Here is a 72,089-nt window from a genome sequence, read left to right as displayed (position 1 = left end):
ACTATAAGTCATGTTTTTAAATATTGTATGTCATACTTTCATTCACTATAAGTCATGTTTTTAAATATTGTATGTCATACTTTCATTCACTATAAGTCATGTTTTTAAATATTGTATGTCATACTTTCATTCACTATAAGTCATGTTTTTAAATATTGTATGTCATGCTTTCATTCACTATAAGTCATGTTTTTAAATATTGTATGTCATGCTTTCATTCACTATAAGTCATGTTTTTAAATATTGTATGTCATGCTTTCATTCACTATAAGTCATGTTTTTAAATATTGTATGTCATGCTTTCATTCACTATAAGTCATGTTTTTTAAATATTGTATGTCATACTTTCATTCACTATAAGTCATGTTTTTTAAATATTGTATGTCATACTTTCATTCACTATAAGTCATGTTTTTTAAATATTGTATGTCATACTTTCATTCACTATAAGTCATGTTTTTAAATATTGTATGTCATACTTTCATTCACTATAAGTCATGTTTTTAAATATTGTATGTCATACTTTCATTCACTATAAGTCATGTTTTTAAATATTGTATGTCATACTTTCATTCACTATAAGTCATGTTTTTTAAATATTGTATGTCATACTTTCATTCACTATAAGTCATGTTTTTAAATATTGTATGTCATACTTTCATTCACTATAAGTCATGTTTTTAAATATTGTATTTCATACTTTCATTCACTATAAGTCATGTTTTTAAATATTGTATTTCATACTTTCATTCACTATAAGTCATGTTTTTAAATATTGTATGTCATACTTTCATTCACTATAAGTCATGTTTTTAAATATTGTATGTCATACTTTCATTCACTATAAGTCATGTTTTTAAATATTGTATGTCATACTTTCATTCACTATAAGTCATGTTTTTAAATATTGTATGTCATACTTTCATTCACTATAAGTCATGTTTTTAAATATTGTATGTCATACTTTCACTCACTATAAGTCATGTTTTTAAATATTGTATGTCATACTTTCATTCACTATAAGTCATGTTTTTAAATATTGTATGTCATACTTTCATTCACTATAAGTCATGTTTTTAAATATTGTATGTCATACTTTCTTTCACTATAAGTCATGTTTTTAAATATTGTATGTCATACTTTCATTCACTATAAGTTATGTTTTTAAATATTGTATGTCATACTTTCATTCACTATAAGTCATGTTTTTAAATATTATATGTCATACTTTCATTCACTATAAGTCATGTTTTTAAATATTGTATGTCATTCTTTCATTCACTATAAGTCATGTTTTTAAATATTGTATGTCATACTTTCATTCACTCTAAGTCATGTTTTTAAATATTGTATGTCATACTTTCATTCACTATAAGTCATGTTTTAAATATTGTATGTCATACTTTCATTCACTATAAGTCATGTTTTAAATATTGTATGTCATACTTTCATTCACTATAAGTCATGTTTTTAAATATTGTATGTCATACTTTCACTCACTATAAGTCATGTTTTTAAATATTGTATGTCATACTTTCACTCACTATAAGTCATGTTTTTAAATATTGTATGTCATACTTTCATTCACTATAAGTCATGTTTTTAAATATTGTATGTCATACTTTCATTCACTATAAGTCATGTTTTTAAATATTGTATGTCATACTTTCATTCACTATAAGTCATGTTTTTAAATATTGTATGTCATACTTTCATTTACTATAAGTTATGTTTTCAGACACTATAATGATTGGTCAACAGTTTTTTGAACAATTACCGAACACTTGGATGAAAATAATTTCGAATATTTGATCTTTGAAACACATTAAGTCACGTTCACAGTAATTCAAAGTTACAATCTTTGCTATATTGATTTTACCTTGATGTTCTTACGTAATATTCCACGTTTCCTACAGCCATTCATTGTTATGTGTCTTCTGATAGACATTTTCCTGTACTATAGTTGTATAATTTTGGCATAAACAAAGATGGATATATTTACTAACAAGGTGAGAGAAAAACCATTCTCTTTGAGTACAGCAACTTAATGAGATTAGCCTGAAATATCTTGAAGAAAGACATAACGTTCCGGTTACACACGCAAACAGTGATGGTATGTGTTCTTTTTTATAGACGGTCTGAGAAACAAATCTTGATACGAGTTTGAATTGATTAATTGGTTAGAATTTGCTTCCAGTTTACTTGTTTGAATTAATCTAACTGGAAAAAGGGTTAATTTTGGTATGAAGGTGGCTCACCTGGTTACGCTCTCCATATATTTCCCGAAATATTTTACTGTTGTAACCTTTAACCTTTGACATAATAGAAGGTTATTTTTAACACATACAGATATTATGTGCCGTTTTAGAAAGAAATAAGTGTGTACATGAAAATGGGTTAACCAATATGATATGTAACCACCATTTTCTGATACGAAAATAATTCGTGTGTACATACTGAACATGTAAGAAGACAAATATTTGATTTACACTTAATAAAATCACACGTTTTTATCCAAGCGTAAAAACAACAACAAAACTCATGGTTAAGATGATTCTGTAACAATATAAAAATGATGGTTGTTTGGTTTAGTTTTTCGTTTTCATTCTATATGAACACAACTGCGCTAAAAGCATACATAGGAAAATTAGATTCCCGTAAGTTTAATATCGAACACGTTAGTTCCCATTACTGCCGCTGTAACTGGTAGCGCGGGAAATGTACTAATATGCTGAAGCCATTGAGATTTTAATGCATATTAATGAATTTAAAAAAGGTGACTGTGATTACATTCTAAAGTAACTTACAAGAAACCAAAGCTTTCTACCCTGTCTCACACACGTGCGTTTAATCCTCGTGGGTTTTGCAAGTTTCAACTGCCTTTTCCATCGTAGTCATTCATATATTTATAAGGACGTACATTTGGGGTTTTTAGTTTTGGAACTATATATATTAGTTGTAATTGAAATTTTGTTGTCTGGATTTTGACAGTTGAGAAAATGAAAATTTTCGAAATTATTATACATATATGTGCACGTGTCTTTCGATAATTAGATTACACAACTCCGCTGATAATACATAATAGTGGAATAAATTAAAATATAATAACTAAATATTTATATTATTTATAACAAGTACACCAGAATGTTTGGAATATTTCGTATTTCTTGTCCTTTCTGATTTTTATCTGCTGTCCATTTAGACGACCTTTATCTGCTAGGAACAGGTCATATTTTTAAATTTGGAAGTTCGTCATTTTTTCTGACTTTTGTAGTCCAACTCAGCTCTTAAAATCCTATAATAATAATAATTACGATTATTAATAATATTAATTACGATTAAGACGTCAATTACACATTTTCATCAACTACGACCTTGGCTGTATTACCAAACCTGAAAACAGAATGACCACATGAGAATGTTTGCTTATTACATTTAGCCACTGTAATTATTCTCTTAATACTTAACTCTTAGTTTAACGTCTTCGAATAGTTGTCAAGTTTAATGTTTTAACCGTTTATTGTCATACACAGCTGGTATACTGGGAAATGTTTTAACCCAAACTGAAATAAAAAAAATATTGAATTACACAGTTGAAACACAGTAACACGTTCTGCACAAACTGTTGTTTGGAAACGACTTACAATTTTACACCCGAGCAAATGACTGGTGTTACTCATTGTTAGTGAAATAAAATAAACCTGCCGGTAAAATATCCTAGAACTTAAACTAAGACTTATTTGTGGACGTTTGTTAGAATAAAAACGTTTTTATGTTACACTATCATGACGATACCTAAGTTTAAAACCTAAGATTTCGTCAAGATTTGATCTTAGAGGTTGTATTCACTTCTGAAATATCGTGGTTGACTGATTCGACCACAACATACTTAAGGCTAACAAGAAGTCGTCCACGTTGTTCCTAATCTTTAGATCAGGAAAGGAGAAAATTGTTTTTGTTTTTGAATTTCGCGCAAAGCTACACGAGGGCTATCTGTGCTAGCCGTCCCTAATTTTGCAGTGTAAGACTAGAGGAAAGTCAACTAGTCATCACCACACACCGCCAACTCTTTTAATCAACGAAGAGGGGCCTCTTCCTTCGCACGATTTCAACATTCTGCAACATGTCAATCGTTGCTATTGTATTGCGTTGTGATCTGAACCTCATGTGAAACAATTTCGACAGAATGTTTCTTATTTCTTACATGAGGGTTCCTACTGTACCCTCACAATTCACTTTCAGTGTTGAAAATGAAATCCTATAAATATCACTTATATTCTTGCCTCAATTTACTACCCTTTTCACGCAGAATAAGAGCGACATCTATCGAGTATTACTCAAAACCGACAAGTAACTGTCCACTTAACGGGAACACCTATAAAAATTCAGTCCTAGTTACTTACATTTTCATTTCATTTAAAACTCAGATCATAACGTAAAGTTATAAACGTTTATAATTATCTGGTAACTCAACGACAAACATGGTGGCTTCATACGTTAACATTTGTGCTTCGATACCAGCGATGAACAAGGCAACGATAACCCACTGTACAGCATCAAATATTGAACAGTAAATAAAGAAATCCTGATACATGTAAGAAGAATAAAGGTGTAATTACAACAAAACACCCGTTGTTACCAAGTGTGATTACAGCAAAACACCCGTTGTTACCAAGTGTGATTACAACAAAACACCCGTTGTTACCCCAAGTGTGATTACAACAAAACACCCGTTGTTATTAAGTGTGATTACAACAAAACACCCGTTGTTACCAAGTGTGATTACAACAAAACACCCGTTGTTACCAAGTGTGATTACAACAAAACACCCGTTGTTACCAAGTGTGATTACAACAAAACTCCCGTTGTTACTGACAAGGTGAGAATTCGCACCATTAAAAATGTGACTGTAAATAGAAAAATCAGATATATTCAGAGTGAAAACTGGTGAGAGAAATCAGACATATTTAGAGTGAACACTGGTGAGAGAAATCAGACATATTTAGAGTGAACACTGGTGAGAGAAATCAGACATATTCAGAGTGAACACTCGTGAGAGAAATCAGACATATTTAGAGTGAACACTCGTGAGAGAAATCAGACATATTTAGAGTGAACACTCGTGAGAGAAATCAGACATATTTAGAGTGAACACTCGTGAGAGAAATCAGACATATTTAGAGTGAACACTCGTGAGAGAAATCAGACATATTTAGAGTGAACACTCGTGAGAGAAATCAGACATATTTAGAGTGAACACTCGTGAGAGAAATCAGACATATTTAGAGTGAACACTCGTGAGAGAAATCAGACATATTTAGAATGAACACTCGTGAGAGAAATCAGACATATTTAGAATGAACACTCGTGAGAGAAATCAGACATATTTAGAATGAACACTCGTGAGAGAAATCAGACATATTTAGAATGAACACTCGTGAGAGAAATCAGACATATTTAGAGTGAACACTCGTGAGAGAAATCAGACATATTTAGAGTGTACACTCGTTTACAGACCATCTTTCTGTCTCATCTGGGGACCGGAATGGCAAAGCGTGTTAAGGCGACTCGTAATCCGAGGGTTGCGGGTTCGAATTCCGATCGCACCAAACATGATCGCCCTTTCAGCCGTGGGACGTTATAATGTTATGATCAATCCCACTATTCGATGGTAAAAGAGTAGCCAAAGAGTTGGCGGTGGGTGGTGATGATTAGCTGTCTTCCCTCTAGTCTTACACTGCTAAATTAGGGACGGTTAGCGCAGATAGCCCTCGTGTAGCTTTACGCGAAATAAAAAACAAACAAACAAACAATCTCATATATAAGTTTAATATTTCTGACACTTACTTAAGCATCAGTGACTTTCATGTCAACCAAACAAATTATTGTTTGTCCTTTATCAAATTTTAACAGCTTCATTTATTTTGAAGAATTCATAACAATAAAAAGCAGTTGTTTGTTTTAAACACGTGGTTAAAACTCATACAAAGGTTGTCTGCAATAGTCGCCCTAAATTTGTGTCTGGTAGACCAGGTACTCAACACTTACCGCCAACTGTGGAGCCACGCTAATCAAATAGTGTAATTTCACCCTGGTAGACCAGGTACTCAACACTTACCACCAACTGTGGAGCCACGCTAATCAAATAGTGGAATTTCACTCTGTTAGACCAGGTACTCAACACTTACCGCCAACTGTGGAGCCACGCTAATCAAATAGAGGAATTTCACTCTGGTAGACCAGATACTCAACACTTACCACCATCTCGGGAGCCACGCTAATCAAATAGTGTAATTTCACCCTGGTAGACCAGGTACTCAACACTTACCACCAACTGTGGAGCCACGCTAATCAAATAGTGGAATTTCACTCTGGTAGACCAGGTACTCAACACTTACCACCAACTGTGGAGCCACGCTAATCAAATAGTGGAATTTCACTCTGGTAGACCAGGTACTCAACACTTACCGCCAACTGTGGAGCCACGCTAATCAAATAGAGGAATTTCACCCTGGTAGACCAGGTACTCAACACTTACCGCCAACTGTGGAGCCACGCTAATCAAATAGTGGAATTTCACCCTGGTAGACCAGGTACTCAACACTTACCGCCAACTGTGGAGCCACGCTAATCAAATAGAGGAATTTCACCCTGGTAGACCAGGTACTCAACACTTACCACCAACTGTGGAACCACGCTAATCAAATAGTAGAATTTCACTCTGTTAGACCAGGTACTCAACACTTACCGCCAACTGTGGAGCCACGCTAATCAAATAGAGGAATTTCACCCTGGTAGACCAGGTACTCAACACTTACCACCAACTGTGGAGCCACGCTAATCAAATAGTGGAATTTCACTCTGTTAGACCAGGTACTCAACACTTACCGCCAACTGTGGAGCCACGCTAATCAAATAGAGGAATTTCACTCTGGTAGACCAGGTACTCAACACTTACCACCAACTGTGGAACCACGCTAATCAAATAGAGGAATTTCACCCTGGTAGACCAGGTACTCAACACTTACCGCCAACTGTGGAGCCACGGTAATCAAATAGAGGAATTTCACCCTGGTAGACCAGGTACTCAACACTTACCACCAACTGTGGAACCACGCTAATCAAATAGAGGAATTTCACCCTGGTAGACCAGGTACTCAACACTTACCGCCAACTGTGGAGCCACGCTAATCAAATAGAGGAATTTCACTCTGGTAGACCAGGTACTCAACACTTACCACCAACTGTGGAACCACGCTAATCAAATAGTAGAATTTCACCCTGGTAGACCAGGTACTCAACACTTACCGCCAACTGTGGAGCCACGCTAATCAAATAGAGGAATTTCACTCTGGTAGACCAGGTACTCAACACTTACCACCAACTGTGGAGCCACGCTAATCAAATAGAGGAATTTCACTGTATTTCTTTTGATGCACAAATGGCCTCATACAAAACCTTGGATGAATTATAGCTGTTTCCTTAATGATTTCAAATCAAGCTCTACAGACTTTCATCCTCAAAGTTTATTCACAAAACCCACAGTTAAACAATCTCACAGTTTAATAACGACATCCATCGACTACAACGCCCTCTCTTTCTCAGCTCTGGCGTTTACTTATCACTATTTAAAGAACATGAAATGAATCTAGTTTTACACATGACAATAAGACGGTGAAACATAACTATTCTATTTAGTTATACAAAATCATGACTCAACTTCACAATACGTCATGTAAAGTGTTTTACTGAAACTGTTCTTATCACTATTTATTTTTCGATATTTCTATCCGAAGTGAAGAAAAGCAGAACGTGTTTTAACAACATACACTACAAAGTTCTTTCGTAAAACAGCCAACAAATTACATTTATTTCTACACACATGTGCTTGATGTATACTTTCAAGAGCTTCGAGATGCTGGGCTACTGGTGTAATAAGTTTTAGGTGTTCGATAAATTCTTCAGTGATGTGCATATGTCTATGAAGCATAAAAAAATTAGTGTTGTACTGTGAAGTGTGGTAACATTGGACAGTGGTCTGTAACGTTCGTGTTTGACCTGTTAGACTTCTCTGTTAACGAGGTAGTTGTGTGTACTTCATGAACTGTTGTCCTTCGGTGACTCAACGATAAGAATGGCGCTTATAACGATATAACTTAAGGCTCCATTCCCGAAGGGGGCAAAACTGAATGTCGCACATTGCAAAGTTTCACGATAGTCGTTTGTTTGTAATCAAATGCAAAGCGACGCAATGGGCTTTCTGTGCTCTGCCCACCAAGAAACCCGACTTCTAGCGTCGTAAGTCCGTACATAAGCCGCTGCACAGGGGTGGGGGGTCCGCGATGAAAGAAGTTTGAAATAAGCATAATTTTTTTCTTATTCATCTATCTGCGCTGCCAGAGGTATGGTCGTGGAGGTATGTATTATTCATATCTAAATAAAAGTCATTACTTCAAGTAAGTAGTACAAAGAAAAAAATTTGAACTTAGAACTTTTGGACTGAAATGTTGCTACTCGTGACATTAAGAACACAAAAAATGACTAAATATTCTACACTTACATCTCTATTCCTTCCTGTTGAGAGTGCACGTGAATATCCTTACCAAAGCACGTGCGTCTACTGTTCTTGTGTAATATACACGATTCGGCTCTATAACTTGCGTTTTTATTACACAAGTAACATCAATTTGGGTTAATAGAACTCTTTAGATTTAATGATAATAATTTCCGATCAGAGCGAGGTAAGTATTTATAGCGAAACCAAAAATCAATCGAACCACTAATATAGCTCATTAAAGATAATTCCCTTGCGCTTCTACTTATAAATATTATAATCAATCGTTTCATTAGATGGATACCCTCGCCGTTTGTGGTACCTTCGGCCGTAAGCTCAATAATATCTCACGAGGTTCGGCCTAAATATGAATATTTTGGCAATAATATTTCACTCCACAAATAATAATAACAAAACTTCTGACTTCTGTAAATATTTCGCGATTGCGACTTCATCAATGTCTTGCACTGCTAGCCCTGATGAAATCACGTTCACAGAAATACAAATGTTTGATTGTTACTTCTATGAGGTTGTGAGTCCTTTTTAGTTCACCATATTATTATTATATCAATTTTATATTATTATTATTGTGATCACAAGAACAAATACAGTTTTTTTCTTCTTTATTTCTTTTCACCAAAGGTAAAATTGAAAACATTTATGACGTAGATTTATCTTTGATGAATATAAGTCTTGTAATTAAACAGTTGGTCTGATGTATAAATCAGCCGCAATGCTATAACATTACTGACACACCGAAATTAATTTATATTACAATATGGTGAGTTAACAAAAAAATGGAAACTGTCCTTGGTTAAACTAACTAGTAAAAGTAACAACTAGGAAAAACCCTTGAATAAACTAATAAAAAGTAGTTGTTGTTTGATGACATCAACTCGGGTGTCTGGAACCCTTGAATAAACTAATAAAAAGTAGTTGTTGTTTGATGACATCAACTCGGGTGTCTGAAACCCTTGAATAAACTAATAAAAGGTAGTTGTTGTTTGATGACATCAACTCGGGTGTCTGGAACCTTTGAATAAACTAATAAAAAGTAGTTGCTGTTTGATGACATCAACCGGGTGTCTGGAACCCTTGAATAAACTAATAAAAAGTAGTTGCTGTTTGATGACATCAACCCGGGTGTCTGGAACCCTTGAATAAACTAATAAAAAGTAGTTGCTGTTTGATGACATCAACCCGGGTGTCTGGAACCCTTGAATAAACTAATAAAAAGTAGTTGCTGTTTGATGACATCAACCCGGGTGTCTGGAACCCTTGAATAAACTAATAAAAAGTAGTTGCTGTTTGATGACATCAACTCGGGTGTCTGGAACCCTTGAATAAACTAATAAAAAGTAGTTGCTGTTTGATGACATCAACTCGGGTGTCTGGAACCCTTGAATAAACTAATAAAAAGTAGTTGCTGTTTGATGACATCAACTCGGGTGTCTGGAACCCTTGAATAAACTAATAAAAAGTAGTTGTTGTTTGATGACATCAACCCGGGTGTCTGGAACCCTTGAATAAACTAATAAAAAGTAGTTGTTGTTTGATGACATCAACCCGGTTGTCTGGAACCCTTGAATAAACTAATAAAAAGTAGTTGTTGTTTGATGACATCAACTCGGGTGTCTGGAACCCTTGAATAAACTAATAAAAAGTAGTTGTTGTTTGATGACATCAACCCGGTTGTCTGGAACCCTTGAATAAACTAATAAAAAGTAGTTGTTTGATGACATCAACTCGGGTGTCTGGAACCCTTGAATAAACTAATAAAAAGTAGTTGTTGTTTGATGACGTCAACTCGGGTGTCTGGAACCCTTGAATAAACTAATAAAAAGTAGTCGCTGTTTGATGACATCAACTCGGGTGTCTGCATCAAACAACCAGTAAAAAAATAAAACAGTGAAAGTGTTATAAAGTGTAAAGGGAAATAGAGTTAAAACCTAAACAGTGGCTCAACGTCAGATAAAAACTTAAATAGAACTTAAAAAGCTGATGGTCATTAAAAACATTACCAAGGTGGACAGTGCCATCATCACCAATAACACTGTCTAATGCTATGTACAAACCCTGGTACAGAACAGGTTTAAAATGGTGCCGTCGTTGAGAGTCATAACGACGACAAGAAAGTAAAATATGGCTTATTGTGATCTGAGTGTTACATAAACTACACATTGGTGCATCAGTCCCAGATAAAAGAAAACGATGGGTTAAAAACTGTCACAATGTGTAGTCTAGTTAGAACAACTTCCTCCTTCCGATCCTTATGTAAGCAAGATTGACAATGTCCGATATAGGGTTTTATTTGGAAAAGCTTGTTGTCACGTTGTTCACTCCAAGTAGACTGCCAACTTGCGCAGAGCCGAGCCTTGAATACAGGGCCATAGTCAGACCTAGCTGAAGTGTCAATGACCTCGTTCCCGCGAATACCAGCTTGGCCTGGTATCCAGAAAACTGGATAGAAGTGGATGATTACACAAAACGGGCCAATCGTTTTTCAATATCGACGAGGACACGGTGTGAATTAACGTGAAGCGATTCTAGGGCCAGTGGAGAACTAAGAGAGTCAGTGTAAATAGTACAACTCATGTACTACTTTGCTTCTATGTGATCCAGAGCAAGAGAAATGGCGTACAGTTCAGCAGTGATCACAGAAACTGTAGAGGGGATCCTGTGTGCAACCACCGAACCACAACAAACCATGGCAGAGTCCACAAAGTCACCTGATTTTGAACCATCTGTATAAATAGGAATGGAAGGATGGTTCGAAAGATGTTCAGCAAATAATATACAGTATTTCCAATCAGGAGTGTCTGCTTTTCTCAGATGACTTAAAGATCGGTCACATTTGGGGGCTGTAAAAAGCCATGGTGGGATGGGCAACAGTGGAGACAGCAACGTCATCGAAAAATATATCCAATTCAGCTAATTGCGTCTGGATACGAAGGACAAATGGCAGACTGTCTATTCTGAAAAAGCATGGCCCACTGAGAAAGGAAAACACAGTTCCAGGTTCGAATATCGAAATTTTGAAGCATAAAAGCTGATATGTGAAGGAGATTCATGAGACTCAGTGTAAAAACTCTGGTCTACAGAAAGCCTCAGTGTAAAAACTCTGGTCTACAGAAAGCCCCAGATGGTAAACGGGAAAGTGTCGAACTCACACGTACTTGGAATCGCTGGTCAATTAAAAAAATGTTACAAAATTGGGCAAATGGTCATGCATCCCATACGAGTGGAGGTCTCGCAAAATCTCCAAATAGTATCATAAGTCTTTTCAAAGAAACAGAAACAAGATAGTATTACTTGAGAAAGACTTCCCTGATTATCTTTTCAAGTGGAATCAAGTGGTCCACTGGGTGAGCACTGTTGTCGAAACTTCCACTGGGTGGATGAAATGGGGCTGTTTGATTTGAAGAACTAAACAAGACGAGCATTAACCATCCTCTCCAAGATTTCGTCAAAGAAATTAGACGGTAGTTTGAAGGAATCCTGGGATCCTTCCTGGACTTGGAAAAAAAGGAAGAACAATAGTCCAGGATCAAGCATCAGAAAAATGATTCTCCTGCCAGATCTGGCTAAAAACAACCAAACTAATAACAAGAGAGGCAGGAGAGAGATGAGACAGGTTCTCTTAGTGAGTATCATCAGGTCCAACTCATGTACTACCAAACTATAAAGAGCAGTTTTAAGTTCCAACAATAGAAAGGAGTGGTTATAGTCATAAAGACAAACAGCCGAAAGGAAAGAGGCGGTCACTCAGCCAGAGTCTTGATGAGTAAGGGACGAAGTAGGAGTGCTAGATGTACGAGAAAAACTTTCACCTGAAGTGTCACCGATGCATCAGCAACTTTCTGGCTATCAGAAGATCAAAAGAGATGGAAGTATACTGTCCACTGACCTTCCAAATATTGTCCCAGATGACTTTGGAACTAATGGTAGAAGAGATGCTAGTTGTGTACTTAATCCAGAATCCCTTCTGGCTTTTGATGTCTGACTTCCTGAGCATGTACATGACCCACTGAAAAATGACGCAGTTTAAAAGTGTGGGACACACAAGAAAGATACCCCAGGTCCGTTTTTGAGCTTTTCGTGCCATGTTACAGGCAGGATTACACCACAGACAAGGATACTGTGGAAAGCATGTGAAGGTTTTAGGAACACAAAAAACTGGATAATAGTCAGTTACTTCTGAGACACAGTCGTCTATCGACACCTTATAGACAAGAGCAGAATCAAGTTACAAGAGAACAAAGAAAGAGAGCCAGTTGGCCTGCATCCACTGAGGCACGTGGGTTGAGTGGTATCGGCCACGGCCAGTCTCCATCAAAATGATAGGAAAATGATTCCTGCCACGTGAGTCACTGTCAATCCTTCAAGAAAAGTAGGAGAAAAGAGAAGGGAGCAGATAGATAAATCAATAGCAGTAAAAGACTGACTAGGTGCATGAGAACCAGTATTGAAGAGAGAAAGCATACACTCTATGAAACGATCCCTGCCATCAATATCAGTACCACCTCAGAGGAGATCATGTCCATTAAAATGGGAGACAATAACTATTGAATGAGGGCATTAAGGTCTGACTGATCAGAGGTATCTTCAGGATACAGGTGAAGAGAACAAATAGCAATGGTATGACCCAAGGAAACACGGATCACTACAGCCTCCGAGGGTGTACTAAGTGGCAGAAACAGGGTGGGTACATGCTGATCGACCAGCAATATCATCCCTCTGTGCACTCGTCCATTCAATGATTGCCTCACTCTACAAACTTGGGATTCAACGATTGGATTTAATAATTTGTTTTACAAACTCGAGATTCAACAACTACTTCATTCTCTATTATTCCAAGTTCTATATTCATCTCAAAAGTTGAGTTATTTGTGAAGAGACACATTACCTGCGAGAGAAGTCTCATTACGTGAGAGGCTGTTCTGATTCAAGTATTAAAACTGGACTTTAACGATTACGTACATTGATGTTCCAACTCGCTAGGCACCTACTATATGAGGTACACATGAACTAACACACGCCGTATACGTGTGTGCGTCTCCACTCAAGATGAATGAACATTTCATTAAGCCTCATCATCAGTTTTTGGTATTAGATTTTATGAAAATCAATTACCTTCTTCGACTTCTATAACAAAACTAAAACTCAGGTAATGTTTCCTATATTCAACCTCTACGTTTAACATTTTCCGACATGAACTTTGTTATCATATCTGACGAACATGGGTACGTAATCACTGGAAGTCTAATAGATTGTACAACTGATCTAGACGACTAATTAAAGCAACGTAATACCGTAAACTAATTTAGGGGCCGTCGACACAGTATATACTGACAAGTTCCAAACCGTACTTTTCAACTGCTGCTAATCCAAGTCTTACTTCATTATGTAAGCCTGTAAATATATTAGCAACTTTTCATTAAACGAGGGAATACTGTACGAAACTGGTTAGCTCACATTCACTGGAAGTAAAGACTATACTGATGAGCTCACACTAATGTATGGTCTATATACCACACTGATTAGCTGGTAGGGTGGTTATATCTTGAAGTAAATTTTTAGCCTTACATTCTGAACAACATTAGTTTGATTCCATTCGCAGTCTAATGCCCAAAACACAGAAATATTTAATCTTGAAATAATTCTTTATCTGGTTGTGTTTTGGTTGAGCACAAAGCTGCACAACGGGCGATCTGTGCCGTACCCACCAATGATATGAAATCCTAAATTTTAGTTTTGCGAGCCTTCAGACTTACCAGTGAGCCAATGTGGGGTTCATGCACAGAAATGAAGCCCTTTTGCTCATACTGCAGAGAAAACAAAGTTTTCGTAGATAAGATGACCCACAAAAACTATATATTCCTTGAGTTCACAGCATTTAATGGTAAGCAACAAAACTGATGTTTCAGGTTTTTATGGACCACTGGTAATTTTATTAGAAGTTAGAACGATTTAAAGCAATAAAACGTTGAATTTTTATCAAATATTTCCATCTAAATTTCAACAAGTACACAAACAGTGTTAATTAATGTTTGTTTTTATTTCCAAATAAACCTTATTACATAGACGTCTTCGAGAATGGAACTGAATACCAGACATCATTACATGAAAACTGTCTCATAACTTAATTACAATATATTTAAATGTGAAAATTATAAACTTTTGGAATTGTAAACAACTTGAAGGATTTCTAGTTTATTAACATAATTTTAAGATCTTGTTCAACCACCAGGGAAATAAACACTTAACACAAGGGCCTAGTAATTAATCTTAAAATTATTTCAGTTGGTAACTGCATGTTTATATTTACATATATGAAAAAACTGACTTATATTCCATTTCTCAAAACTTTACTTTCATATAAACATAAGTTTTCTACTCCATATAAATCTTCGTACACTATTTTTATTTCAGGTAAGTTCATACATCCTACCTAAAATAAATTTACACGTCCTAATTTGGGATATAAACAGTTGTATGTCATATTTCAGATCGATGTATACACTTTAATTTGGGATACATTTTTGTACTGTTTGACCATTTTGGATTGTAATTAAATATCTTGTACAATCAATATATTTAGCATAAAAGTACAACTAAAGAGACCCAGACAAACATGTATTTAATAAGTAACTTACTGACCAGAAATATCATCATATCTTTATCACAGCATAACTACCCAGATAGTCCAGTTTTTCAACAGTTCCTACAAGTTGTAACAATTTTATCCTGTAGTGTATAGCAAACCTTCAAATATTCATGTAACTGATACTCAGAACCATCGGTATTCAGTAAGACTCCAGAACTAAGATACCAGATGATGGTGAAACCACGGTTATATTAAATGAGGTATTTGTATAAATGCACAGTTTTCTAGTTTCTTTCAATTCTTGAGATATTTAATTCAAATACCACACTTTTTCAATAGTCTTGGGCTACAGATTCTACATTCCAGTAACTTAAGAAAGTCCAGAAATGGATCATTTTATCATTACATCTGCCAACACCGATAAGATTTCCTAATTATATGTACAAAACGTGCTATAAAAGTACAATCTACATCACAATTTATGTGCTTAAGATGATTGTCAGCCAATGAACAACTGGTTTAAATGACCTTTCAACAAACCACTTAGTTGAAAATTTATTTGTCTTAAGTAATGTGTATAATACCAGTCTGTAAATGGTAACTTGCCATAAACTTCACAAAACAACTGGTTACCTTGAGCAGATTTGTGTCATATGTGTAATTCGTTTACTCCACTTAAATAGAACATTTTACAACCTTACTACTGAACATTCCCAGAAAATAATACAGCTAGAAACATGAAAATGAAACAATAACCTTTTCATATCTGTGTCAGAACAACAATAGGGAAATAACTCCAAAACCAAACAGGCAGAAAAAATGTTTAAATACAAAACAAAGTGCACAAAAAAATGTGTTAAATTTAAAAAGCACATAAAAACAATGTGTTAAGTGTACAATAAAGCACACAAAGCAATGTGTTAAGTGTACAATAAAGCACACAAAGCAATGTGTTAAGTGTACAATAATGCACACAAAGCTGTGTGTTAAGTGTACAATAAAGCACACAAAGCTATGTGTTAACTCCATACTTTAGGTAATAAGAATATTTTACCCCCTATGAACATCACCAACCCAATGCTAATATCTAAAGTAAATATATTTCACATGTGTTTAAACACAGTTGACTGGTGTTTCTCAAGAGAAGTATATTAAAAATAACAACATTCAAACATCATACACCAAAACAATTTCTAGCAAACATTTTTTGAAATTTACTATCAAATACCTCTTACCTCAATAAAAGTTTGGAATTTTTTAACCTAGTTTAAAATTCTTGACGACGTTAACCTGAAGATGACCTAGGAAGGTCGAGACATTGTTCTATCAATACAATTGTTAATACCCACAGAGGCTGTTCTGAGATACACTTTAAAACTGACTTATATTTTTCTTCACACTCTGGAATGATTGTACTTCACTCAGCTGGTATAAAAATTAACACACACACCACATCTGGATTCAGAAAATATTAGATTATCATAACGTAAGTAGGCTTCACACTTCTGCAAACAGTAAACTATCATAGACCAAATAAATCTATGTTTGGTACATTCGTTAGAAGACTTGAACTAATTAATTTTAACTAAAAGCTATATTTATTATTCTTTTTGATAAAATCACAAACAGGACTACTGACAGACATTTAACTAAATCATATTTTAATTATCTATACAAATATAGTCCCCAAGTAATATTCAATAAAAGAGAAATCCTACACAACAAATACCATACTTTTATATATATATTTTACATATGATTCAAAATGGTGAATAAATAGTCTTTAATAATGAATAGATAAAATTCAAAGAACAAATTAAAATAGATAACAATATCAATCTATTTAAAACACATTTATCAAGTTTTCTTTCAAAGCCCAAACATACTGGCATTAAAAACATCAAATATTTATATACAGTGTGAATATAACACAAGGGAAACTTACTCCAACTAGCTACTGTATGTACTATTGTTGTAGCTTTCCAAAACTAGTAACTTCAAGTAACTATGGTAGTAACTTAGCAGTACAAAAGTTACACCAAATTACTAGCAAGCTACTTAGACAAAATCATGAACAGATCATTTTAAAAGAATCGTACCATCTGAACAAAACCAGAGTAGTCGTATATCCAGTGGATGTGAAGGAGAAAACAAAACCAGAGTAGTCGTATATCAAGTGGATGTGAAGGAGAAAACAAAACCGGAGTAGTCGTATATGAAGTGGAAGTGAAGGAGAAAACAAAACCAGAGTAGTCGTATATCAAGTGGAAGTGAAGGAGAAAACAAAACCAGAGTAGTCGTATATCAAGTGGAAGTGAAGAACAGAACAAAACAAAATCAAAAGTAGTTGTGTATCAACTGGAAGTGAAGAACAGAACAAAACCAAAAGTAGTTGTGTATCAACTGGAAGTGAGGAACAGAACAAAACCAAAGTAGTCCTGTATCAACTGGAAGTAAAGAACAGAACAAAACCAGAGTAGTCCTGTATCAACTGGAAGTGAAGAACAGAACAAAACCAGAGTAGTCCTGTATTGTCTCCTTACAGTGACTTTAAACATCACGTGGTGGTGATAAAAGACAAGACGATGAAGTAATTCTTTACAGAGTTTTCACCATCACTTGCTGAAAGGTTGCATCACATATTTGTCCAACAACATACCTGATAAAGAAGTGAAAGGGACTAGAATGTTTATTTGAATCAAATAAAATGTTTGCTGTATACACACAGGACACTTTTTATATACCCAGACAGCGATGTTTCTCCAGGGTGTTCGGAAAGTCACTATGCAGTATTATAACAGCATTCATTCAGTTTATTTTAAGCCAGCAACTAATAGCGGTGTTTAGAAACAAAATAAGAAGGATCCAAGCCTGTATTGATGTCAACGGGGGTCACTTTCAACATTGTTTATAATTGTCATTCATATTTGCCTCCTGTATTCTATATTGAAACATGTTTGTTAATAAATATATAGCTGCACAGTGACTTTCTGAACACCCTGTATAACACACAATCTAAAACTGCAATGCTTGTCCTGTGAAAAATGCGACTAAATCCATACCGTACAACATGTATTGAAAAGACTGGACTAAAAGTTATCAAAGGACAGATATAAGTGTATGTGATGTTTCTGTGATCTAACAAAATAATGCTAAAGAAGATATCAAACTATCAGACCTTAAAACTATACACAACTTTCAGAATACACCAAAGATCTAATGTTTCAAGTATTCTCAACACAAAATAACAAGATTTTAACTGAAGTATAAAAATATAAAGGTTCACGTTCTGTCATAAGTTTTTCTTTGGTTCTAACTCATATTTTAACATGAACTTCTCTAACTTGTTATAAAACACCTTCTCATCAGAAATGTGTTATTTTTATTTAAAGGTTTGTAGTTCTAGATAATAATACTTTAAGACTTAAAAACATAACCAAGTATGCTTATTTTGAATAAAGCTTCTTATGAAAGTTTACTTTTACACTAGTTTTGTTAATTAAAACTATGGTCTAATTCATGCTGTACCAGTAACCTATGACAAGTAAAAATGGACAGTTATTGGAATTCCTTTACTTTTGGGAAAACCATAACTATAAAATCTAATCAGGAACTTAGAAACAACTTTCAGTATACTGGACAAACTGAATAGGACAATAGGAAAATCTGAAACTTACTGGCCTAACGACAATGGACTTGTCACAGTAAAACTAGCCTTTACCTCAGCTGAACAAAATGCCAGATTTTAAGTAACATAAGTAACTAGGGTGTGCTGATTAATAATATTTAGTTTCTATGCTATAAAATTAAACAAATATTACAAGTGATATACCATACAAGGTCTCACATCAAGTTGTATGTACGTGTAACAGTGTTACATTAAGAATGCACAGTGAAAGACAGATTAACAAAAATTCCTTTATAAAACATGTGGTACCACATTAAATCAAACTATTTTTCAATCTTAACGACAGTCACCATACACACCTCATCAATAACAGTAATATGTTGAAGCATCATACTCTCTCTCACACAGAAGATTTAATCAAACCAATACAAACATTACTAGTTTTTAAAACACATCTCTCTACTGTCACAGTCATAAAACACATCTCTCTACTGTCACAGTCAAAGCCAGAAGCACAAGACTAGTACTTCATTTTACCACAACAAATTTCTCTGAACAATCACACAGAGTTGAGAGAAGAAATTTGAATTGTGAAGTGACAAATAACAAAGCCCAGGACAGAGAGATCATCGTTCACTCTGCATCATCAAGTGTACAAGAGCTTCAAGTCCTTGACGAATCCCTTCATCACTACCAAGATAAAAAGGTTTTAATATCCATTTCCTTCCTTGTAAAACTCCTTGAAGGAATTCTTCCATCTAAATATGAAAAACAGAAAATATATCAAATTATCTTTCAACAACCATTTTTAATGAGGTTTAAGCTCTGCTTCTACGATGGAACATATCGTTTCTATAACAACAAAGAAATTTATTAATCTGCCTTACTAAGCCAAACTTTAATTGACTATGTATTGTTCTTATCCTATCTCTCTTTCAACAACAGCTTAGTAGTACTGGACAAGCAAGCAGGACACTGTGAAAATCTATGAACATTAACCAGAACAGAGCCGTAACTTTATTTACGGACATTCAGATTACAGATAACAGTTTACGATCAACCTTCCACAAGTCCAAACTTTCCTGAATAAAACATACGAATCTCCTGAAATTCTGTATCCATAGAATAAGTTTTTTTTTGTTCTTTAACCACAAAGTAATACAAAAAAATCTCCGTTTCTTACCCACCATATGAATCAAACCCCAATTTTAAAATTATAAATATTTAAAAATGTTCTTGAGCTACCAATTAGAACAATTAGTATGGAAGATAAATTATTTCAAAAATCATTTTTGTCATAATCATGCTATGTATGCAGACACGTGTGTGTGTTTTGGTTTTATTGTTAAATAACAGAATTTCTTGTCAACACATAAAATTAAGACTTTAAGACTTCTGGCAATTACCTCTTTAAAGGTCCTACATTCTGGCTTGTCCATATGTGTAACAATAATAAGACATGGTAAACCTTTCAATGCTGTATCAGTAAGTACAGCTTTCATAACTTCCATGGAGAGACATTGTTCTTCTTCGTTAGCTGACCCGTTGACCACGAACACAACACCATGTTGACCTTGAAAGTATTTGTTCCAAAATATCTTCACCTCTTCTGTTCCTGTATGGATATATAACTATGTATATGTATATATACTTAAAACACTATATAACTATGTATATATACTTAAAACACTATATAACTATGTATATATACTTAAAACACTATATAACTATGTATATATACTTAAAACACTATATAACTATGTATATATACTTAATACACTAAACTTTTAAACACTGTAAAACTTCAAAACAACCAAGAAAAGGTTGTTTCTTACATATACAGACAACCCTTTCAACTCTATGTATTAAAATTTCTAAAGTTCAATATACCACATCTATAAAGTCACACACATTGTTTTCATCAAAATCACATACCTTACTTTTATCTACACACATTTCATACTTTTTTAAAATTAAATTATACACTTCAGGTCAAATAAATCACATATCTGTGGATTACATCAACACACACACATTTCATGTTCTTTTAATTATACATACCACATACTTCAGGTCAAATAAATCACTATCTATGGATTACATCAACACACACACGTCATGTTCTTTTAATTATACATGCCACACACTTCAGGTCAAATAAATCACATATCTGTGGATTACATCAACACACACACACGTTATGTTCTTTTAATTATACATACCACATACTTCAGGTCAAATAAATCACTATCTGTGAATTACATCAACACACACACACACGTCATGTTCTTTAAATTATACATGCCACATACTTCAGGTCAAATAAATCACTATCTGTGGATTACATCAACATACACACATTTCATGTTCTTTAAATTATACATACCGCACACTTCAGGTCAAATAAATCACATGTCTGTGAATTACATCAACACACACACACATGTCATGTTCTTTAAATTATACATGCCACACACTTCAGGTCAAATAAATCACATATCTGTGGATTACATAAACACACACACACATTTCATGTTCTTTAAATTATACATACCACATACTTCAGGTCAAATAAATCACATGTCTATGAATTACATCAACACACACACATTTCATGTTCTTTTAATTATACATACCACATACTTCAGGTCAAATAAATCACTATCTGTGAATTACATCAACACACACACACACATGTCATGTTCTTTAAATTATACATACCACACACTTCAGGTCAAATAAATCACTATCTGTGGATTACATCAACACACACACATTTCATGTTCTTTAAATTATACATACCACACACTTCAGGTCAAATAAATCACATGTCTGTGAATTACATCAACACACACACATTTCATGTTCTTTTAATTATACATACCACATACTTCAGGTCAAATAAATCACATATCTGTGGATTGCATAAACACACACACATTTCATGTTCTTTTAATTATACATACCACATACTTCAGGTCAAATAAATCACATATCTGTGGATTACATAAACACACACACACATTTCATGTTCTTTTAATTATACATACCACATACTTCAGGTCAAATTAATCACTATTTGTGGATTACATCAACACACACACATTTCATGTTCTTTTAATTATACATACCACATACTTCAGGTCAAATAAATCACATATCTGTGGATTACATAAACACACACACACACACACATACACGCACATCATGTTCTTTACAATAGACATACCACATACTTCAGGTCAAATAAATCACTAATTGTGGATTACATCAACACACACACATTTCATGTTCTTTTAATTTACATACCACACACTTCAGGTCAAATAAATCACTATTTGTGGATTACATCAACACACACATGTCATATTCTTTTAATTATACATACCACATACTTCAGGTCAAATAAATCACTATGTGTGGATTACATCAACACACACGTCATGTTCTTTAAATTATACATACCACACACTTCAGGTCAAATAAATCACATGTCTGTGAATTACATCAACACACACACACACACACACGTCATGTTCTTTAAATTATACATGCCACACACTTCAGGTCAAATAAATCACATATCTGTGGATTGCATCAACACACACACACATTTCATGTTCTTTAAATTATACATGCCACATACTTCAGGTAAAATAAATCACATATCTGTGGATTACATAAACACACACACATTTCATGTTCTTTAAATTATACATACCACATACTTCAGGTCAAATAAATCACATATCTGTGGATTACATCAACACACACACACATTTCATGTTCTTATAATTATACATACCACATACTTCAGGTCAAATAAATCACTATCTATGGATTACATCAACACACACACATTTTATGTTCTTTTAATTATACATACCACATACTTCAGGACAAATAAATCACATATCTGTGGATTACATCAACACACACACATTTCATGTTCTTTTAATTATACATACCACATACTTCAGGTCAAATAAATCACATATCTGTGGATTACATAAACACACACACACACATTTCATGTTCTTTAAATTATACATGCCACATACTTCAGGTAAAATAAATCAAATATCTGTGGATTACATAAACACACACACACACATACGTCATGTTCTTTAAATTATACATACCACATACTTCAGGTCAAATAAATCACTATTTGTGGATTACATCAACACACACACGTCATGTTCTTTTAATTATACATACCACACACTTCAGGTCAAATAAATCACTATTTGTGGATTACATCAACACACACGTCATGTTCTTTTAATTATACATACCACACACTTCAGGTCGAATAAATCACTATTTGTGGATCACATCAACACACACGTCATGTTCTTTTAATTATACATACCACACACTTCAGGTCAAATAATTCACTATCTGTGGATTACATCAACACACACACATTTCATGTTCTTTTAACTATACATACCACATACTTCAGGTCAAATAAATCACTATCTATAGATCACATTTAAATCTTCAAAGGCAAACAGAAATCTTCTAAACTTAACAAATAAATATAATTTTGCAAAACATCTTGCTCAGACTGTTAAACATTCAAATCATAAGTTTAATTTTTTAATTTGTATTAATCAGATATTAGTAACAGCTTCTGTTTCACATTTTAAAACTTTAACTTGTCATTTCAAAACGTGATCATGTGTAATGTTGTTTTTTAATTAAACACAGACCTACACAAAGTGGCATCAAAACCAGGTTTTTAGTATTGCAAATCTGCAGACATACAGCTGTGCCACTTGGGGTTGAGGGGTAGGGGCTATGTGTAATGTAAGTTAACCCTAACCTAATCCTAAATGAACACCCCTCATTTTGTTTCAGAACAGTCACACAAAAAATCTTAGTTTTTGATTTGATTTTAATTAAAATATTTTATTTACAACAACTTTCATGGTGTGAACACCTTTGATGGCACAGCATGGTTATAATAAACTGCATTTTCCATAACATAAATTCTTTAACTCTATATTTTATATTCAGTCATTCAGAATTTTTTCTTAAAAGTATTTCAAACACACTATGTCCCCCATTGATGCTGCTAAAATGTCTTCCTCAATACCAGAGATCACAGTCAAATTGGACATTAATAACAGTCAGGACATTTTTATACAAGTGCTAATGGATCATATAAATAAAGAACGTGATATCTAAAAATGTAATAAAACCCGACACAAATAGAGAATGTGGTATTTAAAAATGTAATAAAACCAGACAAAAATAGAGAATGTGGTATTTAAAAATGTAATAAAACCTGATCCAAATAGAGAACGTAGTGTTTAAAAGTGCAATAAAACCTAACAATATTGTCTTTAAAAACAATTTTGTTTACTGTTTGTTTGAAACATACGAAAAAAAGTATGTTAGAAATAGCAATATAAGCACAACTTCTCACACACGGAAGCCAAAATGCTAAATTTGGTAAGATGAGTACATTAATTAATTTCAAATTTCAGGTTATCCTACACATTACGAGTGTGAGATAAACCTACTAACAAGGAACCAATGAGCTTTTGTGTTATCTTTTTGTGTTGGTTATCCTACCAAAATGTTCATTTGGTAAGATGAGTACATTAATTATTTTCAAATTTTAGGTTATCCTACACATTACGAGTGTGAGATAAACCTACTAACAAGGAACCAAAGAGTTTTTGTGTTTCATATCAACTGTATCCACACACAAGATTTTAATACAAAGCAACTAACTTTTAAAAACCATCTTTTAAGTTTACTTGTTTGTTAATATGTATATCTTACCGCCAAGCTCTTTAATGTTTATAGTGGTTTCCAACACTGGTAGAGTTTTAATATTGAAACCTGAAACAAAACATTACCAATGCATCAACAAACTCATTCATATTTTAAATACTAATAATTTTGTGAAGGGGTTAAAAAAGTATTTTTTTCTAAGCAACAAACAATATCTACTTATGTAGATATGTACAGAAGTGTGCATCGACACACACATTACAAAAACTACTTACTTCGGTCAATCTGTAATATTAATGAAATAACGAATAATGCAACATGTCAAAATCTTCCTTCACAGATTTCACACAATAAACACCTTTTACATCAACAGCAAACCAAAATGAAAAGTAGGATTTAATACTGCATTAATTGACTGATTAGTGCCATGGTTATTTATTATTACAACTCAATTAATCAAATAAATATTGTCATTATGATAACATGAATCATTAGAATAAACACAAACAGTAATAACGAGAAATATTAACACTGAGTTGTTCATATTCATGACATTAATGAATTTCATGATAACTTTAATTAACTGGTTAAATGTATATGTCATCCTTAATTGTTCAGCTCTAATCACCACAAAGAATAACACTTGAAATGCTTAGACAACTGTGTAAATGATACGTCACCAGTTGTTGGCTCGATGTTCTCTGTGGATTCTCCAACTAAGGATGCTAACACTGTTGACTTTCCCACACCTTTCAAACCTAAACATAAAACTTCATACTGCTCTTTAGCAACAACCTTTGATTTCTTACAGTGCATCCACTGGCAACACTAAAAATAATATACAAAAAACTTTGTTTATCAAATATTATAATTTACTTTCACCTATCCAATCTAACAATAACAACTTATAGATTTATACAAAACATACATAATGTTTTAGCAGTTCTATCCTTCAACAGAATTCTAAACACATATATACTTGTATTTGATTTTTTTTACCCATTAATTACTGAATTAGTTGTAAAAAATTTTCATTGCAACTACATCTTGGGTGCTTAACATCAATTGACATATTTGTTGCCCTAATTTCAAGCATTTACAAGAAAAGAGGAACAATCAGAAAAATAACTTGGAACTTTAAGTACAGACTCCAATTCATTCATACAAGATCTGTATGACGTTTTATGTTTCAGATTCATTACACCAAACAATCATAACATTACAATCATAACCTCACACTACATGTGGTTGTTACATCATCTTTATTTTCACACTCACCTGACATCATTTGAAGATACTCACCATCAAATTATTTTACTTAAAAACTTCTGAAAAGAAATAGTCCAGAAAAACTTTTATGTTGCTCAGAAGCTAATTGTATTGTTTCACCAAACTAGTACCAAGGTTAGAGTAAAACTTGTGTGCATGCTTAAATATAACAAAATCACAGATCAGAGTTGAAGAATGAGTGATGTGTTAATTTTTTTCAAAAATCCAAATGTTATAATTATATGTACTATCATGAATTGTTTTTCTTTAATGAAATTTATAAAGAAATACTTAACATTTGTCTATCATTACAGTCAACTTTTGAACACATTCTATTACAATGTTACCTATGTTTATATGAATTATAATATCAACTCATTACTCTAAATACTAACTGTACTTTCAGAAACAAATATTTTTATAGTTTCAAAAATAATTATATAGTAACTACATTAAAATAAACTTATAATTACAGAAATAAAAACTGTCTTAACTGGATGCACATCTTAAACTTATGCTGTCAATTTCTCAAGTTACCTCAATAAAATCATTTCTTCAATATCCTTTTTTCTAATTAAGAAACATCTTATTCCAACACCATAAGGTTACCTTAGAATTTATCATGTCATCCTCCAATGAAACCTTCCCAATAACTTCCTTTCTTAGAAATGTAGACAAAAACTGTGTATGGTCTTCCAACTGAGGCTTAATTACCAAACTGCATTAAGACAGTCACCTCTGTTGATTTGTCATCAATGTTTAATTAAGTACAGTATCTGTACAGACAATCACCTCTGTTGATTTGTTATTAATGTTTAATTAAGTACAGCATCTGTATAGACAGTCACCTCTGTTGATTTGTTATTAATGTTTAATTAAGTACAGCATCTGTATAGACAGTCACCTCTGTTGATTTGTTATTAATGTTTAATTAAGTACAGCATCTGTATAGACAGTCACCTCTGTTGATTTGTTATTAATGTTTAATTAAGTACAGCATCTGTATAGACAGTCACCTCTGTTGATTTGTTATTAATGTTTAATTAAGTACAGCATCTGTATAGACAGTCACCTCTGTTGATTTGTTATTAATGTTTAATTAAGTACAGCATCTGTATAGACAGTCACCTCTGTTGATTTGTTATTAATGTTTAATTAAGTACAGCATCTGTATAGACAATCACCTCTGTTGATTTGTTATTAATGTTTAATTAAGTACAGCATCTGTATAGACAGTCACCTCTGTTGATTTGTTATTAATGTTTAATTAAGTACAGCATCTGTATAGACAATCACCTCTGTTGATTTGTTATTAATGTTTAATTTAGTACAGCATCTGTATAGACAATCACCTCTGTTGATTTGTTATTAATGTTTAATTAAGTACAGCATCTGTATAGACAATCACCTCTGTTGATTTGTTATTAATGTTTAATTTAGTACAGCATCTGTATCGACAATCACCTCTGTTGATTTGTTATTAATGTTTAATTAAGTACAGCATCTGTAAAGACAGTCACCTCTGTTGATTTGTTATTAATGTTTAATTAAGTACAGCATCTGTATAGACAGTCACCTCTGTTGATTTGTTATTAATGTTTAATTAAGTACAGCATCTGTATAGACAGTCACCTCTGTTGATTTGTTATTAATGTTTAATTAAGTACAGCATCTGTATAGACAGTCACCTCTGTTGATTTCTTATTAATGTTTAATTAAATACAGCATCTGTATAAACAGTCACCTCTGTTGATTTGTTATTAATGTTTAATTAAGTACAGCATCTGTATAGACAGTCACCTCTGTTGATTTGTTATTAATGTTTAATTAAGTACAGCATCTGTATAGACAGTCACCTCTGTTGATTTGTTATTAATGTTTAATTAAGTACAGCATCTGTATAGACAATCACCTCTGTTGATTTGTTATTAATGTTTAATTAAGTACAGCATCTGTATAGACAATCACCTCTGTTGATTTGTTATTAATGTTTAATTTAGTACAGCATCTGTATCGACAATCACCTCTGTTGATTTGTTATTAATGTTTAATTAAGTACAGCATCTGTAAAGACAGTCACCTCTGTTGATTTGTTATTAATGTTTAATTAAGTACAGCATCTGTATAGACAGTCACCTCTGTTGATTTGTTATTAATGTTTAATTAAGTACAGCATCTGTATAGACAGTCACCTCTGTTGATTTGTTATTAATGTTTAATTAAGTACAGCATCTGTATAGACAGTTACCTCTGTTGATTTGTTATTAATGTTTAATTAAGTACAGCATCTGTATAGACAGTCACCTCTGTTGATTTGTTATTAATGTTTAATTAAGTACAGCATCTGTATAGACAATCACCTCTGTTGATTTGTTATTAATGTTTAATTTAGTACAGCATCTGTATCGACAATCACCTCTGTTGATTTGTTATTAATGTTTAATTAAGTACAGCATCTGTATAGACAGTCACCTCTGTTGATTTCTTATTAATGTTTAATTAAATACAGCATCTGTATAAACAGTCACCTCTGTTGATTTGTTATTAATGTTTAATTAAGTACAGCATCTGTATAGACAGTCACCTCTGTTGATTTGTTATTAATGTTTAATTAAGTACAGCATCTGTATAGACAGTCACCTCTGTTGATTTGTTATTAATGTTTAATTAAGTACAGCATCTGTATAGACAATCACCTCTGTTGATTTGTTATTAATGTTTAATTAAGTACAGCATCTGTATAGACAATCACCTCTGTTGATTTGTTATCAATGTTTAATTAAGTACAGCATCTGTATAGACAATCACCTCTGTTGATTTATCATCAATGTTTAATTACACAGACTATAAAATTCTATTAGCTCTACTATTATCACTTCAAAACTGCTTAGACAGTTAGAGTGACTTATTTTTCATCTTGAGCTATGTTAACATACGAGTTACTATCTATATGAAATGTGTGTTTCAAATTATAACCCAAATCACTTAACTTGAAGTGCAGGATATAAAACTCACCACAGAACAATAAACATGTAATTAAACTTATGATAGCCCAAACACATTAACCACAGGAAAAACAATAGAATTATGGAAAAAACAAAACACAAGATAACTATTATTATTCACTTTCAGCTGATGTTTTCTTTTTATATTAATATTTCATATATTTACCAAGTCTTATTATTGGTATATATGAAAATATAACACACAAAAGTCACATCATGTCATCCTGAGATTATTCTGTTAATGATAGAATTTCTTAAATAAACACAAATATTCATCTTCACTGTACTGCTGTACCACTTCTACATTTCAGCTTCTATTTTGACTAACATTCTACATTAGCTTGTTAATCAGACATTTCTCATGAACAAAAAATGAGAAATTGTAGGTTCACCTACCTTACTTAGTCCAATACAGCATGAAGCAAGTCCAAGCTGTATACGTTCACCTACCTTACTTAGTCCAATACAGCATGAAACAAGTCCAAGCTGTATACTTTCTAAGAAGCCTGGTGTCATGTAGAGTTTGGATGTATGATTCTTCACAAACAACCAAATTATGGCATGGACAAACCAAGTCGCCCACAGCAGAAATAAGCGTATCAAGAACAGATTTTGTACCTACATCATGTCTTCTTCACTGAAATTCATATTTTGGAATAGAAAAGGAATAAAGTATATAACAAGCAACTGTCATGCAGAAAAATACAATTATAGCCTTAACCTTTATTATTTTCAGTATATACTCAATAACAAACATATTTTTATAAATGATTAATTGCTCTGTTATAAATGTCTGGCCACATTTCTTTTATTTATCAAAAACTAAGTATGATAACAAAACGTTTTATTAAACATATGACCCAAGGGATATACAGATGCACAAATGAAAAACATAGTCCAACAATTACTCATAGATTCAAAAAAATCCTTGTCCAACTTACCTGTACACAACTGGTTATTAATATTTATTTTATATGGCAAATTTTTATTATTTTATCATAAATCAAATTTAAATCCAACATATCAAAATTCATAACAAGTTAATTTACAAAAGTCAAAGCAAATTCCATTCGAATTGTTGTTATCTCAACTCCTTCGTTACTTATTACAACAACCGTTTTTAAAAACTTCATGATGTTACACTAATTAATCTGTTGTTTTTAGAAGACAAGACGCTGAATTATTTCTATGGTTAACTATATAACTTACTTCTAGTATCAAATGAACATTCAATGATTCATTCATAAGATACAGATTTTTTCATGGCCATCTACTCCTTCCTGCATTAACAATAACAGCTTCAACACTACACTACTAATAGCGAATCAGGCCTAATAATAATACTTTATTAAAAGCACTATATTACTAGTCATACTTTTCAATGAAAGGTTGAAAAAGACAGAATATATTATTTATTAATATTATCCGACCTTAATCAAAAAGACAATTTGCCCAAGAATACAACGTTATCGAAAAATCATTATGGAATCAATGCATGTCCGAAATGTAACTGGTCCATCTAAGAGCAATAATATAATGTTAATGAGTTTAATTTTTTTTAATATAATTAATCATCTTATAACAAATCCTTCTTTTATATATAACAAGGAAATTGCATACTTTGAATATCAACCACGTAAATATTAACCATTTTAAAATCTTGAACAACATCAAGAATGCTCAGAAACTAAGCGCCACATTAATGTGTAAACAAGTATACAATAAGGCGTAAATTTTATAGTTGGTAAAGGTTAAAGAAGTGATCAAGAGATCAAAACAGATTTCTTAAAATCTGCATTTGATTGAGGAATAATAATAATATAAACATTTAAAAGTTGTAAAAAAATATTCTTTTTTTTTCGTTGCTTTCAGTGCAGAGCCTAATTCAGTTTAAAAATTGGTGCAATATCAACTATCATTTTTCATGATAAATCATACCATTCCAATTATTCAAAATCTAAAGTACCCTTTTAAAAACCGCATTTCGTATTCTGTTGTAACTTAAAATATTACTTGGTTTCCAGGCAATATTTGACACCTCGACAAGTATTAAGAATGAAAGATTTATTTATGAATTTCGTGCAAGGGCACAAACTAGCCGTCCCCAATTTAGGAGTGATACACTAGAAAGAATAGAGATAGTTAATATTACCCATGGCAAACTCTTCTACAATGAAAAATGGGATTTTCTAAAACATTATAATACCCTCAAAGCTGAGATGAAAAAGCATTTGCAGGGACGGGATTGGAACCCATGACCCACAGATATCATACTGAGTGTGCTAGTCATAGAACTTATATTTACGATATGATAATTTTAATAGTCGGTACTACCAAAACACTTGTTTTTCACACTTTAGCATAAAGGTACATAATTAATTATCTGTGCTGTGCCCCTGCCAAAATGTAAATCTTAGGTTGGTACGTAAACGTGAAAAGGACAAGTTTAACATCAGCAAACATCACTTGTTACGACCCTCCCTTTCTCCAGTGGCACAACAATATGTCTGCAGACGTACAACTCTAGAAACAGCGTTTCAAGTTTAGTGGTGGGCAGAACATAAATAACCCATATCGGCCCATTTGGACAACTTGAGTCCAAGTATATCGATTTAATCAAGTGAAATCTTACCCCCTTTAGTGACAGAGAGTTTGTATTTCGAATATTTACTTGATGAATAAACAAGAAGATATATGAACTATAAGTTAACACTAAACTGAATTTTATTCATGCTTATGTTTTGTTTCTTTTTGTTGTTGTTTTTTTACAGTTACGATACCATTACTCTTTATTAATACATATTCTTGAAGTTATATGTTTAGAAGAAAATAAACAAAAAATACTGAACTGCGTTTTCTATATTTATACCGTAAGCAGATATGCTTGTTTGTTTTGGGAATTTCGCACAAAGCTACTCGAGGGCTATCTGTGCTAGCCGCCCCTAATTTAGCAGTGTAAGACTAGAGGGAATGCAGCTAGTCATCACCACCCACCGCCAACTCTTGGGCTACTCTTTTACCAACGAATAGTGGGATTGCCCGTCACATTATACGCCCCCACGGCTGGGAGGGCGAGCATGTTTAGCGCGACGGGGTGCGAACCCGCGACCCTCGGATTACGAGTCGCACGCCTTACGCGCTAGGCCATGCCGGGCCTAAAGTAGATATGCAAACAAATTTGTAACGTAGCTTATTCCACAGTGTTAAAAAAAATGAAAATTGTTAACAAAGCATTCACTTTGAGGCCCGGCATCGCTAGATGAGTTAAGTCATGTGACTCGTAATCCGAGAGTCGCGGGTTCGCGTTCCGGTCGCACCAAGTTTGCTCGTCCTTTCAGCCGTGGGGCGTTTATAATGTGACGGTCAATCCCACTATTTCTTGGTAAAGAGTAGCCCAAGAGTTGGCGGTGGGTGGTGATGACTAGCTACCTTTCCTATAGTCTTACTCTGCTAACTTATGGACGGATAGCGCAGATAGCCCTCGTGTAGCTTTGCGCGAAATTAAAAAACAAACAAACTTTTATGAGGCCAAAATTTTCTAATGATGTTACTTTGTATCTATATATTTGTTCACCAGTTTTACAGCTTACAGAAATTGAAAGCTGTCTTATTTCGAAAGGCTTGATGTTGTTTTAAATTAAGCACAAAGCTACACGATGGGATATCTGTGCTCTGCCCACCACGGGTATCGAAAACAGGTTTTTAACGTTGTAAGTCCGCAGACATACCGCTAAACCACTGGGGGGCCGAAAGGCTTGAAGTTTTGTTTAATTGTTTGTTTGCACCGTCGATTTTAGAGTTATAAGTTGTACACTTGCTTCAGTCCCACAAAGAGTTTTGTTTGTTTGTTTGTTTTGGAATTTTGCACAAAGCTACTCGAAAGCTATCTGTGCTAGCCGTCCCTAATTTTGCAGTGTAAGACTAGAGGGAAGGCAGCTAGTCATCACCACCCACCGCCAACTCTTGGGCTACTCTTTTACCAACGAATAGTGGGATTGACCGTAACATTATGACGCTCCCACGGCTGAAAGGGCGAGCATGTTTGGCTCGACGGGGATGCGAACCCGCGACCCTCGGATTACGAGTCGCACGCCTTAACGTGCTTGGCCATGCCGGGCCCAATTTCAAGGAAAGCTGGGTTGGGTTTCTTTTGCACTGTTGTCTTTTCTCAGAAAACTAATATGTAACGTATAATTCAACCTTCCTGAAAGGAAAATGAAAGGCCTACAGTAACTAAAAAATGTATATGGTAAGGGTAATAAATTGTTAATACAGTGATTTATTATAACATTAATAAAAGCGAACTATGTAGTGTTAAATTTTATTTAAGCGAATATAATTTAAATTAACCATAAACTACCCATGAAATTAAATTATTTATACGTAGTAAATAAATAATATTTTGAAGTGAATTTAATATTTAAATATATTTATTAACCTCAAGAAAATCACACCTTTTTGTATAACATCTATACATAGTGTATTTTGGATATATATATATACTGTATATTGATTTATCGGTATGACTTTAACAAACTTTTTATATTTTCTGAACAAGACTGAGATACGAAGTGTGAGACTCCTTCGTTTGTATGATAAAACAAACATTCATTGCATAATATCCAATAACTATATATACCTGTGTATCATCCTGCAAGACTTCCATATGTAACTCAGATGTTGTAAGTGGTAATCTCTCACCAGGGGTAGTACGTGACGTGTAGTATACGTATTTGGTACATCCATGTCTTTGTTTTTGTCGAGAGTTACTACTTTATTAGATCAGGATATTTCATGTTTATGACCTGTACTTCGAATTTCGAGTTAGACGTGAAATATTTTTAAACGTTGTAATGTTGATAATGATTACTGAGTGCTAGATTTTAATTCATAGGGCAAATATGTTTGTTTTTCATTAGTTAAAGACATGCACTTTTATTTATTATTTCCGTTTTATTATTGACACAGTAATGTACTTTAAATTAGTTTTAACATAGCACGTTTTATTTTTAGTTTACACATATGAACGAGCAACTTTCTAAAAGTAAAAATTAAATTTTAAATTTCAGTAATAAAACACATGAAGTTTGCTAAACGTCAAAGGGAATTCAAAAAGTAAAAATGACAACTAACATTAATTTGACCACTAGTAAGTAAGCAAATCTGTAAACTAAATTCCTATATATGAGCCTAACTCATGACTGATAAAGATAATTCTTTTTATCACGACATAAGTACAATAGTTTTAGTGATAGTATAAAGATGGAACTTTTTAAACTTGCTGCATTAAATTAAAATATAATAAGTAAGCATGTGACCAGCTAAATTAGTACATATCAACTCTATTAAGAAGTGATTATATAAATATAATTGGTGTGGTATTTATAACACTATATAATTTATAGTGCCCATGAGATTGTCGATGTAAATTTAATTTGTAAAGAAGATTGGTAGTTTCATACAAATTGCTCCTATAGAACAACTAACAATGTTGTAGACGTCTGCAGGTATAACAGTTTAGGGTTAAGCTAGTTTTATAATCCTGAAATTATGTTTTATATGAAAATGTCATATGTACAAGTTTGTAAAAAACATGTAATAAGCTAAACACGTGACTAATGGTAATGCTATAACTCCAGTTTGTGAAATTTGCTAATCAGTTAAGTGGTCCAATTGATTACATTGAAGAAATCTATTGTTCCCATTAAATGACTAAAAGAATTGTTGTTGGAAGTTCACTGAATTACATTATAAATGCTACAAATTGAGTTTTAATATCCACAGTAGACAAAACAGAGATAACATACTATATCGTTTTTTTTGGTTAACAGTAAATGGGCATCAGTATAATAACTTACAAGGACAATATTTTAATTACATAGCTAGTTGAAATTATCAAAAACAGATAACACTAATTATGATTAGATGATAAATTAATAGCAAGTATTGTTTTATAATTACCACCAAAATCTGGCTATATTTCTGTGACAGCTATGGTAACTAACAACTGTGTCTTTAAAGACATTAACCACAAAGTAAATGGGCCATTGAAAGGTATTGTAAGTGGAGATTTTGTTCTGTATGTAGGTAGCTTGCTTTAATCAGAAGTTAGGGATGATTATTTATAATATCAAAACCTTATCCTTTCTTTATATGCAAAAACGGCTCGTTTGGGTTGAGAAAATATTTTACATAGAAGAGCGAACAACGTTTCGAGTTTGTGAACCTGACGATGACCGAAGAAGGTCGAAACGTTGTTCGCTCTTCTATGTAAAATATTTTCCCAAACAAGCTTTTTGCATATAAATTTCAACAAGTGGGTTTCTCGACATCACTGACTTATCCTTTCTTATTTCTTTATTTGTACGTGATTATTAAATGTAATGCCATGTTTACATGTAAGAAAAGTCATTAGTATGGAATGTTTTTATGTAACATTCATCTTAAAGATTGTTGAACTGTCTTTTGTATGCACAAGTATTCTGATCTTTTATGACTTGTATTTCAGAACATTAGTTCTGTCTTTAATGTAAAATATATGTAAGTTTGTATCAGTGGTGTTTGTTAAAAATAATAGATGGGTGCTATGTTAACTTAGAATATTCAACCATTGACAGTTAACATGAAATTGTTCCATCCACTTACTTAAATTAAACTTAAAAAAAAACAACTTATTATTCAAATATTTATCAACACTTTCCTTAAATTACATTCTCTTTATCACCACCGTGTTAGAAAAATAAAACTGTTTTATCTGAAGATGGCTCCCACCATACCAAATTTATGCTTGTCTCTCTTAGTCCTACCATTATCATCAGTAAGTATGAGGGTGCATTCATCACTGTCAGTTCTCTGAACTGTAAAATACTCAGTTGGATCCTCTCTAACACTTTTGTGAATAAAAACCAGTTCCAGAAATCTTGATATGTTTTTGTATAGCAACTTTCCATCCCACTATCGTATTAATTGTTCTCTAAACCTTTAATGTCTTTCCCAAGGTATGGAGCCCTGGACTAAACATAATACTATAAATGCAGCCTAACCAGTGACCTATACAATGGAGCTGTAACCTATCTATAGGAGTGTTTGGTGTTTTTGCAGATAGAACTCAAAGTTGTATTTGTTGTACCTGTAGTTAAATAGAGCCGTAAATATTTTGTAATAAGTGGTAATAAGTGATACACCAAAATGTCTGACTTTAATAACAACACAAAAATAGGCTATAGGATGGATTGAAATGTAATATTATATTAAAAACACTTTATCAAAGTTATGGACATTTGTTAATATAGTTTATTAAAATAATTATTTTTGAGGTATGAAACTGGCCAAGATGGAAACCGATACACTTTTCGAACAACACACTATAAAGGAGATACAGGATATTGAGAAAAAAATAAGGTAACAGACTCTAACTAGATTAAAACCTGGATAAAAGCTTTTTGGAAGAGTATTTAAGTATTATTTAGATATTAGAAAGAACTAATTTAAGATAAAGTTTTATCAGTTTTCAAAATAAAACTTGCTTATTTTTGTCACAACATTTCACCAGATTTACTTGGCATCTTCATGTCATGTATAAAAATGGAGTCTGACAAAATTAGTTTAAACTAGGATAATTATAAAGTATTAATCAATTAACTGTCAAATTTGTAAATATAAAAACAAGGCTTGAAGAGCTAAGCCTAAACATGTCATGTATAAAAATATAGGCTAACAAAATTAGTTTAAACTAGGAGAATTATAAAGTGTTTATCAATTAACTGTCAAATTTGTAAATATAAAAACAAGGCTTAAAGAGCTAAGCCTAAACATGTCATGTATAAAAAACATAGGCTAACAAAATTAGTTTAAACTAGGATAATTATAAAGTATTAATCAATTAACTGTCAAATTTGTAAATATAAAAACAAGGCTTGAAGAGCTAAGCCTAAACATGTCATGTATAAAAACATAGGCTAACAAAATTAGTTTAAACTAGGAGAATTATAAAGTGTTTATCAATTAACTGTCAAATTTGTAAATATAAAAACAAGGCTTAAAGAGCTAAGCCTAAACATGTCATGTATAAAAAACATAGGCTAACAAAATTAGTTTAAACTAGGAGAATTATAAAGTGTTTATCAATTAACTGTCAAATTTGTAAATATAAAAACAAGGCTTGAAGAGCTAAGCCTATACATGTCATGTATAAAAACAGAGGCTAAAAAAATTAGTTTAAACTAGGAGAATTATAAAGTGTTAATCAATTAACTGTCAAATTTGTAAATATAAAAACAAGGCTTGAAGAGCTGAGCCTAAACATGGAAATTTGTTTTGTATACAAATAAAAAGGGGGATTAAAACATATTTATTAAGAAAAGGGTTTTTATGTTTGTATTATTAGGGCCTTTTTTATTTTTCATTTATCAATATCACCTCTGCTGAGGATTTGTACCCAAAAAAAAACAAAAGATTGATTATTACAGGTTGTATTAATAAATATTAGGATGGAAATTTGAAATATTCCAGAGAAGGACTAGAAAGATGTCTGTTGGACTCGCCAATATAAGTGCTTCTAAAATTTGAACATTATTTGCATACCTATTTCCTTAGCTATTCACCATCCATATTTTAAATAGCTCTTGATGTAGATTTTTTCCAGTTATAGATTTTTAATTTAATGTCAATTTAATATTTTTTAACCAGTTGTTTTCAATAACATGAGAGAAGTTTGGGAATAATGGTAAAACACATTTTTAAAGGAAATAATTCTTTGATTAACAACAGTTTGATGGAAATTTTGTACACAAACCTGAAACCTAAAGTTGGTAATTTCATTTGCGAAACAATGAAAGTTGGGACTTGTGATTTTATTTGTAGGAACAAAAGTGTTCTATATACCTTTTGTCCTTGGTAATGAAGGGAATTCCAAGTAAAGTCCAGTTGTTATGAAATCTACATGTTTAGAAGCCTCTGTTAATCTTTTTAACAAGAATGTATAAAAATGGCAGTTTGTCATCAACTTTTATTTCCATCATGAATTTAGCATTTAAATTTATCTGACAGAGATTAGTAACAGTGTTATCACATTCATCAAAAACTGGAAAGAGTGTCATCCTTTGTTAATAATTTATATTTAAAGTTTAGTTGCTACTGTTAAATCTTGAGCAGTTGAACATTAAGTTATGAGACTAATAAATATAGAAGTATTGGTTAAATCATGGGTTTTATGGTATGAAGGTTTGAAATGTTTAAAGTTATATTTTATATGTAACAACTTCTGTGAATAGTATGTCACAATAAGTTGTTTGTGTTGTAATTTAGATGAAGTGTTATAAAAATTTGATTTGTTTTCAAAGAAATGATATTGAAAGGAAGAAAGAAGACTTGCGGCAGATGGTGGGGTAACGTATCAATATTAATGTTATCGTAAGAACTTTAAATATTAATAACAGGCCTTATAGTAAGGCAGAGAGCCAATTCGTATATTGTCCATATTCTGATTTTACCATATTATCCATTATTGTTCTAAGTTCCTAAATTTTAACAATATTACTTGTGTCAACAAACAAACATGTTTCCTTTTCTGTATACTGAAAGGTAATATTTGTTTTTTTAGGAGAATTTTAGTAAATGGAATAATTATGTATAATAATATTAAATAATCATTGTGTTATGATTGGAGAACATATTCACGTATTGGCATCAAGTGCCATGAATCTTATTTGTTTTATAGTTTATGGCAATGTTAAAAACAAACTGAATTTGGGATTTGGTTATAAGATTCAGTATAATGTTAGCAACTTGCATCTAACATAAAAAATATGAGGACACAAACTAAGACCTAATGAAAGCATATATGTTTCTGTTTTCACTTGACTGACTTGTTACAAATAAAGTGAAATTGTAACAGTTATTTAGGATAATAAAAACTTATTTATACTTTAAATGTCAGAACATGTTATTAAACAGTCTTGTCTTTTACTGTTAAACAGTATTGTCATTTTTGTACAGTTTTATTGTAAGCAAACTTGTTATCTGTCACGAACAGAGAAAGATACCGTGATCTGATGGAAGCGGCTGATAAAATAACAGAAATGAAAGTAAATTCAGAGAAGGTATGTTTTCCTCTTTCTACATTTTGAAATTATTTTAATATCCTGGTCTTTAACTACACATTATCAGGTTTTAAATGTCTAACAGGCATAGTCGCACCTTGGAAAATATCCTTAAGGTATGTTTAACACACTTTTGTTTCTTGATTATTACCAGCGTTTCTCTTCCCTGGTAAATGGTAGGCTATCCAACAATCAATATGAATGGATAGAAAAAATATTAGCTTTTTAAAACCTTGAAACAAACAAAGATGTAGAAAAGCATTTGAGCCCAGGGTCATTATCTCAAACTCTGAGGAAGAAATGAAACATAAACTATTCACAAAGTTATTTTTAACATCATCAATGTGCTTATATGAGCTAACACAATGATATTCCACAAGTTAATAACCTACTGGAAGAAAATAAGTGATTCAGTTTCGATTTCAAGTGTTTACACCTCCATTCTTAACATTCAAGTCAACATCACTTTGTGCCAGTTTCCACATAGCTCTGTTCAAACCCACAGGTAATTCTGATCTATTACCACTAGATGCACATTACAACAACAGGTAAATTGCTAGCGTTTTGGAATTTAATGATTTTTCAAAAGACTTTTTTTTTTTTTTAAGACTAACAGCATATTTATCATACGTTATAGATGAAAACATCCTGTTCTGCTTGGGGCATAAACCCAGGAAGCTCTCAGTTCATCCTATTTGAAACAGATTCTATACTTATTAAACTATAAAGTTCCTGATAACATTTCCACTTTAAACACTGTCACTGGTACACTACTCAGTGTCTTGTACTTAAATTTAATATTTTTAGTTTCTCCAGCAAGTTGGTTTTAATAACACTTGTATCTAATTTGTCACACTCAACATGGGGTGGAGAAGTTGAAATGTCTTAACAGACACTTGGCTCAGAACATCAACATATTTGTTGTCCTAAATTTCACACTGGAGATTTCTTCATTCAACTAGTTGTTAGGAAGATAAAAAGTTTTAGAATTGGCAAGATAAGATGGTGACAGTTTTTATTCTGGTTATGAAAGAACCAAGTGTTTTAATTATTCTATCGTAAATGTAGAATGAGAGGAAACTGTTAATCTGTGATTTTCAACATTGATATACAATATGTAAATATAAAGTACATTTCCAAGTTAATTTAAACTTGTTTTCTTCTGCATTAGGTAACTGAACACATCCTGGCAATGGAGACTATCTGTAAAAGATTAGAACGCTGGAACGTCCAACCTAAACCAGATACAAGTGAAAGTCCAAGGTCAGTAGGAAACTGCATTTGTTACTCTGTATTTTTCTTTGGAAGTTGTGGCAATTAATTAATATTTTTAAAAACGTTTTAATTAATTGGTTACATTCTTAATTTTACAGATGTGCAAGATGTATTCTGGTCATTATGAATAAAATAATTCTTAGTTAGTTTGTTACAATAAACATGTTAGTTTGTAGAAGTTGTGTTAAAGTTTCCAGCTTTAGTTATTTTTGTTAGTTTGTAGAAGTTGTGTTAAAGTTTCCAGCTTTAGTTATTTATGTTAGTTTGTAGAAGTTGTGTTAAAGTTTCCAGCTTTAGTTATTTGATGTTAATTTGTAGAAGTTGTGTTAAAGTTTCCAGTTTTAGTTATTTCATTTTATTGCAATAGTTACTCCAAGATTTGAGTTTGTTTCACTCAGAAAACCAGGGGGAGGAGTCTCCATTAGAGGTTAAGAACTTATGATTTGAGTTTGTTTCACTCAGAAAACCAGGGGGGAGGTCTCCATTAGAGGTTAAAAACTAATGAAAACAATTGTTATGGGATTGTAATATTTAGAGATTGTTATGTGACCAATATTTTAATCTTTTGTTTTCAGGAAGCTGGAGAAAGAAATTCTGTATAGCCTTGTTGCACAAGTTAATCTTCTATCCCAGGCACCAATTAAGGTAAAATGATGGAATTATAAATTAATAAGACAGTTTAGAAACATAAATTCTGGTATTAAAGAGCCCTTGATAATGTAAATAAATGAAGATGTAACATTATAATTCTTAGTGTTAATAAAGTAAAACAAAAAAAATCAGTATTAATTGATTGTCAGAAAATATGATATTTTGGTAAATATTGTTCATATTCATATATAAATGTTTTTCAGGGGTAACAGTTTGAACTTAATATACAATTCTTAACATTTTGCAACAACATGGGACCTATGGGTCTATTTTGGTTGTTCCATTCTGTAAACTATAAAAACCATTAAAGCCTGCCTGTATCATTCATATACTTATTAAACTTTATCTTGAACATATTTAAATTTACTGCCTCTACGACATCTGACAGCTGTTAGTAAAAATAAAACTATCTCAGGTGAAGACTGCTTTTACCTTGCCAGAACTTAGTTTCAGTATCCCGACAGTTAAATATACAAAAATATGATGCACCAGATCTATCAACTTTCTCAGCAATCTTAAACACTTCAATCAGAACCCCTAACTCTTATTTTTCAATAGAAAACAGTTTTAAATTAACGTGTAGCAGTGTTAGACCAAGATTAACGCGTAGCTGCGTTGAACCATATTTTTAATGTAAACAATAGATTTTCTTTGTAGATGTGGGAGATGTTGGAAAGGAATGAGTGTCTTAATGCAGCTCGGGTGTTTCTGTTGGCAAGACACACTCACACCTCCTTGGTTCTGATGCCTAACAACAAGATATCTGCTGCAACTGTTGTTAAACTGTTTCCAGTCATTAATCAACAGTGGGCTGTGATCAGTCCTTTTCAAACATCCATACTTCAGGTAAATATTTAACTTCTGAAAAGAAAAATTTGGGTTGTGGGACAAAAGTAATTATAGAAATTGATATTATTTATATTGCATAATTATGGGGTTATATAAACTAGCTACAATAATCTGCGTATATTTTTTTAGTAATCACAATTTCTTTGTAATGAAATAAGGTCAGATAAGAAGTAATTAAAAGGAATACGTTTTTGACTGTTGTGTTTTTCATACGGTTGAGTTCAGAATGTGGAAGTTTTTCTTAAAAATCTGTTGTCATAGATACCACATGTGTATTTACTACACCAGGATACAGATACCACATGTGTATTTACTACACTCACACAGGATATGTGTTAACAACATTCTAAGAAACTCTTTGCCATTTCTAGGTCTGTCAAAATGTGCTGACATCACAAGATATTCCTGAAGAGGTAAGTGCTTTGTTTCTAAGATTTCAAATTTTTTCCCCTAGATGTAGTTTAATCCTTTATTAGTTCAAGATAGAGGAATGTATTAGTAGCATTATGAAATACGGGTATGGTCATCCTTATAAATAGTGCTTTTTAAATTTCAGACGTTTTTTGAGAAAATGTTCAAAAGTAAATGTTAAACTTTTAAATTAGAATATAATCAGATTCTGTTAGTAAGTGAAGTTTATGTATTGTTAGGCCTAGTACAATATAAACAAATTTTGTGACATGGATAATCATTGTTCACACACAATATTTCAGTTTACCCTAACAACATTTAAATAAATGTTATGATTTTTTTATCCATCAATAATTCATTTGTTGAAGTTTGAAGTGAAACTCTCAAGAAACTTCCTTGATAAAGTTTATATCATCGTAGCTGACTCTAGCAAGTTTACGGGAACTGGCATGGCCAGGTGGTTAAAGTGCTTGACTTGTAATCCGAGGATTGCAGGTTTGAATCCCTGTCACATCAAGCATGCTTGCTCTTTCAGCTGTGGGGGAGTTATAATGTGACAGTAAATCCCACTATTTGTTGGTAAAAAGAGTAGCCCAAGAGTTGGTGGTGGATGATGATGACCAGCTGCCTTCCCTCTAGTGTTACACTGCTAAATTAAGAATGGTTAGTGCAAATAGCCCTTATGTAGCTTTGTGCAAAATTCAAAACAAACAAACCAACAAGTTTAAAGTTATAGGTGAAGATCTCGCCCAATAGAGAGAGAGAGAGAAAATAAACTTCAAAGACTCCTATTAAAACTAAAGGAAGAGAATACAATATTTTACCAACAGGTTAGACCTGTTGAATCACACAGTGGTATTATGTATGGTCTGTCTAAACTACTAAAAGTAGCTGTACCCATCAGACCTGCTGTACCTAACAGGATCACACAGTTATAAACTAGCTGTATTTATAAACAAGTTTTTCTTCTGTTTACTAAGAACAACTTTACTGTTAGAGTCTGTTGACTTCTCTGATTTTGTCAAGTCTATAGAATATGATTTATCTGCAAATGTCACAAGTTTTATTAAATTATTATACACTAACTTTCCACTTTATCACATAATCAGATTAAGTTCTGATTTAATATTTCTTGATAACACTAAAGTCAATGGCTTAACTAAACTCAAATTTATTGATGTACTTAAAATTGCAATCAAAGAATCTCACTTTGTCTTTAATAATAAGATATACAATAAAATTAGTGGTGCAGCCATAGGCTCACCCCTTGCTCCCATACAATTTAATTTGTTCTTGTCTTAGTCATAGGCTCACCATTTGCTCCCATATAATTTAATTTGTTCTTGTCTCATCATGAAACAAACTGGCTCCAGTCATTTCTATCCAGATTTAAACTTCTAGCTAATAAGAGACACGTTAATGACATTGTTATTGTATTCATAAACAAAATAAGAAGTTTCAAGATTCCTTAAATTCAAAGTAAATGAACATCCGGTTCATAATGTAAGAGCAACATGAATCTAAGCTGCCATTTTCAGTAAGAACAACAGACTTGAAACCAAGTACTACCACAAACCAACCTGTACTGTCATTTCAGCACAGTTACATCTGACTGCTACAAAACTGATTTAATAATTATTTTAGATCGTAGAGTGTATAAACTTGCCAGGTTTTATGGTTATTTTCATGATGAACTTACCAATATTAAAAAATTATTTGATTAAAATTCCCTCTAGCATTCACCAACAAAAGTATTCTTAAATGTATTAAAAAAACCTACTTTTGCAAAATTCCTGACTTCAGTATTCTTAAACATCTTATCACCTTGGTGTTACCTTCCACTGGTTTCCTCAGCATCAAACTAAAAAGTAAAATTAATAACATTCCATAAGTCAGCTTATTTCCAAGTTAGCCTAAGAGTAATCTTCAAAAGGAATAAAGAAATAGGTTTTTCCTCAAGAAAATCACTAATAGTATACAGATATTTGTGTCCTTGTATGTGGTAAACAACTTGTATGTTAGCTACCATCGTGGAGGACCACGTATGTATCAGTCTTTTCACTAACTTTGGAATTTACAACCACCTGAGCAACGACTATTAAAAAACCAAACAGTGAACACTTCAAAATAATAGACTTGCCAAAAGATGAATGGATTCTAAGAATAATAGAAGTATTCATGTTACTTACAGCCTACGAATAACAGAAGTATTCATGTTACTTACAACCTAAGAATAACAGAAGTATTCATGTTACTTACAGCCTAAGAATAACAGAAGTATTCATGTTACTTACAGCCTAAGAATAACAGAAGTATTCATGTTACTTACAGCCTAAGAATAACAGAAGTATTCATGTTACTTACAGCCTAAGAATAACAGAAGTATTCATGTTACTTACAGCCTAAGAATAACAGAAGTATTCATGTTACTTACAGCCTAAGAATAACAGAAGTATTCATGTTACTTACAGCCTAAGAATAACAGAAGTATTCATGTTACTTACAGCCTACGAATAACAGAAGTATTCATGTTACTTACAGCCTACGAATAACAGAAGTATTCATGTTACTTACAGCCTACGAATAACAGAAGTATTCATGTTACTTACAGCCTACGAATAACAGAAGTATTCATGTTACTTACAGCCTACGAATAACAGAAGTATTCATGTTACTTGCAGCCTACGAATAACAGAAGTATTCATGTTACTTACATCCTAAACTAAACAATCAACTAGCTATTTCACTGCATCTCAAACTATTATCTGAGATGAGCAAAATTAGAAATTTTTCATTCTATTCAAACTAGTGTTACATGAACTAGAAGTTTAAAATTAAGGAAATTAGTGTCGTATTTGAAACCATTTAAGCCTAGATGTTTTGAAAATTCACACCACTTCTTCATGTTTAGGATGTTGCTAAAGCTCTAGCCTGTATTGTGTTGTTAAGGGACTCGACTCCTGATGCAGTGTTTCGTGAGTACATGGAAGCTAGGAAGGTAAGATATGGTTAATGACAAATTTAACTCAACTAATTTATTTAAACCACAGTATTGTGGAAAGAGTTCTGTATGTTTTATGTTAAAAGTTGAAAACCTTACCTGATTGTAAAATGTGTGAAATACAAAATAGATTAAAAATACATTTAACTTCTGAGATAATAAAGTGATAACTGCATTTAGACCAAGCATTATAAAATATGTAACCCTAGAGTATCTAAAGAAATCTTATACTTTGTGCTACATCTAAGGATGGATTTCATAAACTTCTGAAGTAGCTGTGAAGGAATACAAACCAATAACTGGTCACTTCTTGACCTTGTGATATGATGTAGCCAACATATTTAAAAAGAGAAACTCGTTGTTTGTACAGACCAGATGGTGCATTAGTAGCTCTGGAATATGTGCAAGGTTTTTGAATATCCTGATTTACTTGAATTTCATGTAGACTGGAGTGAAAGTGGAAAATTCATGGATAAAATAACATATAAACCCGCTTCTCAAACTAACTAACATGTACAACAGCTAAAAACTTTTAATATGCCAAAGGTGTTAGTAACTTGTGGAAAACATTTTAAAATAACAGGATGGTAAAATTGATTTATAAATCTCTACAAGGAGCTCACAGTGACTTATTCAGTGTAGTCTCACTTGACGAGGTACCAACTGTATCCACTGTAACTTGTTCACACTTGATGAGATACCACCTGTATCCACAGTAACTTGTTTAGTGTAGTCATACTTGGTGAGGTACTGCCTGTATCCACAGTAACTTATTCAGTGTAGCCACACTTGGTGAGGTACTGCCTGTATCCACAGTAACTTATTCAGTGTAGCCACACTTGGTGAGATACCACCTGTATCCACTGTAACTTGTTCACACTTGATGAGATACCACCTGTATCCACTGTAACTTGTTCACACTTGATGAGATACCACTTGTATCCACTGTAACTTGTTCACACTTGATGAGATACCACTTGTATCCACTGTAACTTGTTTAGTGTAGCCACACTTGGTGAGATACCACCTGTATCCACTGTAACTTGTTCACACTTGGTGAGATACCACCTGTATCCACTATAACTTGTTCACACTTGGTGAGATACCACCTGTATCCACTGTAACTTGTTCACACTTGGTGAGATACCACCTGTATCCACTGTAACTTGTTCACACTTGGTAAGATACCACCTGTATCCACTGTAACTTGTTCACACTTGATGAGATACCACCTGTATCCACTGTAACTTGTTCACACTTGATGAGATACCACTTGTATCCACTGTAACTTGTTCACACTTGATGAGATACCACTTGTATCCACTGTAACTTGTTCACACTTGATGAGATACCACCTGTATCCACTGTAACTTGTTCACACTTGATGAGATACCACCTGTATCCACTGTAACTTGTTCACACTTGATGAGATACCACCTGTATCCACTGTAACTTGTTCACACTTGATGAGATACCACCTGTATCCACTGTAACTTGTTCACACTTGATGAGATACCACCTGTATCCACTGTAACTTGTTCACACTTGATGAGGTACCACCTGTATCCACTGTAACTTGTTCACACTTGATGAGGTACCACCTGTATCCACTGTAACTTGTTCACACTTGATGAGGTACCACCTGTATCCACTGTAACTTGTTCACACTTGATGAGATACCAGCTGTATCCACAGTAACTTGTTCACACTTGATGAGGTACCACCTGTATCCACTGTAACTTGTTCACACTTGATGAGATACCAGCTGTATCCACAGTAACTTGTTCACACTTGATGAGATACCAGCTGTATCCACAGTAACTTGTTTAGTGTAGCCACACTTGGTGAGATACCACCTGTATCCACTGTAACTTGTTCACACTTGATGAGATACCAGCTGTATCCACAGTAACTTGTTCACACTTGATGAGGTACCAACTGTATCCATTGTAACTTGTTCACACTTGATGAGATACCAGCTGTATCCACAGTAACTTGTTCACACTTGATGAGATACCAGCTGTATCCACAGTAACTTGTTCACACTTGGTGAGATACCAGCTGTATCCACTGTAACTTGTTCACACTTGGTGAGATACCAGCTGTATCCACAGTAACTTGTTTAGTGTAGTTACACTTGGTGAGATACCACCTGTATCCACTGTAACTTGTTCACACTTGATGAGATACCAGCTGTATCCACAGTAACTTGTTTAGTGTAGTCTCACTTGGTGAGGTACCACCTGTATCCACAGTAACTTGTTTAGTGTAGTCTCACTTGGTGAGGTACCACCTGTATCCACAGTAACTTGTTTAGTGTAGTCTCACTTGGTGAGGTACCAACTGTATCCACAGTGACTTGTTTAGTGTAGTCACACTTGGTGAGGTACCACCTGTATCCACAGTGACTTGTTTAGTGTAGCCACACTTGGTGAGGTACCACCTGTATCCACAGTAACTTGTTTAGTGTAGTCTCACTTGGTGAGCTACCACCTGTATCTACTGTAACTTGTTCACACTTGATGAGATATCACTTGTATCCACTGTAACTTGTTCACACTTGATGAGATACCACCTGTATCCACTGTAACTTGTTTAGTGTAGCCACACTTGGTGAGATACCACCTGTATCCACTGTAACTTGTTCACACTTGATGAGATACCAGCTGTATCCTCAGTAACTTGTTTAGTGTAGCCACACTTGGTGAGCTACTGCCTGTATCCACAGTAACTTGTTTAGTGTAGTCACACTTGGTGAGATACCACCTGTATCCACTGTAACTTGTTCACACTTGGTGAGATACTGCCTGTATCCACTGTAACTTGTTCACACTTGGTGAGATACCACCTGTATCCACTGTAACTTGTTCACACTTGGTGAGATACCACCTGTATCCACTGTAACTTGTTCACACTTGGTGAGATACCACCTGTATCCACTGTAACTTGTTCACACTTGGTGAGATACCACCTGTATCCACTGTAACTTGTTCACACTTGGTGAGATACCACCTGTATCCACTGTAACTTGTTCACACTTGGTGAGATACCACCTGTATCCACTGTAACTTGTTCACACTTGGTGAGATACCACCTGTATCCACTGTAACTTGTTCACACTTGGTGAGATACCACCTGTATCCACTGTAACTTGTTCACACTTGGTGAGATACCACCTGTATCCACTGTAACTTGTTCACACTTGGTGAGATACCACCTGTATCCACTGTAACTTGTTCACACTTGGTGAGATACCACCTGTATCCACTGTAACTTGTTCACACTTGGTGAGATACCACCTGTATCCACTGTAACTTGTTCACACTTGGTGAGATACCACCTGTATCCACTGTAACTTGTTCACACTTGGTGAGATACCACCTGTATCCACTGTAACTTGTTCACACTTGGTGAGATACCACCTGTATCCACTGTAACTTGTTCACACTTGGTGAGATACCACCTGTATCCACTGTAACTTGTTCACACTTGGTGAGATACCACCTGTATCCACTGTAACTTGTTCACACTTGATGAGATACCACCTGTATCCACTGTAACTTGTTTAGTGTAGTCTCACTTGGTGAGGTACCAACTGTATCCACAGTGACTTGTTTAGTGTAGCCACACTTGGTGAGGTACCACCTGTATCCACAGTGACTTGTTTAGTGTAGCCACACTTGGTGAGGTACCACCTGTATCCACAGTGACTTGTTTAGTGTAGCCACACTTGGTGAGGTACCACCTGTATCCACAGTGACTTGTTTAGTGTAGCCACACTTGGTGAGGTACCACCTGTATCCACAGTGACTTGTTTAGTGTAGCCACACTTGGTGAGGTACCACCTGTATCCACAGTGACTTGTTTAGTGTAGCCACACTTGGTGAGGTACCACCTGTATCCAAAGTGACTTGTTTAGTGTAGCCACACTTGGTGAGGTACCACCTGTATCCACAGTGACTTGTTTAGTGTAGCCACACTTGGTGAGGTACCACCTGTATCCACAGTAACTTGTTTAGTGTAGTCTCACTTGGTGAGCTACCACCTGTATCCACTGTAACTTGTTCACACTTGATGAGATACCACCTGTATCCACAGTAACTTGTTTAGTGTAGTCACACTTGGTGAGGTACTGCCTGTATGTTTGTGCAGCATGTTATTCATGAATATGGGTACCTTTTAAACATTGTTGTACTGCTCATAAGAACACTTGTCACTAATTTTTGAAGGTCACCAAGAGTGGAATTTCAATATTACTCATTTATAGTTTTATTGAAGGATCAGAAATACTTTATCTGGTTTCAATGAGAGGCTTAACTTTGAATCTGTTGATTAATTTGAGTGTTAGATAAATTGTAACTGTAGTGAGGGTTATGTTGTGTACTTCACTATTTGCTTTGACCATGAGACTTTTATCTAAAGTGCTGACATGCCTAGGTATCAACTGAAAGTAAAGAGGCACAGGGCACTAAACTTGCAATCGAATCTTATCACTCAATATGCTTGTTGTGAGAGAATTGTAATGTAATGATTAATTCCACTATTTATTGGTAAAGAGTAGTGTAAGAGCTGGTGCTGGGTGATGTTGACTGGCTGCATTTCAGGAATTTATACAAACAAACTGATGAATTTCTCTTTGGCACATTGTGTTACTATATTAACATTTGTTTTCAGTGAAATTATTTTATCTGTTATTATTTCTACCCTGTCTCTATACAGTATTGATCAATATGACCAACCTTGTAACCACCAAAACAAAAAAGGAAAAAAATCTATATTACCCGCTGTTTTTAAAATGACTTCAAGTTGTAATATGAAATTGTTTGTTTTATCCTAAGTAGCTTTAAATTTTATTGTTTTATTGCCCCTTTTGTTTGCCCTTTGAACCATGTCCTAACTACTATCCATGCCATTACAAGTTGTGACTTGGAGCACATGTACTTGAAGTTTCACTATTAGATTACATTACTTGCGTGCTGCTCACATGTGTGTGTGTTGTAAAGCATTTTCATGTTATTATTACTTATTTTACCTTATGTAATCTTTACTAACCTAAAATAGACCCTATTTTTACATTTTATTTACTTCTGTAATAGTAACTAATGAATAAAATAAACATTGAAACACAAGAAGTAAAGTACTGACCCAGTATTCTTTTCCTTTCTGTTGATTGTCAAGGACACACAAGTCTACTGTTTTATATTAATGGTAGTATTGCAGTAAATACTTTTTATTTAATTAAATAATTCACAAGATAACAGTCAAAGATGCAAAAAGTAGACAGTTTTCCTGTCGTTCTAACTATGTGACAGGAGCTGTTAAAATTCATTCAAGGTAGTTGTTACAATTCTCACTAGAATGTTGCTTGTACTCTGAATGAAATTGACTGTTATCTGTTCAGATCACAATAAATACAATAAATTGATAGACGAAAACGTTGACTTTCTATTGGTTAAATGTAATATATACAATTAAACATAACGGAGAGGTTGTGGGAGATATGGGTGTGGCAGAATGGGTCTGATTTTTCTATTGATAGCTCTGTAACAAAACAAAATATGAGACAACAAAAATGATGATTTGTCTGAGCAATGACAATTTTATGGTGATTAATTTCATACTTTTTCAAGGAGTGATAGATAAAATAGAAAGTGAAAAGTGCTTACAGATAATTTGTCACATGTGTCATATTAGAGGATATTCAGGATTTTTTTTAAACATTTCCTTGTAGATTTAGGAACATAAAACTTGTATACTATTAAAATATGAATTATTCGCTAAGAATTTATCATGCATAATATAGAATAGCTGGGTTGAAAGGGATAATTTGTTGTTATTCAAACAATTTGTATGGTGATACTCTTGAAATAACTGAGTGTGTATTTAAACAGAATTTATTGAAATAAATCATTTTGTTATTGAGTGTCTGTGTTTTAATATCACATTATAAAATGAATTTTTTCATGATGACAAGAAACCCACTTGAAGTAAAAATGTATCTCAAGGTGGCTTGTATGGGTATTAAAACTTTTATTAAAAAAAAGTAGAGAACAACATTTTGACCTTTATAAGGACATCTTCAGGTTACCAACTGTCTTGAAAATGAATTTTTATCTGTAACTTACTTCTTTGTCATTGTTTTAGATTCTAAACGATGTTTGTTATAGAACAAGTTTTGATGGGTCTCATACATACCCTTAGTGAAGTGCACCCACAAACAAGATATAATAATTTTACACTGCAAAATATTTCATTCATTTCATCAATGCATCTTGAGTTTGACTGTTGTTTGAAAATAGATACTTTTAGCTTGAAAAATGTATAAACTGATTTGAAATTGTTCATAATAGGCAGAGATTTTTTTTTTATATATACTTTGTTTTTTCCTGTCAGGTTACAGTTCAACAGATTTTTTAAACCAGAAAGACAAGGTAATAATTAACTTGGTATTTCAACCATATTCTTTATATTTGTGACTTAGCCTTAACCACAAGTTTTGCTTAACACTGAAATGTTCGTTTTGTTTTTTTGGGTGGGGGTGGGATTTTATATACAACTTAATTTGTATTGGGCTAATGGGAAAAAAATGTTGAAACATCTGTATGAAACAATCTATTCTTTTAAATGTAAAACCTATCATTGTAGGTGTTTAGTGTTATCCTGGTAGAAATGTATTTGGAGATTTATTTTTAGGAATTGGAACATTTTTGTTTGTATTCAGTGTATCTGTTATATATTGTGATATATTTAACTGTAGATAATATAAAGTAAGCTTAGAAAATCTTGTGTAGCATTTTATTTGGGCCTGGCATGGCTAGTTGGTTAAGGCACTCAACTCATAATCCAAGGGCAGTGGGTTTAAAACATGCTTTCCCTTTGAGTTGTGGGGGCATTATAATGTGACAGTCAGTCTCACTATTTGTTGGTAAAAGAGTAGCCCAAGAGTTGGCAGTGGATGGTGATGACTAGCTGCCTTCCCTCTAGTTTAACACTGCTAAATTAGGAAGGGCTAGCACAGATAGCCCTCATGTAGATTTCTACAAAATTCAAAACAAACAAACATCTGCACCTGTGGAACATCTCTTATAACTGTAACTTGTGGAAAACGTAACTTTGGAATTTTCAGGCTAACACGTATACTGCAGTTTGAAATTTGTAATGATGTTATCACTTAGTAGTTTGTTGTTTTCTTTTCTTTTCAATACAGATATATTTATAAAACTTAATTGTTCTCCAGTGAAACTTGAATTGACTGTATCTGAACTGGTGAGCACCTTTTAGGCATTAAATAAATGTTAGTTTCAAAGTTTAAGTGGAGAAGATAGTTCTTTTATTTCAATAATTTTCAGCCAAAAAAAATTTGATATTTTGTCAGTGTGTAATTTGTACATAAAAATGTTCAAACTTTCACTTTCATACTTCTCTAATTAGTAACCTGTTACTTTTCTATCATTTTTCTACTTGTGGGAAAACTTAGGTTTAAATTTTCTAAATAAGTGCCATTTGTTGAGAATATAATTATTTATGTTTTGTTTATCACATGTTCCCCCCCCCCTTTACTGACTTTGTTACTAAAGGTTTTTAAGTTCCACCCCTTTTTATGATCTCGCAACATGTGATCTGAACAGCTAGTAACGAACCCTAACTTTAAAAATATCTCTAGGGTGGGCCCAGCATGGCTAAGCACGCATAAGCGCGTGCGACTTCGTAATCTGAGGGTCGCGAGTTCGCATCCGCATCACGCCAAACATGCTCGCCCTCCCAGCCGTGGGGGCATTATAATGTGATGGTCAATCCCACTATTTGTTGGTAAAAGAGTAGCCCAAGAGTTGGCGGTGGGTGGTGATGACTAGCTGCCTTCCCTCTAGTCTTACACTACTAAATTAGGGATGGCTAGCACAGATAGCCCTCGAGTAGCTTTGTGCGAAATTCAAAACAAAGACAAAATCTCTAAGGTGTATATAAATATGATTAGACAGAGCAGGTTATTTATGGTATTGTACAGTGTTTGAAGCTCCTGTAGATGTGAACAAAGATATCTTGGATTCAAACAAACCTTTGATGTGTAAATATTTGTATAGTTTCTTCAGATGCTATTTTCATTCTTCAAAAGGTTTTTGTATTAATTTCCAAATGTGTTTGATATCTACAGACATTTTCTTCTATGATAAGACATCTGGTAAGTCTATCAAGTACGGTAGGCAGTGACAAGATATTCTGATGACTACTGTTTGGATTATAGAACAGTATTGTCAAGTTTGTCATATTGAAACACTAATAAAATAATTTGTAGAAAATAAACTTTGTGCCTTAACTGAAAACATTGTTAAAAATCATCACAATATCTTGCTTGAAAATTATGATGTCCTTTTAAAATGTCACTAATACACCTCAGTTTTCACAGATTACCATTAGAAGTAGTGATTACTTCAACCAACAAAATTAATTATCAAAAGGAAATGAACATCGATCAAATTGAAACTAACTGGACATATCAAAATGGAACTTTCTAATAAATATTCTAAAAAATTGTAATTTTAAGATAAAAGGAATAATATTTAATGCTTTTCCCAAAACAATTTCTGACAGTGAAGTGCCCCCTCCCATTACAGTGGTTAGTCTATGGATGTACAATGCTAAAATCAGGGATTCGATTCACCTTGGTGGGCTCAGCAGATAGCCTGATGTGGCTTTGCTATAACAAAAACTCGCATACAGTGAAGCTTAAAAAATTTCACAATCTACTAATATAAGAAAAATAAATGAAATGAATGAATTTTTATAAATACTGTTTTAACATATTAACTGTGGCTGTTCTAATTACAAGTTTGTAAGCCAAGTACCATATACGGCACAGTTGTATTCAACTGCTGGAAGCCAGATTGTAACGTATGTGACAAATTAGCAGTCAGTGGGTTATATGTAAGTTATATCCTTCCAGTTTTGAAATGGTTAACACAAAACTGTGGATGTGTTAAATTATGAATTTATTATTTCATAACTTTTATATGTGGTTCAAATCTCAAGAAACTACTATAATTTTTATTCCAAAATAACTTGGCTTTTTATTGTTTTGAAGATAGAATTTTTATTTTGGACTAGGATTCAATAGCTTGCATATTTTTAGGGATGTTTTTAAATTTTCTGAATTATCTGTCAGAAGAAACGTGGTTTACAATTTTTATTGTAAATACATTAAGGTTTTTGGCTGTATTAACATTTAACAAATATGAAAATTACTTTGGATGCTTTATAAATTATAACTGTGAATAAGTTTATTGTTGAAGATTGAAAGGTTTATACCTGACCTGTTTGTTTGTTTTCAGGGACCACAGCAAAAATTCTAGTTTGTGAGCTAGTCCTACTTGTCATGAAGACGCTCCATGCTGTACACAGGGTGTGCTATGCTGGGGAAGAAACAACAAAAACCTTGGAAGGTGGAAGTGGTAACAGACTTCTTTGAACATATGTTTCAGATTTCTAGGTGACAGGAGATGTTTAAATAGTACAAAAGTTGTGTAAAGTATTAATAATAAAAAACACATGAAGTACTAATGAACTACCATAAAGTAGAAATGCTCATTTTTGACTGAAGCTAATTGCACCTGATGGGATAGAATTGATAGCAGAGTTTCCACTTTAATTTTTGAGTATAAATTTGTTTGTTTGTTTGTAGTACAAAGCTACACAAAGGGGCTGTCTATACTGTACCCACCACGAATATTGAAACTAGTTTCTGTCATTCTAGGTTTGTTCCATTGGAAGAGCTTGCATATGGAACATTTGGATTTTCTGTTTCAGTCAAATAGATCTTGAATCTTTTAAAAAATGTGATAGTGTAGTTAGGATGTCTGATTGTGGATTTGAGGTTCCAAGGTTCAGCCTCATTAATGTAAAAATAAAGTTGTGCTCTAGACCTTAATGCCATGTATGTAGTGTAAGAGTGCCATTATTTTGGTTAGTATTAGTGCTGTTTACTATGTACTTTCTTTCTCGTCTTATCAATTCAAAATAAAGGCTGGCTGGTGCAATGCAGGTAGACTGTGCAGCTTTGCAAGAATGATTAAAACAAACTCTTGCATGATGTAACAAATTTTCTATTTTTTGAAAAATTCTAGTAAAACAAAAACAAGTAACTCCATGTAGGTGTAGATTTTTTTGCTAGCTTTATGTTTCTAAATTTTGAGTTGTAGATCTACAAGTGAATGTATAACTAGCTGTTATTTAGGGAACCATGATTGTTACAACTGTTGAAAAAATAGTTGGACTTAAATTTCTGAATTCAGGTTTTCTGTAATGTTTTGAAACTTGTATGATTGTTTTCTTTTATAGTACTTTCTATTAAACATTTGCTGGCAATGTTGAAATTCATTTTTGTCATTGTTATTTGTTTCTTTTAGGATCAAAAGTAGATGATTTGCTAATAAAAACCTTAAGCGAAATAACCAGAAAGGATTCTGTTGGTGAGTGGGATTCATTTTGATATTTTTGTAATCAGTGTTTTATTGTGATGAAATTTTTTGTTTTCAATAATATTTAGCTGAATGGTTAGTCATCAATTTATTTGTTAGCTAATTATTTACCTGTTCATTAATGATATATAATAATTTTTTCAAGGCCCTGTTTCATTACTGAAACTTGACAAAACTCCGATATCCAAGTTTCTACCAACTACCATCACTGGTAAGACATACAAATAGCCTCTGAACCTTTATTTTATAAACATTTACTGACATTTAAAATAATTTTTGGATACTTTATTTACCAGCAAAATTTGATGAATAAATATATCTATCAATGTTAATTTCTTACAAAACTATACAGTAATTAAGGTGTTTTTAACTTTTACTGCATTCTACCATAGAACCTGTTCCCTCATAGAATCTTTGGAATATACTAGAATTCTTTCACTACATTTCTAAGACTTCTAGTGATTACATGTTACTTAAATCACTTGATGAAGTTATGTGACCACCACATACCTTCAGGGGGATAATATTTAGCAGAAGCTTTGGGATAAATCCTGAGGTTTCTCTCACATTCACTGCTATACTTCTACAGTTGTTTATTGCTGTTTAACCATGATAAAATAAAAATCGACTGTGCTATTTCACTTGTACATGAGGTTTTCATCCTTGTCACTTCATAAGACTCGAACCAGTGAATGTTGGAAAAATTGGTTTATTCTGAGCAAGTGTATATCACAGTGGATAATGTATGATACAGAGAGTAGTAGTAGGCGTAAGTATGCCATGTAAGTTATCCTTCATTACTGCTTAAAGACAAATGAACATGACATTTACCATTGAAACTATAAACAACCAGTTTTAGTGACTTTGTAACTATGTATCAAAATTGCAACATTATAACAAAATTACTAAGTGAAATTATCTGTAAGTAATAAACTGCTTAACTCTTGGAATGAATATCTTTTTATGTGTATGTCATAAGGTTTTAGTAAGTTACAATCAAAATTTAATTAAAGTATTTTCTTATCATGATATAAGAATAAATTTGGCATAAGAGTGAAGCTACTGCTCCAAATTTTAATATTATGTATGTTTAAGTTTTTTCATTTTATAAGGCAATATTTTAAAAATCCTCAGTTACCCATAGCATGAGGGTTACAACATTTGCTCTTCTCTAATTTGTTTACAATTTCCCATAGCATGAGGGTTACAACATTTGCTCTTCTCTAATTTGTTTACAATTTCCCATAGCATGAGGGTTACAACATTTGCTCTTCTCTAATTTGTTTACAATTTCCCATAGCATGAGGGTTACAACATTTGCTCTTCTCTAATTTGTTTACAATTTCCCATAGCATGAGGGTTACAACATTTGCTCTTCTCTAATTTGTTCACAATTTCCCATAGCATGAGGGTTACAACATTTGCTCTTCTCTAATTTGTTTACAATTTCCCATAGCATGAGGGTTACAACATTTGCTCTTCTCTAATTTGTTTACAATTTCCCATAGCATGAGGGTTACAACATTTGCTCTTCTCTAATTTGTTTACAATTTCCCATAGCATGAGGGTTGCAACATTTGCTCTTCTCTAATTTGTTTACAATTTCCCATAGCATGAGGGTTGCAACATTTGCTCTTCTCTAATTTGTTTACAATTTCCCATAGCATGAGGGGTTGCAACATTTGCTCTTCTCTAATTTGTTTACAATTTCCCATAGCATGAGGGTTGCAACATTTGCTCTTCTCTAATTTGTTTACAATTTCCCATAGCATGAGGGTTGCAACATTTGCTCTTCTCTAATTTGTTTACAATTTCCCATAGCATGAGGGTTACAACATTTGCTCTTCTCTAATTTGTTTACAATTTCCCATAGCGTGAGAGTTGCAACATTTGCTCTTCTCTAATTTGTTTACAATTTCCCATAGCATGAGGGTTACAACATTTGCTCTTCTCTAATTTGTTTACAATTTCCATAGCATGAGGGTTGCAACATTTGCTCTTCTCTAATTTGTTTACAATTTCCCATAGCATGAGGGTTGCAACATTTGCTCTTCTCTAATTTGTTTACAATTTCCCATAGCATGAGGGTTGCAACTTTTGCTCTTCTCTAATTTGTTTACAATTTCCCATAGCATGAGGGTTACAACATTTGCTCTTCTCTAATTTGTTTACAATTTTCCATAGCATGAGGGTTGCAACATTTGCTCTTCTCTAATTTGTTTACAATTTCCCATAGCATGAGGGTTGCAACATTTGCTTTTCTATAATTTGTTTACAATTTCCCATAGCATGAGGGTTGCAACATTTGCTCTTCTCTAATTTGTTTACAATTTCCCATAGCATGAGGGTTACAACATTTGCTCTTCTCTAATTTGATTACCACCTCCAAAAAGTACATAAATCACTGATTATAGTGTTGTCATCGTTTAGGTAAGGCATATCTTGTATCATTACACAGCCATAAAGACAAAAATCAGACTTTGCCATGTCCACCTATCACATCTTCTCTTCTCTAATCCAAGAAGTACAGAATGTAATGTAAATTACTTATTATAATGTTGTCATCGTTTAGGTAAGGCATATCTTGTATCATTACACAGCCATAAAGACAAAAAATCAGACTTTTGCCATGTCCACTTATCACATCTTCTCTTCTCTAATCCAAGAAGTACAGAATGTAATGTAAATTACTTATTATAATGTTGTCATCGTTTAGGTAAGGCATATCTTGTATCATTACACAGCCATAAAGACAAAAATCAGACTTTGCCATGTCCACTTATCACATCTTCTCTTCTCTAATCCAAGAAGTACAGAATGTAATGTAAATTACTTATTATAATGTTGTCATCGTTTAGGTAAGGCATATCTTGTATCATTACACAGCCATAAAGACAAAAATCAGACTTTGCCATGTCCACTTATCACATCTTCTCTTCTCTAATCCAAGAAGTACAGAATGTAATGTAAATTACTTATTATAATGTTGTCATTGCTAGTGCAAAACATAAATTTTAAACTTTCAATCTTGTTTAGTTACAGAGCCATGAAATACAGTTATACCCACATCCACCAGTTACATCCTCCCTTTCAGAAGTTACCAATAGTTCTTCTTAAACTTTATTCCAATGGGAACCACATCAACTAGCTTAATAATAAATTTTCACAGTGTAACCCATGTGTATCCTGACATTATGTAATACTGCCAAATGGTTTACACATGGGAACCACATCAACTAGCTTAATAATAAATTTTCACGGTGTAACCCATGTGTATCCTGACATTATGTAATACTGCCAAATGGTTTACAGACCTTTATAGTTAGAAAAGTTTCACATGGTTCAAAGGGTAATAAATCTGTTAGTAAGTACAATCAGATTTACACTGTTACGTGTTTCACATAAAGAAGTGTAGTTTCATGTTACAGTTTGAAGTCATTCTAGAAAATAAGATATTTACTTTGTATTGTTTTATAGTAATTACCATGCCAGTTAAATCGAACAGCCATATTTGGTGTTACAGTAGACAAAATAACAGATAAAATACAGTTTTACTGACACAAATTTGTAATTATTTACGAGGTTTAAGAGATTACAAAAAAGACTTTTGTAATTTTTCAAGTTAATAGAAGTACTTTTAATGATAAAATAACTTTGTTGTCAGACTAATAAATACATTTTTAATGGTACGATAGCGAGTCCGTAACTGTAAGGACCTAATGTTTGGTACAGTTTTATTTGCTGAAGTTGTTGTATGAAGTATAAAAATATTTTTTACAGTTTTGACATTTTGTAATCTCTAGAATATTCTAAATGAGTATCAAAATTTGTTTTCTATTTTCTTTATTATACCAATAACTGTAGTAATTATTATCAATGTAAAATTAAAATGTTTTTAAAATTAAGAAATATGTACATATCTTAAAAATAGAATACTGTTTAGATATAGAATACTGTTCACATGTGGAATAATGTTTAAATAGAGAATACTGTTTAGATATCTTTGGGTCATGTGCTTTCATTTCATTTATAGAGTATTCTTAATGTTTTCTTTTCTTTTCCAATACTTTATGCTTTTATTATTTTAAGCCAAAATGCAACCTGGTGCCCACAGTCTATTATTACCTACTGTTTGTGAGAGATGGTAAATACAGACAAAATGTTTGCACATATACTTTGTTTATAAATCTTAGTGAGATGGGAGACGAGTGAGTATACTTACAAAAATCATTAAACCATTCAAATATGAATTTTAAAACATAGATAATACATAATTAGCTAAAACATGAAAGTCTAGGACACCCATATCTACAACAGACATAAACAGAAGTTTGTTATTTCAAAAATTATCTGTTACTCATGAATACCCCATGATTATGAACTGGGTCAATTTGAACAAGTTTGTGTGGAGAGTTAGAAATTCATCTTTATGTTCATAATGATGAGAAAACCCACTTGTAGATAAAACTATATCTTTATGTTATTATTATTGAACTTCTGTGGTGTTAGAAAGTCTGTTCACATGTGATATTTATGGTTTTTAGATTTCCGTCCATCTTTTAAGAGTGATTTTTGTTCAGTTCATCCAGAAGTGCTGAAAGACGTTTGTCAACAGTGGACTGACCAGTAAGATAGTTTTCATGAGCTTACTAGTAAATGAATGAATTGATTATTGTTATGATAAGGATTATAATTATAAAAGTATAGTGAAGGTGTAACACTAATAGTGCTGATACTTCATAACTGTTGTCACAAGTTCTAATTAATATCTATCTTGTAAAATTTAACTTTGTGTTAATAGTGATTCACAATATTCTTGTGTGACAAATAACAGTACAGTTAAGGTACTTATTTTTTAAGCGATGAGTCGTGAGAAACGTGCTGTGTTTTTCATGCTTATAGAAATAATGGGGGGTTGTAACATCCAAAGCCTGGACTTTAGGGTTGTTTGGTAAATCCACCTGAGAAACAGCTCTGGTTATGTACATAAGAGAAATTTGCAAACTTGTATGTGGTAAAATACCTAAGATGCTTTTACAGTATTTAATTGTATGTATAGAGACTCAAAATGCATATCAGAGATGTTTTTTAAAAGTTTAGTTAGTCTATTTTATTATCTATATATATCCATAAGCTTGGCATTAAGTAATAGTGTATCCTTCAAATTTTTGTATTATATAATATTTAATTTCTTAATCTCTAAATAAAATATTCTTAACCTTGAAAATGGCTGTTTGATAAATTGTCATAATTATTTGTTAGTCTGAAGTTGTCCTATAAAAATATTTTATTTCATTACAGTTAATGTTAGAGAATATAGTAGATAAAATATAGAGGTTTACCAAATAATTTGTGATGTTCATTTAGATGGTTTTAGAGGATACACAAATGAAATAAGAAAATTGTAAAAAGATACAAGATGGAAAGAAATATTTCTATTGTTATCATGAAAATTACCTTTTACTCATAGTGACTCAATAAAGGCCTCGTACGTCCACACCAGATATTTATAATAAACTTCCTTGTATAAAAACATATTTTTTGAACACACTTTTAATGTTTACCAAAATCTACCCAAATTTCATGAAAATTCAATCAGAGTTATAGTTTCATGGTTACTGAACTAGATACAGAAGTAGTGGTCCAACCAAGTTGAATGTAGCTGGTTTAATTAGAGAAGAGACATTCACTTGACAACAAAACAATGATTTACAGTTTAAATAGTGTTATAGAACAATGTTTTATTGATCAAATAGTAAGTGGCTCAGTAGGTTGTAATTAAAATGTTGTGTGATCTAATGAGCTATTCTTGTTTGGGATGGAACTAATCAAATTTGAAATGTCATAACGTATTCTTATTTGCATAATCGTGTGGTACAGTTTGTTACTAGCGTAAGAGGAACAAACAGAAACAGTAGCTGAGCTCGCCATACGTGTCTTGTTTAGTACTGATGCCTTCTCAATATTATTATACTGATATCTTCCACCAAGTTCATTGTCTTGCTACTCTGGTCCATATTGTATAGTTCAGAGTAATTAGAATTCATAGCACTTATTAAATTGGTTCATAAACAACATATTCCAGCCAAAACCAGCACACACTACAGTGAACAACATTTAACATAAGCTTGTACGTATGAGATTGCAGTCTGCTGTCTTATTTACATGCCCAGGATTAGGTTCTCGAGTTTGGATACTAGAAGTGTGCAATCAACTTTGTCCCGAGATGCATGAGGCGTTAGTGGGCTTGACCTGCTTTAGTCCATGTTAGTTTGGATACTAGAAGTGTGCAATCAACTTTGTCCTGAGATGCATGAGGCATTAGTGGGCTTGACCTGCTTTAGTCCATGTTAGTTTGGATACTAGAAGTGTGCAATCAACTTTGTCCTGAGATGCATGAGGCATTAGTGGGCTTGACCTGCTTTAGTCCATGTTAGTTTGGATACTAGAAGTGTGCAATCAACTTTGTCCTGAGATGCATGAGACGTTAGTGGGCTTGACCTGCTTTAGTCCATGTTAGTTTGGATACTAGAAGTGTGCAATCAACTTTGTCCTGAGATGCATGAGGCGTTAGTGGGCTTGACCTGCTTTAGTCCACATTAGTTTGGATACTAGAAGTGTGCAATCAACTTTGTCCTGAGATGCATGAGGTGTTAGTGGGCTTGACCTGCTTTAGTCCATGTTAGATTAATGTGTTCTGCTTTAAACACACTCTTCATTGATTCAGATTCAAAATACATCAGGGAACATAAAGTGTAACTAGCACATGTTAGTTTTTAATGTTAACAAGACTTCTTAATACTTTAACTTAATTAGTGCTAAGATATTAACCTGTTGCATATGAAATGTCAAATTTCTAAAGGAAAATGTGAAACAAGTAAATTGTTGTGTAATTTATTTAATTAAAATAAACTACACTCTTTAAACACACTCTTCATTGATTCAGATTCAAAATACATCAGGGAACATAAAGTGTAACTAGCACATGTTAGTTTTTAATGTTAACAAGACTTCTTAATACTTTAACTTAATTAGTGCTAAGATATTAACCTGTTGCATATGAAATGTCAAATTTCTAAAGGAAAATGTGGAACAAGTAAATTGTTGTGTAATTTATTTAATTAAAATAATTTCCTTTAAACTCAACTTCTGCCAGTGAGTTGCAAGTTTATAAAACTTGGACGTCCTTTGATGCAGTGAAGTCTTCAAAGACACTTTCAAGTGATCTTTGGTTTGCAAACGTTTTTTCCCTTTAAAAATGTCCAATTGTTTAAAAGGTGATAATCTATAGGAGAAAGTAGTGGTAGATGATATAGCGCTTGATACCGAGGTTTGTTTAGTTTTGGACTGTAACATGAGACATGAGGTTGTGCATTATCATAAACCAGTATTGGTCCACTGCAGTTGACTGTTGCTGGATATTTTTGTTACAACTTTGGTTACAAAATTTCAAGTTCACAACAATATTTCTCTGCCGTGATTTTTTCTCCATGATTTACGACCACAAAATACTGATTTTGATGTACGTTTTGGAGCTTCTTTATATTCATGCTACTGACCAGATAGTTGTCAGTTGTAAAGTGTCCATTTTCACTGCAGGAGACAGTTCTATGGGTCATTTATTTGATAGGTTTCAGTCAGTTTGTGAGGTACACACCTGTTGATCTTTTCTACCTTACCAGTTGCTGCAAAATGTCTGGAAACTGTTGAATAATGAACACTGAGTGTGTCAGCAAGTTCTCTCGTGGTTTGACAGATATCTGATTCAACTAATGCCTCCAATTCTTTCTCATTAATGGCTGTATGAGGGTGGCCTGAGGCTTATCTTTAAGGCAATGTTACCAGAGAAAAATATCTTAAACCAATGCTGTACTGTGTGCTCATTAGCTCTGCCATCACAAAATACATGATTGATATTATGAGCTGCTATCATCATGCTGTGACTGGGCTTGAACCCGTACAAGAAAATTACACAAACATCAGTTTCATCTGTAGTGATGAAAATCAGTGTAAATATTAAATAATAAAGTGAGCTTGAAATGAACTGGACAGTATATTTTTTTTATTCTAACAAATATATGATAATGCTTTTCTTTCAGCCACTAAAACTTCAGACTCAAATTTGCAGATGAAAATCTGAACTTTTATATGCAATAACCTCATCCACTAACAAACTAATGTATACCAGGCTTTTTTCGTGTTTAATGTATATATACTGAAACAGATCTGTTCTTACCATGTTGTTTCATATGTATAATGTGTATATACTGAAACAGATCTGTCCTTACCATGTTGTTTCACATGTATAATGTGTATATACTGAAACAGATCTGTCCTTACCATGTTGTTTCACATGTTTAATGTGTATATATTGAAACAGATCTGTTCTTACCATGTTGTTTCACATGTTTAATGTGTATATACTGAAACAGATCTGTCCTTACCATGTTGTTTCACATGTATAATGTGTATATACTGAAACAGATCTGTCCTTACCATGTTGTTTCACATGTTTAATGTGTATATATTGAAACAGATCTGTCCTTACCATGTTGTTTCACATGTTTAATGTGTATATATTGAAACAGATCTGTCCTTACCATGTTGTTTCACATGTTTAATGTGTATATACTGAAACAGATCTGTCCTTACCATGTTGTTTCACATGTATAATGTGTATATACTGAAACAGATCTGTTCTTACCATGTTGTTTCACATGTATAATGTGTATATACTGAAACAGATCTGTTCTTACCATGTTTCACATGTATAATGTGTATATACTGAAACAAATCTGGTCTTGCTAGGTTGCTTCAGAGACAGTGAAGTTATTTATTGTTGAGATGTGTTGTATAATACACAGTAAACACACGTAAATATGATTTTTATTTGTTTTTACAGGGTTAGCAGGGACGTTGAGAAAGGTCTTTGGGAGCTATTGGAATGCATCAGAACTATGAAAGGAGTAGCTAATATCAGAGATGGTGTGTTTGAAGTCTTGTGTCAGGTAATGATATGTTCAAACCTATTAAGATTAAGCACATGTCAGACTATGCAGAAATTAGGTGAAGAAGGTATAATCAATTTCTTGTAATGTTCAATATTAAATAATAAATATTTATTAAATATTTAAAATAAATTTATATAATTTAATGTGTGTAAAAAAAACTTCCTATTAACTAAACATTTGTGTGAAATAAGAAAAGATTAATTTAAAAAATTGCAGTTAAATAGAATGAAAAGAAAGTGTGTTTAGCTGCTAAGTACAAAGTGTTAAAAATTCTGACTTATTAAAATCTTAAACCAAGACAAGACAGTAAAAATTACAAACTTTTGGTTTGTGATGGATTAGAGGAGTAACAGTAAAAGTTACAAACTTTTGGTTTGTGATGGATTAGAGGAGTAACAGTAAAAGTTACAAACTTTTGGTTTGTGATGGATTAGAGGAGTAACAGTAAAAGTTACAAACTTTTGGTTTGTGATGGATTAGAGGAGTAACAGTAAAAGTTACAAACTTTTGGATTGTGATGGATAAGAGGAGTAACAGTAAAAATTACAAACTTTTGGTTTGTGATGGATTAGAGGAGTAACAGTAAAAGTTACAAACTTTGGTTTGTGATGGATTAGAGGAGTAACAGTAAAAATTACAAACTTTAGTTTGTGATGGATTAGAGAGAGTAACAGTAAAAGTTACAAACTTTTGGTTTGTGATGGATTAGAGGAGTAACAGTAAAAATTACAAACTTTTGGTTTGTGATGGATTAGAGGAGTAACAGTAAAAGTTACAAACTTTTGGTTTGTGATGGATTAGAGGAGTAACAGTAAAAATTACAAACTTTTGGTTTGTGATGGATTAGAGGAGTAACAGTAAAAGTTACAAACTTTTGGTTTGTGATGGATTAGAGGAGTAACAGTAAAAGTTACAAACTTTGGTTTGTGATGGATTAGAGGAGTAACAGTAAAATTACAAACTTTTGGTTTGTGATGGATTAGAGGAGTAACAGTAAAATTACAAACTTTGGTTTGTGATGGATTAGAGGAGTAACAGTAAAATTACAAACTTTTGGTTTGTGATGGATTAGAAGGAGTAACAGTAAAAAGTACAACACTTTGGTTTGTGATGGATTAGAGGAGTAACAGTAAAAATTACAAACTTTTGGTTTGTGATGGATTAGAGGAGTAACAGTAAAAGTTACAAACTTTTGGTTTGTGATGGATTAGAGGAGTAACAGTAAAAGTTACAAACTTTGGTTTGTGATGGATTAGAGGAGTAACAGTAAAATTACAAACTTTGGTTTGTGATGGATTAGAGGAGTAACAGTAAAATTACAAACTTTGGTTTGTGATGGATTAGAGGAGTAACAGTAAAAGTTACAAACTTTGGTTTGTGATGGATTAGAGGAGTAACAGTAAAAATTACAAACTTTTGGTTTGTGATGGATTAGAGGAGTAACAGTAAAAGTTACAAACTTTTGGTTTGTGATGGATTAGAGGAGTAACAGTAAAAGTTACAAACTTTGGTTTGTGATGGATTAGAGGAGTAACAGTAAAATTACAAACTTTGGTTTGTGATGGATTAGAGGAGTAACAGTAAAAGTTACAAACTTTTGGTTTGTGATGGATTAGAGGAGTAACAGTAAAAGTTACAAACTTTTGGTTTGTGATGGATTAGAGGAGTAACAGTAAAAATTACAAACTTTTGGTTTGTGATGGATTAGAGGAGTAACAGTAAAAATTACAAACTTTTGGTTTGTGATGGATTAGAGGAGTAACAGTAAAAGTTACAAACTTTTGGTTTGTGATGGATTAGAGGAGTAACAGTAAAAATTACAAACTTTGGTTTGTGATGGATAAGAGGAGTAACAGTAAAATTACAAACTTTGGTTTGTGATGGATAAGAGGAGTAACAGTAAAATTACAAACTTTTGGTTTGTGATGGATTAGAGGAGTAACAGTAAAATTACAAACTTTGGTTTGTGATGGATAAGAGGAGTAACAGTAAAATTACAAACTTTTGGTTTGTGATGGATTAGAGGAGTAACAGTAAAATTACAAACTTTTGGTTTGTGATGGATTAGAGGAGTAACAGTAAAATTACAAACTTTTGGTTTGTGATGGATTAGAGGAGTAACAGTAAAATTACAAACTTTGGTTTGTGATGGATTAGAGGAGTAACAGTAAAATTACAAACTTTTGGTTTGTGATGGATTAGAGGAGTAACAGTAAAATTACAAACTTTTGGTTTGTGATGGATTAGAGGAGTAACAGTAAAATTACAAACTTTTGGTTTGTGATGGATTAGAGGAGTAACAGTAAAATTACAAACTTTTGGTTTGTGATGGATTAGAGGAGTAACAGTAAAAAAATTACAAACTTTTGGTTTGTGATGGATTAGAGGAGTAACAGTAAAATTACAAACTTTTGGTTTGTGATGGATTAGAGGAGTAACAGTAAAATTACAAACTTTTGGTTTGTGATGGATTAGAGGAGTAACAGTAAAAGTTACAAACTTTGGTTTGTGATGGATTAGAGGAGTAACAGTAAAATTACAAACTTTTGGTTTGTGATGGATTAGAGGAGTAACAGTAAAATTACAAACTTTTGGTTTGTGATGGATTAGAGGAGTAACAGTAAAATTACAAACTTTGGTTTGTGATGGATTAGAGGAGTAACAGTAAAATTACAAACTTTTGGTTTGTGATGGATTAGAGGAGTAACAGTAAAGTTACAAACTTTTGGTTTGTGATGGATTAGAGGAGTAACAGTAAAATTACAAACTTTGGTTTGTGATGGATTAGAGGAGTAACATTGCTTTTTTGCCATACACAACTGTTTTGCCTCTTAGTAGACATCTTAACTCATAGAATATCTACCATTCACTATGTTCACTAGAATTTCATCTCTCTTAACCACAGGGCACACAGTCTTCTAATTTGGTGACTGTCAGTATTATAAGTGATTACACTTAATATGGTAAAAAAACTGCATACGTGTGTCCTGTATCTTCAACAGACATGAAGTTTAGTTCTATTACTGTTTTCTTTGAGTTCCTAATGTGTCATAGTTTTTTCAGACAGGAAGAAATAAATGAACAAATTGATGAAATATCTATAGAAAGAAGAGAACTTATTGTAAGTACTGCTCAATGCCTGAAGAGTAGAAGGAACTGGTTCTTAACTGTCAAACTGTGTAGAATTTGTGTTGATATTATACTAAGATGGTTCTTTAATGTTAGTTACTGTGTTAATATTGTATTAGCTAAGGTGGTTTGGTAAGTAAGAACCATATAATAATTTTAATCCATATTATACAGAATGACTATACAGTTCGTTGGGAGCAGGCTTGTCATGATGTTCTTGGTAAATCTATGTCCATATGGGAAACATTCCTAAGGCCTGTTTTTATACACAGAATCAAGGTTTGTAATTAGTGCAGTTTTTGATAACCTGTTAATGTATTAGCTTCATTTGTTTTCATTTTAGAAATGTTAAACTCGCTTTGTTTCAATGATAAATATTTCATGACTTGTGATAATGCAGATATAATAATAAAGCATTTATACATACAGTCAAAATGTTAAGTTTATATTTATTAAAAACAAGCTTTACAGTATGTATTTGTTTATGAAACATATTTTTGTTTGAGAGCTAAAAATTGTAGTGAAAGCAGAATTTCTTAATAAATCCAAGATTTAAGTTCTAAACTTTCATGTTTTTATAAGTTGATATAGAGAGGCAGTTCTAAAGTTAAACAAGAAAAAAAGTATATGATTGGTTACATAAATTATTATATCTTTAACATTTGTGATCTAATATTACATAAATGAGTAAGAGAGATTCCACCATATGGTTGAGTTGTAATCTGAGAAAATCTTTCAGATTGATGGGTATGTATGGCTACAAGAGACCCCAGACACTCGGGGTTAATATGAGAATTCTTAACTTTTATTTTAAAAAAATACATGTAAATCTTTTCCAGTGTTATTAGGATTAAACTGTTATTTTTCATGCTATTTATGTGTTGCTTGATATTTGGTATATTAATTATCTTTTAGGTTGTCTCTTGGGAATGTGTGTGTTGAACTCTAATAATATAATAAATGTTATATTTAGCTGCTGTGTTGTAGTTTATTCAGTGTAATTTTATATTTAGTTTTAATCAGGTTATTGTAATTAGTATGTAATATTTTAAAACAAACTTTTCAGTAGTTCAGACAGTGCTGTATATTACAAGTTCTACACTTTGTAGGATCTTCTTTCCAGCCAGTTAAAGTCTTGCAGTACCAACTGTAAAAGCAAAATATGTCAAGTATTGGAAGACCTGAAAGAAACAAAAGGAAGGTCTGTAAGAAAGTTTTGTTCCTTGTGTGAAGCTAAGATTCAAACCCTCAGGAAACTGTAAACATTGCAGTGATAAACTTGTATACACTGGAATATTGTAGTATCATTATTTCCTGTTTTTGACATTCCTTCAAAACATGAGTAGATAAGACATCACAAAACTCTGCAAGTACAATGTCATTCTGTTCTCTGTGGGTTTAATAGTAAGTATATAGATGTAAATACAAAGATCTTAGGTTTGAGTTTGTCTGATGGACAGTGCTGACAGCTCTGTGTGTGTAGCTTTGCACTAATAAACAACAATTAAACACTGTTGATCTATTACTGTATCAAAACATTTTAGTAAGCTTGGTTTCAAATTGTAGATAATTCAAATTTTAATATTATACCTTAGTTTATTTCTTAATTTCAAAGTAAATGTAAAACAATTCCCCAGTATTGGTTTCTGTGTGTCATGTTAAATTCAACTTTGGTTCAGATTAGATGTTTTTGATGTCCAAATGCAAATTATTTATTTTCTTATGAATAAGAAGTTTAAATTACAGATATTGACAAGCTAGAATATAAAACAAGAATCTCCTGTATTTTCTGTTTATTGAGATATGACTCGTTTAGCAAATTAAAAACAGTGGTCCCCAACCACTGCTTCCATTTTTGGAAATACTTGTGTACAGTCATACTTCTGTATATGACGTGGGAATGACCAATCAGAAGCTCAGAATGTAATCACATGGTTATTCTCAACCTATTGAAGGTGTCTATTTCCCAAGATGAATCTTCTCCCCAGTATTTAAGGGAAGAGAAAATGGTGTTCAAAATACTGTATTTTTTAAACTGAAATAGAGCTTAATTACTAAACTTGATAAGTTATTGTGGAATTTTGTGATATTTGTATGTAAATTTATAAATTTGTATTATTTCAAAATGTAAGTATAAAACAAAGTATTTTGTTTTACAACCTACATGTGCAAAATGTGACAAGGCTTAGCATGCAAGGTATGACAAGTGAGAAAAACATTTTTACAATTGTAAGTAGCAGAGGTTCTTGTTTAAATTAAAGTTGTGTAAACCTTTTGTGTTTTTTTTTTATTCAGAACTAATGTTAAGTATAGTACAAAACATGCACCATATTTGGTAACAGTTGGTGTTTTATAAAGTGACAGTCAAATCCCACTGTTCAAATTTAGGGAAGGCTAGCACACCTATCCCTTTCATAGCTTTGCAAAACCCAAAACAAACCACACTTATCATGTTTTATCAGCTGTAGTTACCTGAACTGTATAGTATAGTATGTTTTCTCTTATGGCTGCCTATAATTTTATTTATTAACATCTAAAATTAAACTGAAGGTGCTAAAGAAACCACATTAGTTTTCAAACTTCTAGGTGCTTGTAAGCTGAGGTATAATTTTATTGGTTCATCCCACAACCATACATTCCACTTGCACAAATAGGAACGTTTCTCAAGTTAGGAAAAAAATATGTGTCCACAAATGAAACACCGTTAGAAGGGAAGTTATAAGTTTGAAAACAATGCAGACAACTTCATAATTATTCCTGTCCTTACAACTTTAAATAAATCATTTAGTAACACCACAGTGCACTTAAAGATTTATTGTGATGTGTTTAGATATTGTTCTAATGCATGGAAAGTTTGTTATTTCTTGTTGCTGCTGTTTGTGGTTGATAGCTAGACAGGTTTTTTTTCCTAACACAAAATTTTGATGGATATTTAGGGTTAGAAAGATCATGGTTCTGAAGGGTTTCATAATGATGCCAATAACTAACTGCCTGATACACAACTGGTTTATAACTAAACAGTGTGTTAGTGAAAACAACAAAGGTAGTTATGTTAACAGATCCAGAAAATTGTTTGATTCTATAAAATTGATCAATAACAGAATATCTTATGTTATTGTTTTCCATTTGTTTATTGAATGTAAGCCATTGTTTGTATGTAAACATTCATTAATTTAAATAGTGTTATTAAAATGAACAGAAAAATGTTTACAAACGTTTTAAACTAGTATGTTGCAGACCTTACCTCAAACTTTGTTATATAGTAAGATGGCTGGTATATTATCCTCTCCTCTACCAAAGAGCTTGTTTATATAATAAGATGGCTGGTATATTACCCTCTCCCCTATCCAAGAGCTTGTTTATAAAGTAAGGTGGCTGGTATATTACTCTCTCCCCTATCCAAGAGCTTGTTCATATAGTAAGGTGGCTGGTATATTACCCTCTCCCCTACCCAAGAGCTTGTTTGTGTAGTGAGGTGGCTGGTATATTACCTTCTCCTCTACCCAAGAGCTTGTTTATGTAGTAAGGTGGCTGGTGTATTACCCTCTGCCCTACCCAAGAGCTGCTTGTATAATAATGTAAATTGTATCAAGGTAGCTAGTTTGAAGTGGAAACTTGTACCTTTAATGATATTAGTTGTGTTTTAAGGTAGCGTTTTAATATTGTAACAAACCAGTGAATGTACATTACCAAAGAGTAAAGTGTATTTGTTGTTTATAATTATTGTATTTAAAAGCTCATTTTGTAAATTCTGACTTTAAGTTCCATTTTTTTTTCTGCTAGAATGCTGGCAATGGAGAGAGATGTCACAATGTATATATGGACAGAACTCCCATCTGACTGTACAACAAATTTGGCATGGACTCCATATACTAACAGAACCCTCTGGGAAAGTGGTTCATTGGCCATGAAAGCAAGGGCCACACCCTAAAGTGCAGTAGTAAATATCCGTTTCTTATTTTTGTTTTTAGGAACAAAGAAGTATGAATGGGCATGTTTAACATTTATCTGAGACCGTTAAATGTTTACAAATATGAAGTTTGATCATGTCAGTGCTATCATACTGTGACTAGTAAGGTTTAGAATTATCAGTGGCTGAAGATAAAATGTGTAAAGTAAAAACTATTTTCTGTTTCTAACACCAACACAAACTTAATTGAAAACTTATAAATTGTCCACAAGTTGCACAATAGTGTTTTTACTATAGAGTGCTAACTTACACTGCATTGGTGTCCATCAGTTTTGTTATAACGACCAAAATTGTGAAGAATGGGTTAACATTTTTACCACACAACAAACAATCAACTGTTTGTATTGTTACAAAGAAAAATGCACAACAGTGTCAGAAACTATGGTCTTAGTTTTACAATGGAATA

At 32.8% G+C, this 72,089-nt stretch overlaps 2 protein-coding genes across 17 annotated transcripts; one reads left to right on the top strand and one right to left on the bottom strand.

Moving 5' to 3' along the window:
• Positions 1-14,592: 14,592 nt before the first annotated feature.
• On the bottom strand, positions 14,593-30,555 carry LOC143241662 (ADP-ribosylation factor-like protein 15). Of its 7 annotated transcripts, none has more exons than XM_076484884.1 (6): positions 30,435-30,555; positions 29,211-29,451; positions 25,221-25,368; positions 24,589-24,648; positions 20,196-20,404; positions 14,593-19,547 (listed from the first exon to the last, which is right to left on the bottom strand). In XM_076484884.1, exons 2-6 carry the CDS (start codon positions 29,328-29,330, stop codon positions 19,416-19,418), a joined length of 669 nt encoding a protein of 222 aa, XP_076340999.1. In that variant the 5' UTR covers positions 29,331-29,451; positions 30,435-30,555; the 3' UTR covers positions 14,593-19,415. The 7 variants fall into 7 exon arrangements, with proteins under 7 accessions (XP_076340999.1, XP_076341004.1, XP_076341001.1 ...); XM_076484889.1 differs by having other exon boundaries at positions 29,265-29,451; positions 30,435-30,553; XM_076484886.1 differs by having other exon boundaries at positions 30,463-30,515.
• A 2,485-nt stretch (positions 30,556-33,040) lies between these two features.
• LOC143241797 (conserved oligomeric Golgi complex subunit 1-like) lies at positions 33,041-67,987 on the top strand. Of its 10 annotated transcripts, none has more exons than XM_076485044.1 (16): positions 33,041-33,063; positions 36,131-36,215; positions 38,156-38,200; positions 38,848-38,914; positions 40,086-40,177; positions 40,765-40,834; positions 41,498-41,686; positions 42,061-42,102; positions 45,012-45,098; positions 51,495-51,532; positions 54,428-54,547; positions 55,502-55,564; positions 55,719-55,784; positions 60,118-60,199; positions 64,476-64,581; positions 67,888-67,987. In XM_076485044.1, exons 2-10 carry the CDS (start codon positions 36,133-36,135, stop codon positions 51,516-51,518), a joined length of 699 nt encoding a protein of 232 aa, XP_076341159.1. In that variant the 5' UTR covers positions 33,041-33,063; positions 36,131-36,132; the 3' UTR covers positions 51,519-51,532; positions 54,428-54,547; positions 55,502-55,564; positions 55,719-55,784; positions 60,118-60,199; positions 64,476-64,581; positions 67,888-67,987. The 10 variants fall into 10 exon arrangements, with proteins under 10 accessions (XP_076341159.1, XP_076341155.1, XP_076341157.1 ...); XM_076485040.1 differs by lacking the exon at positions 33,041-33,063 and adding an exon at positions 33,463-33,550; XM_076485042.1 differs by lacking the exon at positions 33,041-33,063 and adding an exon at positions 33,505-33,523.
• Positions 67,988-72,089: the final 4,102 nt, after the last annotated feature.

This window comes from Tachypleus tridentatus, unplaced genomic scaffold (assembly GCF_004210375.1).
Source record: "Tachypleus tridentatus isolate NWPU-2018 unplaced genomic scaffold, ASM421037v1 Hic_cluster_1, whole genome shotgun sequence".
Lineage (NCBI taxonomy): Eukaryota > Metazoa > Arthropoda > Merostomata > Xiphosura > Limulidae > Tachypleus > Tachypleus tridentatus.
This window is presented reverse-complemented; position numbering and strand designations above follow the sequence as displayed.

Excerpts from the sequence above, each read along its gene's own strand:
- LOC143241662 (XM_076484884.1), bottom strand. The coding sequence starts at position 29,330 with ATGACACCAGGCTTCTTAGAAAGTATACAGCTTGGACTTGTTTCATGC. Across the intron at positions 25,369-29,210 it reads GCTGTATTGGACTAAGTAAG|TGTTGCCAGTGGATGCACTG; the intron begins GTAGGTGAACCT and ends TATTATTTTTAG. Across the intron at positions 19,548-20,195 it reads AATGTAGGACCTTTAAAGAG|ATGGAAGAATTCCTTCAAGG; the intron begins GTAATTGCCAGA and ends TTTCATATTTAG.
- LOC143241797 (XM_076485036.1), top strand. The coding sequence starts at position 34,808 with ATGGTAACTAACAACTGTGTCTTTAAAGACATTAACCACAAAGTAAAT. Across the intron at positions 36,216-38,155 it reads GATATTGAGAAAAAAATAAG|AAATGATATTGAAAGGAAGA; the intron begins GTAACAGACTCT and ends TTGTTTTCAAAG. Across the intron at positions 38,201-38,847 it reads GACTTGCGGCAGATGGTGGG|AGAAAGATACCGTGATCTGA; the intron begins GTAACGTATCAA and ends TGTCACGAACAG.